The sequence below is a fragment of the Python bivittatus genome, unplaced genomic scaffold (genome assembly GCF_059951505.1).
Source record: "Python bivittatus isolate LINGU-HERP-01145 unplaced genomic scaffold, Pbiv_v1 ctg000080_np1212, whole genome shotgun sequence".
Taxonomy (NCBI): domain Eukaryota; kingdom Metazoa; phylum Chordata; class Lepidosauria; order Squamata; family Pythonidae; genus Python; species Python bivittatus.
Window position 1 is genome coordinate 63,977,125 of NW_028277035.1, and position 72,089 is coordinate 64,049,213.

Genomic DNA, 72,089 nt, shown 5'->3' on the forward strand with positions numbered 1-72,089 from the left:
AGATCTTCCATGGGGCCCACAAATCGTATTCACTACTGCTGTTCATCTAAATAGCCAGCTAAATACGTCCTATTTCTGTGGCAGGCTCTTTGGAAAGGAATCCAGCCTTGCTTATCAGAAGCGGTCTCAAAACATTGACGCCAGGAAACTAGAAGCCTCCTCTGCCATTTCTGCTTCCTGTCAGCACCCAGTCCCTCTCAGACACTGAGAAGAGTAGATTCAGGGAAAGACTGGCCAAAGTGGCATATCTGGCTGACTTACTTAACTCTTTACGGGGGGCTTTCCCCACAGAAACCTGCTACTGCTTCTGTGCAGATTTTACTTGGGGGGAGGGAATCCCACCTGCTAGAAAACACCTGGCCTCTCTGCATTTCTGGAATCCTAGAACAGGCAAAGGGGAGAAAGATTTTCAGGAGCTGTCTCCATCACCATCTCCACCGACATCACCACCACATCCTTCTTTCTGAGTGATGTTCAGTATTGTGTTATATTCTAGTTTCTCTTCAGATCATATACATCTTTTGCCTTGTAGTTCAGCATTGTGTTGCCACAGGGGCCAGCCAGTTGCCTAAGGAAAGACCCTGCTCAGTATGTGAGCACAGTAGCACCCCCCTCTCATATGCCCCAGCAACCAGCACTGGGAGGCATTTTGTCCCTGATCTTAGAGGCAGCATACTGATATTGTTATCTTGGGGTATATCAGCTCCCAGCCTTATCTTCCATGAATCTGTCTAATCAATTTTTAAAGCAGTGCAATCCAATATCATATGGTAGCAGATTATAAAGTGAAGCTAGGGACTGCATGAACATGTTTGTTTATCTGTCCTGAACATATTTGTATGAAGGCATTTTGATAATGGCAGCTTTACTTTTTGATCAAAACAATAATTTGCAACATGACCATCTCCAACATCAAATTTGTGATTTTTATAATAGCAGCATATCCAATTGTTGTCATCAATCATACATCAGAACTCCAACAATCCCTTTCTTGGGCTGTTCCTGCAAGCTCAGATGGCATCAGTGTAACCACCACAAAGTTAGGGTGCTTTGAGGAAAGGGGGATCACTCTGCATTGAACCATACTGGTGCCTGCACACTGCAAATTGATGTTTGGTGCCTGCAAGAGAACAGCAAATGTCATTCCCATCACTCCTCACCCACTTAAGGGGCTTACTACCTTAAGTCAGCCAAGTTATTCTGGTACACAAAGCAATAATGAGAATTAGAACAAATTAAATGACTAAGAATTTGCTTCCCATTCATAATATTTAAATAGGATGCCTGAGGCAGCTGCTCATTAAGGTCCCTGGGCATTCATGGGAATGTAGTCCAACTCAACTCTTCCCTACTTTCCTCCAGGTTGGTTTTCTTTATTGTAATATGTTTCTATACCACTTCCCATTACAAATAATAATAATAATAATAATAATAATAATAATAATAATAATATCATCTTACACCCATCTGTAGTTGATGACAGGGTGTTAGCATTATTCAAGATATATATCCCTTTGCTGAGACACTGTATTCTCAGTGGAAGATGGGGGGGACATCAATCCCCAAATCAATAACATGTACAAGCTAAATTGGTAAATGATATTTGTCAAACATTAGCAGGATTTGCACAGATGATACTGAAGGCAACTAACAGTGGAAGATGTAGGTAAGCAGTAGATGTGTACGTACACACATATACCCAAACAAACATACAGGCATATGGATTTCAGAGGTACATGAAGGGAGCTTCAGGGCAAAAATTGAATTATACTTTTTATATTTCTTTTCTAATTCTCCTTAGAAGATCCTTCCTTTGGTTATACAGACTCCTGTGCAGCACAGTAATTACTTCCCTAAATCTCGAAGATGCAATTGTTTTGAAAAATATTTAGCATACATTTACTGAAGACAAAGTGAAGATTTTCCCTATTTCCCTGTAATATTGCTGGGACAGAAGACTTGTAATTTTATATCTTCAGCTGCATTTTAGCATCATAACAATTTCCTTGTCCATGAAACTTGACTTTAAAGCCTTTCCTGCTGTCTCCTCCAGTCTTGATTTCTATTCTTTCCGGCATAGCATCACTTTTTTACTGGCTCTCGTTCATCTCCAAGCTCATGAAATCTGCAGGAGGAAAAAAAAATCAGACCGTAATCATGTGGAAAACATTGTATACACCTGATTAGAAAAAATATTTGGCCTCATTGCAACAATGTCGCTATAGTTGAACTTTTGGACCTCACATCCAGGACTGACTGAAGCCAATGAATAGAAAGCACACTCCCACCCCCACTGAAACATTTTGCAGTAAGTAAAATAATATATATATTCCTCTCTAAATAGTTACACTCCATTTAGTATAATGACCCCCGCCAAAAAATATTTGATTTAAATGGATAATGCAATTAAGTCCAAACTGAAGAAGCCAGTCCTTCAAAGCTCAAGTTCTTAAACACTGCAATTTCACATCTGAGTATTTGTCAAATGTGAGGGTTTTCATATCTGAATTAGTAAGCTAAAAAGCACTAACTGTTTCAGCTATATTGAAGTCTTTGCTAACTAAAGCCCTGATTCTGGAAAGTACTTGAGATTGTATTGAGAACCCATTGACTGCTATAATCTGGATTTATGTACTTGAAGTTAATAACATGGCTTAGTGCTCCAGTGTATCAAGATCCTTTTGAAACTAACTGTATTTCAACACCATCACTGTTCCCATTCCCTGATCCTTCAAAAATAGTTTGAAAATGACCTGCCATCATCTTCACTCTATTTACTCAAAAGTCAGTAAAAGAAACCCTATCTTTGCTGCAGGTTCCACATCACCAAAAATCCCCTCACCCCCATCACACTAAAAGGAAATAAAGAAAAGAAGAAACTGGAGCACTTGGCTAGTCCCCTACCAAACTGAAAAGGGAAGCTGACAAAACCTTATCAGCTGCATCATTATTCAATTCACTTTGGCTATTGAGGAACAAATGCAAAGCTGTCAAGTCAACATGCCTCTTACAAGACCTGCTGGAGTGGTTGAAGACCAGGAGCCAGAGGGAGGGATAAGGTGAGAGTTCTCTCCAGTGGGAAATAATACCTGCAAGCTCCACAGATTACAAGCATTTCAGAGAATTTTCTCTTATGCTGCAGCTGGGTCACAAGTCAGTCAGCTCAGCTTAAACACCTCACGTAAATGTGCCCTGAGTTTCAACTGCAGCAGCAGCAGAATCTACATGCCAAAATATGAATACAGGACTATGATGTAATCATGATAAATGAATTAATAGATTATTAATGATTCATTAGTATCTGCCAACAGATGTAATCTGTTATGGATCCTCTTACAGTTAGCAGCTCCCTAACTGCTGTCTCTGCTAGCATGTTTATGGATTTCTTTTTATAGGACAGTCACATTTATCCAGTGATTGAGAAGAGGGAAAGGATAGAAGTTTCTGCTTAATCCTACTTAGCCAGTAAAGGTACAAGTGTTTTGATCAGTTCAGAAGCACCCTTCTGCTGAATTTTGATTCCAAGTAGTTCTGGACAAATTTTCCTTGCCATAATTATAAATAATCTCAGTATTTATTTTACAACTTGCTTGATGAGCATATGGGGGGGAAAAGGTTGTTTCTGAGAGTTCTCTTGTCATCTGTAAGCTTAGTGTATGTGTGCTGATTGTGCTGTGTGCACTTCCTTCACTGTTCCTTGGGAATTGTGATTTTCAGCACCAACTATAGCTGAAAGCTCCTGGAAATTCAATTCCCTATTGAATTTGTCTAAGAAAATGTTCAAAATAACTGTGGAGAATTTGGGATCTATAGAGTGACAGCACATATATAAAGCTTTTGTAAGAATCAGCTAAGAGAAACAACCCAAACAGAAGAAACTCACCAAGAAAAGTGCTTAGATCAGATGATGTATTTGCATATTTAATAGAGAGTAAATAATTCATATTACCAAATGTCTGTGCCCTCAAAACAGTCCAGTCACCCTGAATGTTAATAACATATATGTGGAATCCCATTCTTCATTCTGTACAGGAGCAATTTTGAAAAAAAAATCATCTCAGTTCATAATGCATCTCAATTTTATGAGCTGGACATATTTCACATTCATAACCAATCACTTGGAAGATAGGAAACTATTTATATTAGATGTCCATTCAGCCAAGTGTTGCCTACAAAGGTAGAAATAATTCACATCCCCTACAACTTAAATCTTTTATTTTAGTATTCATTAATATGATGCCTTTCAGAGGTATTGACCAACTCCCAGCATTCCAAGCCAGATGGCTGGTTAGGATTTCTGGAGGGCTGTAATCCAACAAATCTGGAAGGTGCCACACTGAGGAACCCAAGACTTCCTATATGTAATGCATTTGCTCTACTATGTTTAGCTTAATGAATCTGAGTAAGACCTTGGTTGGCCTCTCAACTTGGTGAAGGACATGGCTCAGAAAATTATTTTGCCCTATCTGGAGTTTGTTTCTTTGTTTTTAATTTAATTTCAGGCCTCCTGACTCCTTAATGACTCTGGGTGGCTTACAGTTAAAAAGAAAAAGAAAGTTCTAAGTTGAAATACAATTGCTAACTCTACTAGGGAAGTCCCCCAGCTCCTCCTCCATCTCAGAGGAGGAAAATCAGCAACAAGTAAGGTAATTAAGCCTGGGAAGGGAGGAGAGAAGGAAGAACTCTGGAGCTATCAGGCTCACTTTGTCTTGAAAGCAGCACTACAAGTCACCAAACCAGAATTATGAATGCTGATGACAACATCCCTAGAATTAATTATAGAATTCTTCCTAGTTATGCTGGAATTGAAGAGGAATAGAATATAAGGAAGAATGAACAATACACAGAAAATCCTCTAATGAGAAAAGGAGAATGTGTAGGCGTCTGTTACTAACCACAACGAAAAAATGATGAAACATGTGCCATGCTGTCACAAAGCAGATACGGCCCTTTCAGATTTCTGTTCTGATGTCAGATGTAAGTGTGCAAGTCATCGGGCTTGCATTATGACATTGGACACATGTTATTGCCACACCTTTCACCCCATGTCCCCTCCATGGATTACTATGGGGCAAGTATGAGAGCTCGGGGGGGGGGGGAATTGTTTCCTTTTCTCATCACAACAACTGTGTGAGGTATGTTTGCCTGAGAGCCTAAGGTCTATTATTATTATTTAATCCATTTTCTGTTGTAGCTCACCTCCAAACCACTTGTTCTTGCCTTGGTGGAGCCTGGCAATAAAATGTTTGAGAAGATATACTTTAATCCTTTTCTGATGGAAAATGAGGGGACAAGAGAAGGAGATCCATAACAGGCATGAAGTAATATACTTAGATAAAAGATTAGGTGGCATTTTAGGGGCTAAACAATTTTGAAATTAGGGATCTTGGAATTTAGCTTCTTTGAGATTAATTACCCCAAAGAAACACCTGATCTTAACTGTGTAATTGCCAGAAATACATGTGCTGATGCTTGGCTAATTCGCAACAGGAACGCTTATGCTGAGCAACAGTCATCACATCATCACACTTTCTCAATTAATGAGGTGACTGTATTTTACTTTACAGCTTTTGGATCAAACTTGTATAGAAATCTAAAATGCAGCAATTGGAGGTGGTGCCATAAACCGATCAGGGATTCCTACAAGCACAGCTGCTGATTCCTGGGTTATTTCTAATATTGTATGGGTTCAACTGTCCTTTAAATTGCTGCCATTAAAAAGGCCATATTGACTCTAGTAATTATTACATCAACATTGTTCATCAGAGGTAATTGCTCCCTTCAACGCATGCAGAGGGCTCTTTTGAGACCTTGCCAAACAATTGGAGTCCAGTTGTTTAGGCAGTCTGTGAGAGTCAGCTGCAATAACTCCATAATACAGCTGACTGAACTGAGTAAACACAGGCAGCATTTATTAGGAAGAAGCAGTATGTAGACCAAGGTCCAGATCCAGGTATCTAGCAACTGGATCACAATGTAATTAATCTGAAATAGAAAGATACCATCAGCTGTAGCTTAGACTGAATCTAGGGAGGCTATCTACCACAGGGCTATAGGTGCTGCTTTACTGATAAATCCATAACTCTCTATCAGTAGAGGACCAGCAAATCAGGAAAAGAGCTTCTTCTTTTTCCTGCTGTGCTTGTGTTCTACTTCCATGGATTTTTTTTTTTTAATGTAGAGAAACATTTAAAATGTGATGTTCTATTTTATTAGAATTCACCCACTTCATTTTACTTCATGAATAATTCCAGCCTTAAAGAGTGATAACAGTGAACGTTTTATTCCAGGTTTCCAGATGCAGATTTTAAAGCTGCCTTCATAACCAGAGCTGAATAGGGTCAGGATGAGGTGGTAGAAAAATTGTAGCACAGTGAAGAATACTGTTTTTAATGTTTTCTCCTGTACTCTTCAAATCCTGTCACTTCAGAAAGAGGTTAACCATTTGTCTGCTACTTTGGTTTTCTATTTTTCAGAAATTGTTAAATGTATTGGAGCACCCCAAAATATAAGATCCCCCCACCCATACACATACAAGCAGAATTAAATGGTATAGTGCCTTGCATTCTCTGAGCATTTCAGTTCCTTATTCTGTTTTATTGTATTACACCTGGATATATCCACTCACTTTTCTGTGCAGGAACAACATTTGATCAATAAAGAAGAAGCAAATGAGAAAGTAAAGAAACTAATACTAGACTGCCATATTTTAGAATTAAGCTTGTCCTTAGACGAAACTCCTGGAAGAGACTTAAGAGGTATTCTAGATGTTTCCTCTATTCAGCCTTGCACCATCTGAAAGGCATAACTGGAATATGGTTGAAAATAATGTAAATCCATGTGGGTCTCTGAGATTCCAGATCAGGAATGCTGAGGACTGCAGCATTCAACTCCAACATTTTTATCATGTGGAATTTGAATTGGGGAAGGAATGGCAAAGTGAAGACAGTTCCACTAAAAGCAGAGCCGAAGACTGTGGTGGAATGAAGATCTGGCAAGTAGACTGACTCTTCGTAATTCCTCTCTGGACAAGGAGAGGACTTGAGATCACCCACAAGTGCTCCATACAGTTGCTCCTCACAAGGACACCACAAGACAGTAGTCTCCGGTGAGTTTATTGCTCTGGGAGATGAGGGAATAGCTATCTTGCTTAACCCACAGCAAGCGCTTTTAAAAGGATACTGCATTCACATACTTCCTTTTTTAATCACTTCTGGAAATTGCTTGTTAACTGCTTTTCAGCTATTGGGAACCTTTGGGTTGACAAGCTTTAAAGCACCAGGTCAGTTTCCTTGAATCCTTAGTGAAAGAAGTTTTAAATATATGTTTAAGGACTTAATTTTTTTTTCTAGAATAAACAGCAAAAGGGTGATTCAAACTTTGATTTTAGAAAGTTACAAATGGACTAAGGGTCCAGATAAATTTGAAATAAGATTTTAGAATTAATTATAAGAAACCTTCCCATGGGAAAATACTTCTGTTTTAAATTCTTTAAAAAAACAACAACAAGAAGATAGAATGGGACTTTGAAGGTTGGACACTAGAGGAAGCTAGAAGGAACTAAAGATTGCAATTAAAGGAGAAGAACACTTAATTTTGACTTACTAATATAGAATGGAGCAAAATATTTTAACATTTGACATACTGAAGAATATTTTTGAACAATAGACCCAGAAGTTAATTTTAACAGTGTCTGCCTTTATAGGTGCACTATGTTTAAAAGATGTTGTGGAAGAGGAACAAGTTTTACTGAACAAGACTGAGACTGATCTAGAAGTGGATTTAAAAATGATAGGCTACAAGAATGATATGGAAAAAGATGCTACACTGGATAAGCAAATGAAGCCATTTGATGTCTTAATAATTAAAGGTGATATATAAATAACAAGCCAAAAGAGTGACCTGGATACTCTTCCTATATTGGATTTACAAAAGAGGCTTGTTAAAGCTTTGGAGAATTTTGTGAGAAGGAACAAAGAAAAAATGAAAAGAAATAAAATTTTAGTACATTATTTGAAGGGTCTAAAGATCAAGATTGTTAGAAGTAAAAGGAAGGAATGTAAAGTTGGTTTATTTGATCAAGGCTAAAATGGATATGATGTTATCTCTGGTAACCCTTAATGGACTTTTGCTGATCAGGACTGAAATGGCAAGGTTAAGGATTTGTTTATAGATGAGAGATGGGATATGGAGACAATGTGTTGTATTTTAAGAGAAGGTGATAAGTTACTAAAATTGTTTATGCTTGTGATGAAGTCTTTATATGTTTTTCTTTTTATTTACTATATTCTTATTTTTTCTTTTCTATTTTTTTCTATTTTCTTTTTCTTTTCTGCACTTTCTATTTTTTTAGTTTGTATTAGGTTTTTGTTGTAGTTGTAGTTTTTAATAAAATTACTATTAAAAAAAGGAATTTGACTTAAATGATTAAGGCAAATAGAAACATTTGGCCAATGCTATGAAACATAAATTAAAATTAATCATCTACTTTATGGGAGCTGAAAGCATAAAGCTGCACATGTAGCTGAATATGCTGAACAAATTACCTTAGCCAAATAAGGCTGCCTCAACTTAATTGCAGATCTCTCCATTCCTCTATTACATCAAGTATTACTAATACTATTATGTTTTTGATAGGGAATCCCTGTTAAATGAGCAAATCAATAATCTACCTGCATCAAGGGAGAAGCTCAAAAACTCAAAAACCATTTTCATTGCCTTCAAGGACCACAAAACATTTCAGTAAAACCTCCTTGTGTTCCTGTAGGCTAAAGCTGTTATCACTGACTGCATTTTATGAAAGATAAATCTCAGGACATAGGGATTAAGAACTTTCATGATTTAATATCAAATTGAAAACAAGTTACTTAGGTATTCTTCAAAAATGTGTATTACCATACAAATTATTAGGGACTAAAAAGAACTACAGGGTCCTATAAGCATTAGTCTTGCTTTCTAAAACTAGTTCTATTCTAAATGTCCAAATTTCATATGATTTCACACAGAAAAGCCTTGTGTTCTCTCTGTCTCTCTTGTATTGGAGGGGAAAAAATGAAAGCAGCCAAAATAACTCTCTCATATGAAAAAAAAAAAAATCAATAAAATAATACATTATGGTTCTTAAGGGAGTCTGCCATTGGCAGAATGCAGATGGGACATGACATTTAAATGTCCCCCCCCCCTTTTTTTTTCTTAAAGGTGCTTAAAAAATAAGTCAAAGTCATTTCACTGTTCCAGTCATCTGGGGTAGAAGGGTTTTACTTAGTCCTCGTATAGCACAAACAAACCTATCTGGGAACTGAGATGAAAACTTTCTACCTCAGGTGACTGGGAAAATGGTAAATTCAGAGGGAAAACTGAGTTTACTTTAAAAAAAGAGAAATGATTTTTAAAAGAAAGTTTGTATTAGGTTTTGAACTGGCAACCTTCTCTATGCTAAGCAGAGTTATTAATCATTGTGCTATTTCATCAGTGCTGACAAAAGGAAGTACAAAAACTATTAGAGTGCATGATAATCATTGGGTCTGTTGAAGAGGTGGTTTTTCTTTTGCAAAGCGGCCACTAAATTTCTTAGATTAACCTGCAACAAAGGTTTATTTGGATAAGTGTATTTGAGGTGTTGTAACAGGGAAAAGAGTACTTTGGAACTGGAGAAAGAAAAATGTGCTGAGATCACTTTGAAGCTGAGTGAAGGATTAATAGAGGGCACTGTTGTCTATTTTCTCTGTTCAGAAGTAGTTGCCAGCCCATTCTGGGCAATTGAACCGTATGTATAAACCCTGATTGAGATTCTCAATTTTCCACAGAGTATTGTTGAGGGAATGTAATACAAGCCACTGTAAAGACATGAAGAAATGAGGTATAAAATCATATAAATAAATAAATAAAAAGCATAGCAGTTCTAGGCAAGTTTACTAGGAAGCAACTGCTCTTGAGAACATGGATGTGCTGTGCAAGATGCTTCTGTTATCTTTAAGAAAAAGGAAAGACCTCCTTGCTTCTTTTCTCTTGATCAATTTATAACCCAACTGTAAATCTCCTGGGAGCTCAATATTGCCTTGTCCAATTGAGATTAAGTGATCTTAAATGAGAAGGCTTTTTCTTCTTCTCTTTGGTGATTGCAGCAAAACTTCAGAAAAGAACCTTGCTTGAGTGTATTATTGAAGGCTTTCACGGCCGGCATACGATGGCTGGTGTGGGTCTTCCGGGCTGTGTGGCCGTGTTCTGGAAGTTTTGTTTCCTAACAAAACCTCCTCCCTCTCCCCTCCCTCCCCCAGATCTCTATAAATACCCACAAAAGGGCCACATCACCCTGGGCACAGAGAGAACTGCTCCTGTCTGTGCTCCTGCACTCTGAAGATGCCGGTCACAGGTGCTGGCGAAACGTTAGGAAACAAAACTTCCAGAACATGGCCACACAGCCCGAAGACCCACACCAACCTTGCTTGAGACTCACCCTGCATGTTAGAGTGAAAATAAGTTGGAAAAGATCCAAATGTTATTTAGACCCTTTCATTGAATCAGAATCCAAGAAGAGAGTTTCTATCTATCACAGTATTGGTTGCAGACAGCTGAACCAGGTCCACATTAGAGGGTCTTGCCTTCACTCTGAAGAGTCCTCAGGATGCTGTCATGAAATTACAGAGCCATGGAAAGACTGTTCCTTGCCAATATATGCCTTAGGAAAAAGTGATAAACAGAAGGAACACCAATCAGAAGGAGTTTCTGTAAGGACTGAGTCACTTATAGTTTAAAGGGGATGTAACTCAGTGTAAGGATGTTTGTGCTTTGCAGATAAATGTGATGCCTATCATGTCCAGATTGGGAAAAGACTTATTTGGAGCTCTGAAGAGTGGCAGTCAATCAATTTAGATTTGAAATGGGCACACATGACCTTCCAAAATTCTTCACCAAATTTGTAAGCTGCAGTATTGGATGGATGTTTTCTCTGGACTTGTACAGGGGAGGGCAAATCTAGTGAGTAGATGGCATAGAAATTGGAATGAATGAATGAATGAATGAATGAATGAATGAATGAATGAATGAATGAATGAATGAGTTTCTTCAACCTTAGTGACAGTGGTTGCATTACTGAAAAAGCCCAGCAGGAGTTTCTTCACAAAGTCTTCCTTTGAGATTCAATGGAAGCTGCAAACTACTGGAGAGATCATTGTACAATGGAAAAAGGGACATTGACACAATCCTGGGCCAACTTGTCACCAAAAAGCACCAACTTTCACCCAAGAGAATCTCCAAAATTTTCTTTCTTTTTCACCAGACAGAATTATGGTAGGTAGGAAAAAATGGAGACTTTCTTAGTCTGACACAATCCATTTAAAACAATGGTGCCTCTGCGCTAAAATCTAGCAACCTCACAGCCAAGGAGGGAGGGGCACAAATGACATTACAGAATGACAAGCGATGAGGGAAAGCTGATACTGTTCACAAAGATGTGCTGCACTTTAGATTCAAAGCCAAAAAAATTGCTTTGGAGAAGACATGGTTATGCCTGCCCTACCTGTTGACACTTCCTTTGTCTTTCCCAGAAAAGATACATGTTTGTGTTAGGGAAGCAATAAGAAGTTGTAACAAGGTGTTTCTGAGTAGATCCAAAGCATAGCATTTCTGTACTATTCATCACAATATCTATCTATCTATCTATCTATCTATCTATCTATCTATCTATCTATCTATCTATCTATCTTTCAGATAGATACATAGATGATAGATTAGATAGATAGTTGGAGGGGGGCAACTGGACATCTACATAATTGCAAATGTACATTGTATTATTTTTAATTTAGAGATATTATTCCTTTTTGCAACAAAATGGAGCTTATTCTCTAGGAAAGACATATAAAAGATATTAAAAAAGAGATTCTCTGATTGTTACATCTGGGGTCAATGGTACCATTATAGACAGTACTGAGGTAGATGGATCTCTAGTCTGATGTCTTGTGTTCTTCGTTAAACATCTTCTTATTAATGTGTTATTATTAATTGCATTTATGTGCCTTCTTTTCTCTGACAGGCCCTCACAATCACACCATGTGAGGTAGCGTGAGAGAAGTGAAATTGGCCCAAAGGCCCCCAATGAGCAGCAAGGCTGACTGAAAGCTTAAACTTGGGTTTCTCCAGCCCAAGTCCATCAGTTTAATCAATACACTGGTCACTGTTTATCCTCTGTCTGCCACCATAATATCAGCCCAACTGCCAAATCTGAAAACATGATTGCAAACATTTCAGAGAATAATTTAGCTCAGCAGTAATATGCAAAAAATTAAGAACATGGAGCAGATGAAATTCAGAGAGAAACAAAATTCTGAAGAAAGAAGTCCTTTTATTTGGAAATAGCTGACTGGATTTCTACCCTTTTGATTTTCCTGGAATGTCACTTGAAATTTCCCTGCCTTAATTTCTCCTTCTCACATTTGTTCCTTCCTGAATTCCAGCAGTTAAAGATAAGAAAGCACTGTTTATAACAGATTGATCTGTGCATAAAGATTTTGACCTCAGTAAAAGAGGTCTGGTAAAGTTGCAGTTATATGCTTAACAATTTGAGCCTCTTTAGTGCTTGTTAACAGTTGTTACTTTTTCTTTCCAGCTGCATCCAGTTTCATTGAATCATATAGTGCTGTCATCTAGGCAGTGGTGTTTGCATTGTAGATCAATAGGTGATTAACACTTCTGATATACCAGAGGAGGTCTGTGATTAGCTTGATACTGAAGTATCAGATTTTTTAGGTTCAAGAGCACAACTTAACCTTTTTGTTTGTTTGTTTGTTTGTTTGAATGACTGGTATATTTAATATCCTCATTATATATTCATGCTCTCTCTCTCTCTCTCTCTCTGTATGAATGTGTGTACAGTATTTTTAATTTTTTTTAAAAAATGAATGCTTTCAAAAGAAAGAAGGTGGCATAAAAGGACTGGCACAATTAAAAATGCTTGTGATATATGCAAATCTAACAAGGCGTGAAGAAATGCCTGGATTATAACATGGCAGATGAAGTTGCCTTTTACCTAGCCAGATCACTGGTCTATTCAGCACAATACTGATTATGGGAGCTATGCATGCTTCAAAAATTATTTGGATGAGGTATTTCAGAATGTATGAGAGCAGCATCTCTTTAAAGAAGCTACATAATTTTTCAAATGTCTGCACAGCCTTAATTAAACAGCTGCATCCTTTTTCAGGCTCAGGTTCACTTAAAAGCAGAAAAAAAGATGTCGCTGCTCTAAAGAGCTGCTATGTTCATGTGCATTCCAAAGCGTCTCTTCCAAATTATTTCTGAAGCATGCATAGCTGTTTTGACTATACTAACTGAGAATGGCTCCCCCAAACTTTAGAAGAGTGTTTGTTTCCCAATCCTAGATGAAGTTGATTCAGTCTGGAAATGATTTCATGCAAAGAAGTACATTTTCTCCCTTTCTGCCTCTGCCTGTGACTTACAGCAAATCAGCACTTATCAGTTAAGCTGCTCCTATCCCCTTTTCATGGAGGTTTGACTCTAAACTGGCTTAAGAAAATCCAATATGGACTGAAACACTTTCACAGTCTAGAGTGCAGACTACCACATCCTCCCTTTGGATATTTCACTCTTGTGATCTTCCACCTTTCTGTCCCAGAAAATTTAAATTTGCTTTTAATTTTAAAAAAGAATTTAAATAAAATCAGCTGGAATCTGGAACCAGGCAGGTACTGAGGTAGGGGATCCATGGGCCCATTGGTGTCCATGAGCGCTGATATCAGTAAAAGTAGTTTGAGACATCCTGTGGTGGTGGTTTCATGATATGTTCTACCTAGTGGGGCTGACATCCAGACAGCTTCATAAGTAAGTGGGGACTGGAACTTTGATTTCCTTGGATTTCTGGTCTGACATCCTAAGCACTACTTCACAGTGGATTTCAGAATATATATATTCTGGTCAAAGAACACTTGACTGACCAAAGATCAGTGTTCTCACTTCCCACCCAAATTTTTATTTTGCATCATAACTGGCATATACTGAAAGAATCCCACCCTTCTGCAGACACCACTGGTCAACATGGCTAATGGATCAGATATAGCCTGCTGTTAATCAGGTCATTTGATTTATTTGCTGGCAGATACCAGGTCTGTTCGTATACCTTTCCAGGCAATATTATTTCAGATTTTAATGATGTCACCCACAAAAACAGGAAAACACAGACCTGCTTATCCTCCAATATGCCACTCCTCACTATCAGCAATTCCTCACTTCATTTTATATTGGACAAAATGGCCATTCCCTACATAACCAAATGTAATGGAGACAAGTCTTAACATCAGTGATGGCAGCATCAAAAAACAGAAAAGGAAGCACTTCAACTTTACCAGACATTACATTTTTGATCTGAAGATGGTAATAACTGAGAAAAAAAAATATAGACATTGATTAGATTACAAAACAACTGAGCTGAAATTTCTTGGAAGATTTAGTATTATTTTTCATGGATTAAACAAAGACTGGTTTGTGTATTGTCGAAGGCTTTCACGGCCGGCATACGATGGCTGGTGTGGGTCTTCCGGGCTGTGTGGCCGTGTTCTGGAAGTTCTGTTTCCTAACGTTTTGCCAGCACTTGTGACCGGCATCTTCAGAGTGCAGGAGCACAGACAGGAGCAGTTCTCTCTGTGTCCAGAAGACCCACACCAGCCAAAGACTGGTTTCTTATTTAGCCACATATATTAATGACTTGGTCAGTACATTGTTGCTTCGCACAGTTCTGGTCCACATCTTTCCATCACCATTTCCCTCTTTCCTTCTCTCTCCTCTCCCTCTCAAAAACATAAATATACTTCTTTCTCAGGATGCTAAGATCATGGGATAATATATTTAGTAGTCTTTGATATGCCATAGAACTGTTTGTTTTTTAAATAATTTCTGTTGTCATGATAGCTCTTGCAGGTACAAGAATTTGGATTACTTATGGTTAGTAGTTAAATAATTGTACCTCCCACCTTTAAAATCTCTCTCTCTGTCTCAGTCTTTGCACTTGTTCCTATGTATCCTGTTCCTATATCTCTTCCTGCCCCATGAACAACTGTGTGCCTGCAAATGTTCCTCCCTTAGGACCATATTCCGTACATCTGATGAAGTGGACTGTTGTCTCAAAAGTTTATGCAATAATAAATAAAATGAGTTAGCCTCTAGGGTGCCATGAAGCCTTTTGGTTTTTAGTTTTTGATGTGTTTTGTCTAAGCTGAGTGATGCTTAGGGGGCACTGATTAATTTAAAGTTCATTTAGAATTTACTTATACGATGCAGCTGTTGTTTTTTAAGCAATGAAGCTTATGCAACATGTCATTCTTTTACTGGCCAATGTTATATTAGCAAACTAAGGGAAAATGTACATGTAATAAATCATACTGCATAAATGTGTAATCTGATGTTGGATAATTGTTGAGACCGAAACAAAGTTGGAGATTGACAGCAGATTCACAGATTCACACAGTAATACAAAAAGTAACATTCTGAATCTAAAGCAGCAACTCGAGATGTAGAAAAGACAAACTAATAAGTTAACTTCAAAAAAGAATTGGTGATTTTCTTAAAATAACTTCCTTTTACCCACATATTTTGTTCTAGCAAAAATCCCAGTGTACAACAAAGGAGAAATAGGAATATAAGTAAAGTTGTAGATCATGCCTTTTATTAGAGATTGGGGGTGGGAATTCCCTGAAATGAATTCCCTGACCAATTCAACAGTAAAACTTTCTTCAGAACCATTATTATGTTCCACAACCTGCAAGAGAAAGACTGAGTCATGAAAGTAGACTTATAGAACCTGCCTAAGAACACAATTTTACTTTCATATTTTACTTTAAGGAAGTAGGTTCTAGAAATAACCTGTTATACAGAAAAGGAAAGTTGAAAAAATTAAAAAAATGTTTTAAAATAGATCAAGCTAGATTGGCTTGAAATCTTTTGATATATACAACACATCCTCCACAATCACTCTGAGTTTTGAAACCATAATTTTAAAGAAAATGTAAAATGTTTTGGGGAAAAAAATAGGACAAACAGTGAAAAACAGAGGGGAGTTAGAGAGTCCCAGGACAGATGCAGTTGTGTGTTTCTGGGCTGCCAGACAAAAAGACAACAAATGGAGATGGGTGTCACTATCTTGCCTTTTACCTTAGAAACAATCTGTTTTGGGGCAGCCCTCTATGAACTTGGCTCAATATGGCTATCATTGCATCACTGAGACATTTATAAACTGGACCAGCTTTGGCTTTATAGGATCTTCAGAGGAAACGTCCACCAGTGACTCCATGTCTTATTTTATATTTTTGTGCCAAGCAAAAGTGCAGTGTGTTACTTTCACAGTGAAAGCGACACAGGTGCCATGTGTTAACCCACATTTATTTCTCCATTGCTCCCATCCAGAGTATAAAGGAAAAAGGGCATCTTGAAACTATTGGGGCTAATGTCACCGGGGTGCACAAATTGCAGGCGCTGGATGGAAGCCAGATATATAATTGCCTCTTTTGGAAAGGGCATGCCTACCAGGCAAATCCTGGGACCTTTGCTTTCCCCCTCAAAGAAGTGAAGGCAGCCTTATAACCAAAATCTGGCTTACTACATTTTTCCAGCGAGTTCTTGGCTTTCAGCTGTGATCTTAAAAGCCACCCCTGTCCTTTGTTTGGTACCACAAAGGGACAGCACTGCAAATACACTCAGAACGGAGAAGGATGCTCAGAGGAACGAAAAGGGAAAGATTATCCATTGCTCTGCTTCTCACAGGTAGGGGAGCGTGGTCAAAGGCAGAAAGTTATAGTAACAGAAGATAAAACCACTCGATTTGGTATAACACTTAACCACAGACTGAAGCTGCGAAGCTGTATTCAAGAGTTCGGCGCGGGGGGGAAGTCTAAGATAATGGAATGGTCAGCCTAAAGAGAGAAATATGATAGCCAATACAAAGGTAGATTTTCCCTGAATTTAGGTAGTTTTCTCCATATAGATATAGATATACATACACATGCACACACACACACACACAAATCCCATAATGCATTCCAGGCCAGATCTCTTCCACTGTTCTTCCTATCCAGAAGAGCTTTCTGAGACAATGATGTTACTTTAGCACAAATTCTTTTGAGTTTATTGTGATTTTTTTAAAAAAGAAAAAGTGGGGGAGGCAGTGAGGGGGAAAAAGATGGGGGGAAGAATCTCATATGTTATTTACTCATGGGCTGCTGATGTTAGAGGGTTTCTTTAAGGGCCAGTGGGTTATTAACTTACTGTCGCCTGCCACAATGATATGCTGTGACATATTGTCACTGCATTCTAGCGAAGCTTTAAAAATTAATTGGGAAGTAAGATGAGTGAAGCGGCTTTAATGAGATACCTTGTTGTAACTTCTAACTTTACACATTATTTACAGTGATTCCACTAATGGTTCCATCCATCAGAGAGGAAGAGAGGGAAGGAGGGGTGGGGAGGATAGGAAAGAGAAACAGGAAGAGAAAGAAGGGGGAAAAATGGGAATGAGAGAGCACGAGAAAGAGAAATACGAGGCAGGGGCAACTGTACTGCTGTCTGAAGATGGAGGGAGGGGAACAGCATCGTTATCTGCCATTGTTCTCCTTTGAATAGTAGGAAATGAAGAAAAGAAAGCAGAACAGGAGTAAAAATCTCCTGGTTTTGCATTCCTGAATTTTAGCTGCTGTATCAGCGTCGGCCTAGCAGTTTCCACATGCTTGTTATTGCTTTTAAAACCCAGGATAGCTGTAGTCCAGCTTACCGGAAAGATGATCTTCCTCAGAAAGGGAAAGTCATCTTTAAGGCCTGGGAGCACATTTGGAATGTCATGTGGTAGGCACCCTCACAAAATGGCTGTCGTGGGAGACTGGTCTGTTCACAAAATGGCTGCTATTGTGGATGAGGCCATTCACAGAACACTTATTGGAAAATGAATGGACTCCTTCTACCATCTAAGAGATCATTATGGAGCCTGAAGGATTATTGCTACAATGATAGAGCTGGGACAGAATACTTCCATTGGCTTAACAGCTACCTCAGACTTTGCCTGGCATGCAGGCAACTGCACTCTGGGGATAGGGCCTGTTTTGGAAGGGGATTCAGGGTTTTAACTGGTAAAATGGGGTGCTTAATCACTTTAGGTTTAAAGCAACCATGTTCTTCCTTTAAGTCCCCTCTGTCCTCCAAAATGCAAAAAAGGATTCTTCAGACAGAATCTGTGGGCCAAAAAGGATGGTGGCAACCCCCCTCCCTTTTGTACTCATATCCTAAATGCCAATTGCAACGTGCCATATTCCTCTTTATTAATGTTCGAAATTAACTGTCAGGTGGGGGAGGATACCAAGAGAAGAATCTGGGATACTTGAGTCTCTTCTACATGATTCACCCTGCTAACTCAGGTTCCTTGAGGAGATTTGCCTATGGTTTCTACAGGCTCCTATTTCTGATTTCGCTGCCCCCATGCTGGCTGGAGAATACTTGGAGTTGAAGTCCACCTGTCTTAAAGTTGCTAAGTTTGAGAAACACTGATTTAGGCTATCAACCCTGGCCCATTGTAGGAATCCAGATTAAAGCATCCTCAATAGAGGGCTGTCCAGTTTCTGCTTGAACATAGCTAATTCAGAGGAGCCTAGCACTACTCTGGGGAACTGGTTTCACTGTTGTACTGCTATTGCTGTTAGGAAGTATTTTCTAAAATTGGATTGTAATGTACCTTCTTGTAACTTAAATCCATTATTCCTTACTGGAGTGAGAGAGAACAAGGCTTGATTTTCTTCAATATGACATTCTTTCTGATATTTGAAGAATGCTATCACATCTCTGCTCGGTCATCTTTTCTAAGGTTAAATATGCACATCTTTTCCAATCTGTCTTCATAGGATATAGTTTTTAGTCCTCTGATCATGCTCACTGTCCTCTGAACCTGCTCCACATTCTCTAAATCCTTTTTAAAATAAAGTGCCCAAAACTGGATATGGTACTCAAGGTGGGGTTTGACCAATGCAAAATAAAGTGGGAACAATTATTGCCCATAATTTTGAAATCATATATCCACTGTTGTACCTTAAAGTTAAAAAGTTAAAGTTTTTTTGCAGCCATATCCCATCACTCGCTTGTATTCACTTTACTGTCAGTTTCTATTCCAGTATCTTTTTCACAAGTACCATTAACAAGGCAGGCATCCTCCATCCAATACCCATGCGTTTGATTTTTGACTCCTAAGTGAAGAACTTTGCATTTGTCTCTGCTAAATGTCATTCTGTTATTTTCAGCCCGTTTCTCTACCTATCAAGATGTGTTTTTTATTTGTCTTCTGGATTTCTATCCAATTTTCTGTCATCTACAAATTTGAAAAGTATTCCCTCCACTTCTTCATCCAAGTGATTAATAAAACTATTGAAGATTAGAGGACCAGAGCTGATCCTTGTGGCATCCCTGAAGAGATACCTTTCTCCAGTTTAATGAGAAACCATTGATAAGTACTCTTTGAACAGGATTTTCAATCCAGGTATATATCCACTGTATTACTGAACCATCCAGTTCGCAGCATGTCATGGGATACTTTGTTAAGATATATCTACAGCATTCTCACAATCTAGTAAGAAAGTTACCTGATTAAAATGAGATCATATTATTCTCTGTTTTAAATTAGAGCTGCCTTTTGCATTAACAACTCAAGCTCATTTTATTTATTTTCTATACATTAGTATATAGACAATGAAGGACATGAAACTTATGAACCAACATTCTTTCTGATTTTTCATTGATTGGTTTAAGAGGTCTCATTTCAGCATGGCCCCCACTTTTTCCAGTGCATATTTTTTTATCTGAGATCTTTATTTTAACGTATTTTGTTTTGAATCCACAGGATTTAGTTCAAAGCCATGGTAAACCTAATCAAGGGCACCATGTTTTGGCCAACTTCTTTACTAGTACTTATGAGGAGCAACCCATCTGGTGCCAGTATTTCATCATCTAGATAACCTTGATCATGATCTGAAAAACAGATCTCTCCCACTAACAGCATACATGTGGGAGCATACATACATCAACAATGGGCTTGCTCCTCTGTTTGTCTTCCAAAGAGAAAGTTGCCCTTGTTAGTTTCTGTTGCAGAACCTCTTATCTTTGAACTGATAAATCCTCATCCTCTCTCATTAGCTGAACTGTGGCTCCACCCCTCTTTTTCAAGGCCTACTGCAAGTTTGCATCTGGTGCAAATTTATGGCAGGTTGTTTTCAGGCAGGAAGACAAATGTGACACAAAAATTGCTGGTTTCAGTTGCAGATTATTCACCATTGATCTTTACTTCTTTTTCTTAGGGCACACCAGTGGAAAGATTTTTATTTCTTCTTGTTTCTGTTTTCAGCATCTCAAATAAGCTAGGTACAAACTCTTGAAAGAAGAAAACTTGTTAAAGACTTCCCCTTAAGTTCTCCTCACAAATTCCCCAGGCTAGCAATCCCTATTTTGCCTTTCAGGGTGCTTTCTTCCTGGAATCTGTTTTGTCTTACATTCTTCTAACAGTTGCCACTTATTCGGCTCTCACTCAGTCACCCAAATGTGGCAACTGACTCTCAGGACACATCCCTTGCAATCAGTAGTATGCAGAAGATGATCTTTTCACCCCTCATAACTCAGAATGTGTTTCTCAGAACACACAGCTCCTCTGGTTACTCTTTTCTCTTCCTCCTGTTGAACTGCCCTAGGAAATTCCTATTAGCTCTCCTTATTTATCCCCTCAGTGGGCTTGCTTACTGCCTGGAACCTGGTTGCCTTATATTCCTCTTACAATCTCTGCTTACTCAGAGAAAGAGAGAGGAGATAAAGCATGGTAATTATAATGATAATAATGTAGTGTATAATTTCTGATCAATACATTGTCTGGGGTCACACATTACATTAAATATAAACCGTAGTATAATTTGTTTGGATTGAGACCTAGTGGCTCATTTATTCAATAAATCATGGTTAAGCAAACCGTGAATAAAGGTAGAGTGTGAAACCAGTCATAGAATAATAGCTGTCCTTGTCTATAAGCATCCTTTTTTATCAACAAGAAGCAGTCTTTGTCTGAGATTTGTTCAGAGTTGAACATATTTATTTTAATTAATTAGAATCTATGTATCATTTTTGTAACTACTACAATATGTTGTCATATGTGTATTTTTCAATTTTTATTTTTATCATATCAATATTATACTGTGAATTTTTTAATATATTGGATGATATAAGCTGCTGAGAGTCCCTTGATTACAACAGCTGACAAAACTAATAAAACAAATAAATTTTACATAATGCTTTTAGGCTTTTTATGGATGCCTCAATGCTACAACTTTAAATAACCTTGGAACCAGTTTGTTTATAACAAGTAGTGTATTTCCCTTAAAGACTATTAGAAATTATGGCTTTGTGAAGCCATTCTGGATTTTTCATCGCATACCTAAAAGCCTAAACAAGTGTATAATTTCCAGAGGTTTCTGATTAGAAATCAGTCTAAAACTGATTGCAGTGATATACCCTAGATATACCCTAAACAGGAAGTATCGTGTATGAACAATATGCATCTTTTTCCAGTTTTATCTTTTAATTTAATCTTTAGATTAAATTAAATTAATAGACAATATTTCACCATATTATCTCATTTCCTTTTCCTTTTTAAATTTAATTTGGTTTCCTATGATTTGTGTGATATCACTTATTTTACCAATCAATATGACTTCTATTCCAGTATTATGTAAAAAAAAATTTCTTCATCATTTCATTCATTTCTGTAAACCTGAATGGACATAATGCTAAATATTCAATCCAGTTTTATTTTCTTATTTACCCAGCTCTATTTTGTAATTTAATTAGATCTGCAAGTTCCATGTTTCAGCAGTGAAATCAGTTAGAAATATCAGGTTATACCAGGAACAGTTATAGAAATAAAGATCCTTTTACTAGCATTATAAAAGCCCACTCTTCATCACAGGGAGCTGCACCCCCTTCCCTCCACAAAAAAGAAAAAAAGGCCTGCATTTATTTTTAACTTTATGTCAAAGTTATAATAGGGTTATTGGGAAGAGGTACATGCATACTGAACTGAATTAAAATTCTATGCACTTATTTATTTAAACAGCTAGGAATGTAACCATATATACACACACGTTTATTATACCCCTAAGGCCAGATGTAACCATATTGGCTTAGTTTTGATTTCCAAGTCTGACACTCTTTTTAAAAATGTGTGCATACAACGTCTGTGCACTAAAATTCAGCCAGTCAATTCATGATTTTACTGATCCAACTGATTTACTGATTCGAGCAGCTAGATTCTATGATCAAATATGGACAATTCCACCAAGTGCCATATTCTGAGAAAACGTGTTTGTGGAACATCAGAAATAGAAGACATTGCATGCATCCTATTCAGTTGTCAATGATATGCCTCAGCAAGGGCCCAGTACTTACAGACACTACTTGATAGAACCATATATTGGGACTCTAACAAAAGATTATCTTATTTCCTTCAGGGTACATGTAAATAGCCCCATGCTAGCATATTAAAAAGAATTGTCAATTTCTTCCATATCTGCCAGATTAATATAAGCATATAATTTTTTAACATGTATATATGAGAAAGAACATACTCTGAAATGGTGTAACGCAGATATCTTTTTTCTTCAGCCTAATAACTTGGCTATACTGTAAAAACAGTCCTGGATCTTCACTTTAGTCTCTGTGTTCTATCTTCTCTCTGCCCTTGATTGGACAGAATCTTTCACCTGCACCCGAGGTGACTATTGGGGAGTGTTACCAAAAAGTCAAGATGATGGCTATGTCGCACCTAAAAAGGGGACAGGGTCACAACTGCCATCTTGACTTTTTTGAACCCCCTTCCCATGGATGACCTTGAGTTACCCCCAGGTCAGTCAGGTTTTGTCAAACCTTTGTACTTACAATGGAGTTGTATTTTTACAACCAAAGATGGGGAGTCGAATTTATTCACACTGTTTATTCATAGGTATTTCCAGGGCTCCAAGAAAGCACATTCAGTCACTGGGAGTCAAGCTCAACTCAAAAGCATTTTTACTTTTACTCTAAATGGTCATCCGTCAAATTCAAGTGGGATCAAAGCAAACTGCATTGGACAATTCCATAACTATTTAACTTTATCCGTTAATTACTAGGCTTGGATTATAGCCAGAATCCCTTTCTCCTGTTATGGTATAATGGCCTCCAAGTTGCCATAAAGATTGTTTGGCTGTTTCTTCACACTTTGTAACTTTCCTATGTTGGGCTCCATTTAAACATAGTTTGGAAGATGATTCCTGATCTCCATGTTTACTGACTGCTCATTTCTTTCCAAGCTCAGGTCAAAATATCTGTTCTGACATTTTAGGAGAATTGCTGTGTTCATCTATGGCAGCAAAAAATCAGAAGGAGCTAGTAGCATCTTTCCAACAAACTTATGCCTTTTAATAAAATTTGTTAGTTGGGAAAGGTGCTACCAGACTCCTCCTGTTCTGACATTTGAAACTCTTCAAAGACTTAATAAAGCAATTAAAAGTGTGGCAGGGAAGGAAGAGAGCAATCAATCTATTGCCACATTTTTAGACCTACAACTGCCTTCTCCAACCTTGGGTGCACTCCAGAAGTATAAATCAACTCCTAAATTCCCTGGTTAGTTTGGCCATTTCTGAGAACTGAAATCACATATCTGGAGGATGCCAAGGTTAGGGTTAGGAACTGTTTAACAAGACTGTGCTTGCCAGGGGAAGAAAATTCCCTTTTCCTTTCTTTCCCTACAGTAGCTCCAAGTTGTCAGTGACATTCTGAAATCTTGAGAAATCTGTCAGGCTTTAGAGTTAGCAGATTCAAAGCTGCTTAACATTAATGGCCATGTGAAAGAAAGAAAGAAAGAAAGAAAGAAAGAAAGAAAGAAAGAAAGAAAGAAAGAAAGAAAGAAAGAAAGAAACGGACAGACAGGCAGGCAGACAGACCATGAAATGTCTCATTTTTGGTTCTTTCACCTGCCTTGGTATGCAGAGGCATCCATCTCATGGAGCCCACTCGCTTTCAGAGTTTCTCTCCATAAGTGAGGCCAAAACATCTCTGACATCTTAACACCTCCAGGTATCAAGAATTAAGTAGCAGAATGTAGCATTGTATTGAAAGATCTAATTAAGGCTCATTAAAATAATTGAACAGAAACCTGATCTTCATTCCACCTCTGTGAATGAGTAGCATAATAGCAGCAAGGAACAGAGTCTTTGGGATGATGTAGCTCCAGAACAGTGGGGTGAAGAGTGGGCATGCCTGCCTGTCCAAGAATTAGGTAGGACTGTGAAACTGTGTTGCAAAAATCTGGATGACCCCAAGGTGATAGCATAGAGATATAGAAAATCCTCTTTGCTCCCATCTAGTGGTCATCTGGAGTTTTTCAGCCCACACCTGGTAGCCCCAGGAATAAGTAAAAATACCTTATAAAGTCATTACAACAGACTGCTAGAGAGTTCAACACAGTTCTCCCTTACTTATAAGATATATTGTATAAATAGCTTTTGCTTTTTTGATTGAGTTTCATTAAGGTCTAACCCATCTCATATACATGTAGAGAGGGCAGAATTTTATTAGTTGTTAATGCACACTATCCTTACTATTAAAGGAACAAAGTGCTGTCAAAAGATAAAAATTACAGCAGTATTGATGCATAATAATGAACTCTAACAGAAAAAGAAAATTTCATTAAGCATCAGTTTAAGAAACACCAGAGGCACAGCCCAATATTGTCTAAAAAAACACTGGGTGAACAAATAGGAAGCAACTGCATCTCTCCCAAGAGAGAATTTTGTGCTCTGGTGCTGCCAGAGAGAATGCCATATCTTGAGTTATTGTGCTTCCACATGGAAGCAGCAGGCTTCTGGATTTCAACACACAGTTTGGCTTGTATTTTAAGACAGGGATAGACAACATCTTTAGATCTGAGGATTACACACTGTGTTTGAGCACTGCAGGAGGGCCATAAAGTTTCTAACTTTTGATGTGATGTTACTAAAATATTTGGTGGGTGGGTGGGGAGGCTGAAATTTTGCATGTTAAGGCATACAAAGGTTGAAAGCAGGATTCCCCAAAGTAGCCAGTATCAACCCCCAAGAATCAATGAGACTATCCAAGGGGGCAATGTTGTTATTATTATTATTCATAGTACTATTAGTTAAAGTGGCAATTATTAAATTATTTTCATATAATAAACGTTTGGGGATCTATGAACAATCTGAAACTTCATGAAGAGGTTGATGAGCTGAAGAGGGTGGGGGGCTCTTGGCTTAAAGCATCCTTTTGCCTCTTAAACATTTTTGTGATTTGGTGGGAGAGGTGGATTAGGTGCTTTTCCCCTGTACAAGGCATAAGTCATCCAGTTTGACTTTACCCCCTGCTCCCAAAATGCAAAATGCAAAAAAACAAAACAAAAGTCTAAAAATATCATCTCTATGCATTTGAGATGAGATTTAGGACAACTAATGAGGTTCTAGGGAGGATGCAGATTACCCACTCTTTGTTTACCTCTATCTGTATCACCATAAACTCCTTGGTTTAGGACTGTGGTTCATAGACAGCTAGTATCATGTGAATGCTTTTTGCTACTTTGTAGCAACCTGCCAACTGCATTGCACATCAGCTATGCCTCCTGACCCTTACAGTGGTCAAATCGTGCAGTTATTGAGGCACAGATCACTAAAACCAATATATTCTGGTCAAGGAGAAGTCACCACTGTCAGACTAGTGGAAGTGGGTATGATTGTCCTTGCCATCGATGCCTCTAACCTTTGTACCTGTTCCTTCAGGAGGAGAGCATCTTCATCCAGGAAAGGACCACTTCCTAAATTACCAGACCTATGAACCAATGTTATAGAAAAATTAACCAACCAACCATTATTGTGCTACTCCTTGTTTTCACAAAAACCTCCAACATTTCTCTATGTTCTCTTGTGTTTGAGTCAAATATATAAGAAGAGGGCAGAACAGCAGATACCATTTCTCATGTGAGACAGAAAAAAAAAAAAATCTTACAGCCATTAAAGATACAGGAGGAGCTCTTCTGTCCTTTGGAGCAAGTCACTTCTAATCCAATTATTTTAGCATTCCAGGTCCCTCATGTTAGTGCAAAGATATCTTAGCAAACAGCCCAGGGCCTGCATTTTTCTGTTTGCATATAGGCTATGAAGAAGCAAAAATAAACTGCTTCCATATCTTCAACACATCAGTTGATCAGGGGAATGTCACTGATATAGAGTATCTGGACCTCATGCAAAGCTTTCAGTGAAGATTTTCATGAAGTTCTCCTTAACAACATGGTAATATATGAGTTAGATGATACTACTATTCAATGAGCTTACAATGGGCTGAATTACCAGGCCCAAAAAGAGCATTTATTAATGGGTCCACTTCTGCTTGGAGAGAATTATCAAGTGGATTGCTACAGGACTCTGTCCTAGGATCTGTGTTGTTCAATTTTCATCAGTGATTTGGATGAAGGAGTTGAGAGAATGCTTATCACGTTAACAGATGACATTCCTAGGAGGAATGGCAAATACCCTTGAGGGCAGAAAGAAGGTTAAAAAAAATCTAGGCAAGTTTAAGCTCTGCACTGCACTGAAATGACTAGGATGGAATTTAACAGGAAGAAATGTAAAGCTCTGCACCAGGGCATGAAAAATAAAAGCACAACTATAGAATCAGGCTTGACAGTAGTATGCATGAAAAAGATCTGGCTGTCCTTTTTGACCACAAATTAAACATGAGCCAGAAATGTGATACAGTTGCTAAAAAGGCAAATGCTTCCTTGGGGTGCATTAACAAGAGAACAGAGTTCAGATCATGGGAAACACAGTAACTGCTCCACTCTCCTCTTTCCTGGTCAGACCTCACTTAAAATACTGTGTCCAGTTCCAGGCACCACAATTCAAAAAAGTCTGTGTTGAATTGGAGCAAGACTGTTATTGTACCAGAGGGCAGGATCAGAAACAATGGATTAAAACAAGGAAATAGATTCAAGGAAGAACTCCCTGTCAGCCAATGGAACATGCTGTGGTGAATTCTCCTTTGCTGGAGGTCTTCATGTAGATGGTGATCTGGCAGAGATGCTATAGTGGAACTTCCATAGATTACCATGTAGGATTAGATTATTTATTATCAATCAAATTGATATGGCCGCTCATCTCACAAAAAGTGACTCTGGGTGGCATACAAATCAAATAAAACAGCAAATGTATAAAACAATCATTATAAAAATATAAAACATTATTAAAAATTAAAATATTATTAAAAATTAAAATATACAAACCACAAGGCATAGAGAGAGTGAATATAACAACCCCAGATTATGTCTACAGTCCCTTCCAATTCTATGATTCTTATTAATTGATGGATATCTGGAAAGATTCAAGCTTGAACAGTGGTATGCATTATTCAATGTGAGGGAAAATTGGCCCAAAATTGAATACAGAGTGAATACCATCAGTTCTATATTCTGGGAAGGTAGCTCCTGTTTTATGTCCCAGCTGGCTCACTATGACAGACCAACCTGCCAATGACATTGGTAGATATTGCAGCAGGAATACATAGACAAGTAAAGCCAGAAGGAAGAATTTGTCTCATTTTGTCTTGATGAACATGATTTAGGGGAAGGATTAAAAACAACAACAACACTGGAATAGCTCTGCATGGCCAGAATTAAATCAGCATTTATTCACAGCTTAAAGAAATGATTAATGAAGTAACTGATTAACTTGAAAATCAGTGTGGTGTAAAGGTTTAAATATTGTATTAAGACCAAAGACACTTGGATTCAAATCTCCATCTGGGATGAAGTTAACCAAGTCATTTGACCAGCTATGCTCTCTGGCCAGGGGCTCTTAATCTGGGGTTCCCAAACCTCTTGGGGGGGGGGGGCATGGATACATTTTAGAGGGTCCATGAACTTGGGAAGAAAAGTTACTTTGTTTTCATTAACCTCTAACTACATTTAGCTTGTCTTGTTATTGATTTAATAGACTAATAAAGAAGAACATATATTACAATATTACATGTATGTATGTATGCATATGTAAGAATTGACTCCTGGTGGCTGCCTGGACAAGTCTCTGCAGTTTCAAAGTGGTCTGCCATAGCCTCTTTCCTAGGACAGAGGGAGAATGATTGGCCCAAGGTCACACAGCTGGCTTCATGCCTAAGGTGGGACTAGAACTCACAGTCTCCCTGTTTCTAGCCTGGTGCCAGTAACAACAACAACAAAAAAAAACAAAGGAGTATAGGTGGGCATGGAATGTTGCAAGTACACCAGACAGTTTAAGAAGAAAAAAGGGCATTAGAAGAATATCTGAAGGACAGTGAAGAAGATGCACTGAAGCTAGTACACCATGAAGGCTTACTGAATACTGAAAAGACCAAACTGGCCTATAAGAAAGACCAAATAAAGAATAGAAAAGAGACATGGCAAGGCAAAGCATTACATGGCCAGTTCACAAAAAAAACCTAGCAGGCAAAGCAGATAACAATAACACCTGGCAATGGCTAAGAGCAGGAAAGTTGAAGAAAGAGACAGAGGGGTAATTCTGGCTGCACAAGACCAAGCCTTAAGAACAAATGCATACAAAGCCAGAATTGAGAAGCCAGCACCAGATAGCAAATGCCGCCTCTGCAAAGAAGCTGAAGAAACAATGGACCACCTAGTCAGCTGCTGCAAGAAGATTGCACAGACTGACTACAAACTACGGCATGACAAAGGAGCAACAATGGTGCATTGGAATATCTGTAAGAAATACCATTTGCCTGCAAGAAAGAACTGGTGGGACCACAAAACAGACCACGTAATAGAAAATGAAGAAGCTAAAGTGCTCTGGAACAGACAAGAACCTGCCACACAACACCCCAAAACTTAACAATTGTTGATAAGAAAGACAAAGAAGTCTGGATAGTGGACATTGCAATACCTGGAGACAGCAGAGTAGAAGATAAAGAACTGGAGAAAATCACAAAATACAAAGACCTGCAAATGGAAATAGAAAGACTGTCGCAAAAGAAAGCAAAGTTAGTACCAATAGTAATAGGTACCTTGGGTGCAATCCTCAAACATCTGGAGTACCACTTGAATGCCATCGGCATTGACAAAATCACCATCAATCAATTGCAAAAGTCAGCTTTACTTGGAACAGCTTACATCCTGTGATGATACCTTTAACACCATCAAACAACATCTGCCTATCCCAGGCCCTTGGAAAGGACTCAATAGGTGGATAAAAATGCCAAATCCAGTCTAAACATCCGGCTGACTGTGCGACCAACCACAATAATAATAATAATAATATAAATTTATATGCCACCGAACTCCCAGTGACTACGCTACATCACTAAACCCAACTAGTGATGTAGTGTTGGTTGGTTGCTTTTGTAATACAATCTATATTTATGTATTTTATTTTATGTATTTAAATAATTTTTTTCTGAAAAAAGGCTCTGTAGGTTTACTCAGACTCTCAAAGGGGTCTATGACATAAAAAGATTAAGAACCCCTGCTCTAAGCCATACTTACCTCACTGGATTGTAAGGTAAAAATACAATAAAAATACTGCTTAAAAATTTATTTTAGCATCATGATCTTGGAATGATTGTAAACAACAATGTGCCCTTTATATTTTTGCTCCAATAGCTTTGGGAGGTTAAATATTATAAGAGGGATGACTTCATGCAAAACCAAGGATTTTAACCTAGTTCTATCATATCCAGACTGAACTACAGACAAAACTCTTTGTCTTACCTTGAATGAAAAAGCAATTGTCAAGCCGTACTACCACTATCGGGTGAAATGCCCCACATATAACAGATCAACAGTACTGTATAGATATAGTAGATATTTTAGCCCTCATAAATCTAGTTTTACAATATCTGAGGCTGGATAATGATTGCAAAGTAACTGCACCTTTGGATATATGAAAAGCTGGGCATGTTCAGATGGAGATGCTACTGGAAAGTGGGTGCTTGCATTTTATAGTTTGGCACCTAAATATAGCAAAGGGCTTAGAGTCCCTTGAAACTTGAAATTCTGTGCTCAGACACAGCTACCTACCATGGTTGGTTCATTTTTTAATTACAATTTCTGTGTGCTTCTGGAAGCACCATTTAATTCCCCCTGACAACCACCCATTTAAATTAAAGTCAAACACTCAGAACTTTGTTGGAGAATAGAGCCACACAAGAGATGAGCTAATTACCAGATGCTGTTAATTTGACTCTGATATGCTACCAAAAAGAGATTTTTTTTAAAGTAAACCCAAAGTGGCTGTTTGTTCAAGTTGACACTCTGTTAAGTAATTGACATGTGTGCAGCTGATAGGGATGTTCTTGCACTAATAGCCTCATAGGCCAAGCCATTTTATGCAACGAACTGTGGAGCTTCCCACATGGGGGCCAATCTTCAATGGATTCTAAGGCTAGCAGGGAAAATATCTTCCCACAGAGCAGCCATCTGAAGCCTGTTGTTTGGTGTTTCCAGCAGCTAATCTTATATCAGATGAAAAATTTCTAGTGGGCTGGTGCATGGAGAGAAAAATGTGAGTTTCAGAACCTTAAGCTATAAACACATACAGTTGGATTAATAGGATTCTCTGACCACTCGTACTAGTTTAGCTCTGTTGAAGAGAATAATTCTACTCTAGGGTAAATAGTTAAATAAAAATTCCATAATGCTTTCCCCCCATAATCTCAAACTTGGAGATAAAGTCAAGATACAGCTAGGATAAGTCGCCATGGAATTTTCCAGCTAAAAATTTTCAGTTAATCATGGTATGATTGGCAGTTTCTGACATCCATAGGGCCACAGCACCAGGTTGCCTATCACTTGTCTATAGTGTTGCTGCTCCACATTTTGTCTTTGCTGTTACATTGCCCCATATCTTCTAAAATGTGAGATTATAATCAGAAACAGAAGATTTCAAGGAGAGAAGGCATGAACTCGTAGGACTATTTCACTGTTCCAGATCAATAGGAATATCCTCCACCTTTCTAATTTTTAGAAAAATATCTGGACTATGTTCATATCAGAATTAGCCAATAGGAATTTTTCAGCATCAGAATGATTTCTTATGGCTCTTAGTGAGGGTAATCTGGCTGCAACTTCTGTCACCCCACTGATCGCCATGGTTGGTTAGGTGCGTGTCTCTTCCCTTCCTGCTCCTTGTGTGTCCCTCCTGAAGCTGCACACTCCATGGAAGAGGATGGCCATCCCAGATAGGAGTGTACCAATCTTTGGTCAAGGGTATACGATAGCTGCGCACCCCTGCCAGAGCCTCCAAACAAGCTCAAGGTCCATTAAATATGCATTCATGCTTTGCTTGTAAAACTTACAAAAATGTTGATAACATTTGGATCTGGACATATCCTCAGCTGTATATGAATTGCAATTCCATGAAAAAAAATACTCCCTTTTAGAGTTTCTAAATATGCCACTGAACCTTATCATACGGAGAAGGTTTGGGGCAATAGTGAATCTTCCCAAAAGTGACTATGTTGTCAAAATGACTCTATTAATGCAGCATAAAATGATCCAAAGTTGCAATCCCAAAACAGCATTCAAGGATCTACAGGACTCTGTTGTACTAGCTAAAATCAGTGTTCATGACTCTACCTTCAGAAAGACAATGGGTAAAAATGGAATTATGCGTACAATAGCAAGCTGGAAGCCATTACACACTAAGTGCTACATTAATACTCATCTCAAATTTATCAAGAAGCCCCTGGACGACCATCCAGACTTCCAGAGGATATTTTGCAGACAGATGAATTAAAAGTGAAACTTTTGGAACTGTATGATTATATCTGTCCAGCATGGAGGTGACAGCATCATGGTTTGGGGATGTTTTGTTGCCTCAAAACCTTGATAACTTGCCATCACTGAAGAAAACATGTTTCTCCTTTTTATGAAATAATTACAGAGGAGAATATCAGACCATCTGTCCATCAACTGAAGTTCAGGTGCAAGTGGGTGGTGCAGACAATGATCCCAACCATACAAGCAAGTCTACAAGAGAATGGATGAAGAAAAAATTAAATGTTTTAAATGGCCAAGATGTTCCATTTTTCTATGCCCTGGCCAGGCTCACTTGGAGTATTGTGTCCAGTTCTGGGCACCACAGTTCAAAAAAAAAAAAAGTGACAAATTGGAGCAAATTCAGAGGCACACTATCAAGATGGTGAGAGGTCTGGGGACTAAACCCTATGAAGAACAATTCAAGGATCTGTGCATGTTTTGCCTACAGAAGAGTCAGTAGAGAAGAGATGTGATAGTAGTCTTCAAATATCTGAAGGAGTGAGTGGACTTATCCTCTGTTGCTTCAGAGGTATAACCAGAACCAGTGGGTGGAAACTACAAGGAAGGGAGTCCAGGCAAGACATCAGGAGGCAGAATTTCCTGACTGGATAATCTGTCAGCTAGTGGAACAGGCTGGCACAAAAGTGGTGAGGCCTCCTTTTCTGGAAGTCTTCAAACAGAGGCTGAAGACCTCTTCAGAGATGTTTTACTGGCTCCCACACTGAGTAGTGGGTTGAACTAGATGACCTCTGTGGTCCCTTCCACATCCCACAGACATTTTGTGGAAGGATATGAAATGAGCAGTTTATACTGGAAAATCCTCAAATGTATTATGTTGAAGCAGTTGTTGTGGATGAATTGGGCAAAATTCCTACATGGCAATGTGAGAGACTGATCATCAGTTCCAACAAGCATTTGGTTGTAGTAATTGCAGGTAAAGGCAGTGCAGTTTCTGAATCTAAGTGGATGATTACTTGTTCATACCACTGTGTTGTATGTTGACTGACATTGTTTATAAAATAAATCAAACAAGTGCCAAACATTAGTGTTATTTGTTCACTCAGACACCCTTGATATATCTAGGATCCACATGAAGCTCTGATAACATTCAGTGGTAAATATATGCAGAAAATAAGAACATCCAGAAAGGGACAAATACTTTTTTCACAAAACATATGTGCTTTAGTTTCTTTCTGTCTCCAGACAAGGTGAAACCTGGGAATTCATTACAGAGACAGCTTTGAAGCCCTTAAATTCTATTTCTGTTCCCTAGATATGTCTGGAAAGAAGGCACAGTTGCTTATGAGATGTATCTGGATTTGGAGCACAGAGAATGGCTTTGTTTAATAGCTACCTCTTCGCATCAGGTCAGATTTCTCATGTTTTGTCTTTTTAGCTCACTGAAAGTTTATACCCTAATAGGTCCACCCATACTGTTGGACCTTGCTTTCATGTAGACTTCACTAAATTATTTTTCTCAGTCCAGGGAAAATCAATTCCTTTTCCTAACTCAAACAAATACTTCTTAAAAATATTTCAAAGAGATGGCAATAAAATAGCATTATTTTTAGAATTTCCTTTTCTTTGTCAAGGTCTCATTGCATAAACCAAGGCTATCTTAGGTTGGAAACAAGTATGGCATTTTTTTCCTACTAAAAAGAAAAACAATACTGTTTACTAGGAGATTAAAAAAAACCAAAATGAAATGTGACATAACTTTCCAGTTAATCATGGGAGAAAAATTAAATTGTTACTTTTAAAAGCCACTGTTTCTGCTCATGAGACATATTGGGAAGCAAGCATCCAGGTCTGTTTCCATAACTAGGTGGAGGATTACATGCCAGAGGGTAATTAGTTACATATACTTAGGCTGTAAGGCCCACTGCACTCTCCGAGGTTTCTGACAGTGACAAAGAATTGCATTGCTAGGCTTATCTATATAAAGGCAAGGTGACCCACAGGTTAGAGTAAAGCTTTGTGGAAAAGGTGATTATGGGAAGGGTTTGGAAGGAAGAGAATGGTGTTATCACACAGTATGCTGAGAAGCATTCCAAGCATAAGAGGCAGGAAGCTGGATTGGGGTCCTGACTTGCTAACACTCACAAGAGATGAGTAAGGTCAAAAGGATTTGGGAGAAGGAAATTTGAATCATTATTTAAATATGGCAAGTGCTTCTTCCTACATAATATACTGGGGAAGAAGTTTAATCCTCCCTCTCTTTCATCTTTGCAGGGAGAGAAGGAGTAGGGCTGAGTGCAAGTGTGATGTTTATATACATATATACATTAATATACATGTATGTACATGAACACACACACACACACACTCATTCACTCATTCATCAAATTTATATGGCCGCCCATCTTATGAAAAAGTAACTCTGGGCAGCATATGGTATACATTTTTTCCCATCCTTCTGCTGGCTACTGACTGCACCACGCCCTTGCATAATATCCAAAATTACATACTGCTACACTTAGCACAGTTTCCCAAGCAGTGAGCGGTTCTATGGTTCAAGTGCTACGTTTTCCCCCACTTTCCTAGGAGGCCACTAGGATTGCATGGTGTTGAAATATATGCATTTCTTCACAAATATATGCTGAGCATCGCTGGAGGCACAGAGCTTAAATGCTCCGACAGATAACCAGAGGAATCTAATACATACTCCTTCAGAGGTTTTCACTGATAAAAAGATGATGCAGGCATGATCTGATGGGTTTGTTGTAGGTATAAATTATCTTAACTCGGTGTATGAGATAACATCTGACTAGATAATCCAGTGGAGTCTTCCTTTCCCTAGTTTCATCATTCTTGTTCACATGCAGACTTTTTACTGCAGCAGAGGAAATGCAGAGATGTGTACCAAATGGAGGATATGTAACAAAATATGGTGTATTCCATTAATGCTGGTACTCCAACGATTTCATTGGGCTGTGTGGAATTTCTCCCTGAAGCCTTATTGTTAGCTTTAGCTCCATGTGTACCATTGTCAATAAAGAAAACATATTATATTTGAGTGTTGAATTCTGTGGAGGAGAGGGGCTTTGGAATGCTCTTTCCAGGCCCAACCCCAAAGCTTTTCTGCATTATCAACCCAGAATCTTTGAGGAGTTCCTTGCATGTTCTACTATTCACTTTCCCAGTACACATGCACTAGGGAACTGCATTATATTGCCAGTGTAAATCTCCCCAAAGGTGCTTGCATTGTAATGCTGAGTGCAGATAACCAGAATGCTGCAAAGCAAAGTGTAAAACAAATAAAATGAGAAATAGCAATTTGGGGGGTCTATTTTCCTGACTAAGGTTGGTGATGAAACAAGACTCTGCCAGCCCAGATTGAAAGCCGGCAAAGAAGCAATGCCATTAGCCAGATTTTGTGCAAGTGCACAGTCCTATGCAATTGGAAAAGGCTAATAATCATAAATTGGTGATAGGCAAACATGGGTTTTTCAGTGTATAATGTGCAAAGTAGCCCTAAAGGGAGTATATTCATTATACCACAATTGTGGTCATGCAGATTTTGATAGTTCTGAAACGTGACCAGCCGTATGTGTTGAAAAGATCTCTTTTTAGAATAATGTTCTTCCAATGATAACACAAATATTAACTCCTGTTCAGATGCCTTCCTGAGCCAAATATGGTATTTCTAAATATGGATCATTCTAAATACATTTGAGACACATTTTTGAAGTGTTGTTAAAAACTAGGGAGTTGGCTGGCACTTTGTTATTTGGTGGGTCTATATTTCAGGGAGTTTTTCTTAGTCATTTGGTAGCTTCAACAGCAAAAATAAATTAGTTTGGGTTGGGCTGGAGTCCAGTTAGAGAAGAGAAGAGAAGAGAAGAGAAGAGAAGAGAAGAGAAGAGAAGAGAAGAGAAGAGAAGAGAAGAGAAGAGAAGAGAAGAGCTCTCCTGCTATGCCCATCATCACCCACTCACTGGAGTCGATAGATCAGGCTGGGAATGCTGAAAGTTTAGGATAGTTGGCTGCAATGTGACTGCAGAAAGACATCTTCATTTTTCTACTGCACTGCACACACTTTCCTTTGGAAACTCAGCCAGGAAAATCAAACTGAAATATATACCAAAATTTCCAAATACTTTGCCTACATTTTGAATATTTAAATATAGCCCTTCTCAAGGGCTGAAGAAGGAACATTTTAAAATATGCACATTGTAAACTGGTTGTGCTAAAGATAGTGATGGTTGTTTCTTATTGAGCCAGAAGCCAGCTATGGCAGAAATATTTGCCTTGTGATGGGGTGATCTCATTGTTTGCAATGAAGATAGGATGGAATAATCCTAAATTTGAATCAGTTTAAGAAGATTTTCAGGATATTTTTTCAGCTGCTTTAACTGGAATATTTCCTTGCCTCTTAGAAGAATTCTGATATTTTTGCACAGAGTTTATATTTCAGTGATGTCCTTTACTTGTCTGGGTGTGTATTTCCCATCCTTCTATTTTTCAAGGAAATATAGAACATAATCAGGGCTTGGGAAGAGACGTCAAAACTTTTCCAAGAATCCTTACGTAAAGAAAACCCTGCACTAGCTACTCCATTTATAGAACTAATAACCAAATCAGGGCTCAGCTTCAAAATCCATGTGATCACATTGTAATACTTCTGGATAAGAAGCCCATTTGATGCTTCTTGTGGCAACAGTTTCTAATAATTTTGTCCACCGTACAGTTTCAAAGTCAGCAAAACCCAGATCTAGACTAGAAGAAGCCTAACTGCTTATACAGAACAATGGATGACAATTTCAGAGGTTCTGTTCTGTAAAGATAGTTTCTGGTAGTTTCATGTTCAACATGTGCAGGGATCATCTTCTACTCATCTGCACTGTTTATAGGCCTACTGTAGAAAAAATGCAAACCTGGCTTCTTGCTGTCCTAGGAGGGCTGCTCTAGAGATGAGGCCATACTATTTTCTGGCAAAATCTCAGAAACCTCCACGTGATATTCAGCCCTATTCTTTCAGTTGATTCATTATGTCCTATCAGGTCAGTATTGACTCTTAGTGACCACATAGATAGAATTTCTCCAGGATGATCTGCCCCCAACCTAGTCCTTCAGATCTTCCAGTAGTGCTCCCATTGATGCTGTAATTGAGTCCATCCACTTTACTACTGGTCATCTTCTGTTCCTCTTTCCTCCCGCCTTTCTCAGCATTATAGACCTCAAAAGGGCTAGGTCTTCACATAATGTATCCAAAATAGGATAATCTGAACCTATTTTGAACCTGAGGTCATTTGTGCCTCAGATAAGAACATTGTCTTTCCATGTGATTTTTTTGGGAAAATACAGAAGTGGTTTACTATTGCCTTCTCCAGCACAGTGTGAAATGATGACTTTGCTGTTGTCATTAAAGTGATAATCCATCTTCAGCATCCTTTCTATATTACTGCTGCCCAGTATAGATGCCTGCTTGCTTTAGTTGGGCATACACTCCAAAACATTTTAGATTTTAAAGCAAATCTTATGCTGGGTTGGGGCAGTTTGATTTAACCTGTGCCTCTGTTAGGATCGAGGCTTATGGTATTTTAAAATGCCAGTCTTTCTCAGTCTCTATTTCTTTCAAGATAAAGTGAAAAAATGTGAACCCATTTTTCCCAACCTAATACATTCCAGATGTGTTGGATTTTAGCCGTCATAATCCTCTAGCCAGCATAATTTGAGATTAAGTTCAACATTTCTGGAAGGCCTAGGTAGGGGAAAGCCAAATTAAGCATCCCTGCAAGCACTCGATAAATATCTCTGTGGTTTATGGAAGTAATGACATCTTATTCATAGATTCATAAAACAAAACTGGCCATTCAAATTGCATGAGTGCCTTGGGAAACTGAGACTTAGCCTTAGCTGGAACAGCTATTTTTATGTGCACGGTCACCTTATTCTGTGCATGGCTGCTTTATTTTTATGTGCATGGTTCTGTTCCTTTGACTCTCGTCTTTGCTTATTTTTTCTGGTTCCCCATAGATCTGTAATTGATGGAGATCACTAATTGCCAAAAATGTTTAGATGGATCTGAGAAATTTGCTGTCTGATTATAGCCCAAAAGTAAAGCTAAGCAAGGTAGTCTTTTCACATTTACTTGCAGAAGATGACACAAGGGTAGGCTTTTAGAGTATTCCCAAGATAAATTTCTTAGTAATTATTCTCTGGTATAGCTGTACACCAATAACTATCATTCTATCCCAGTCCTGGTACTGAATATACAAAGAATGCAAAACAGGATGGGGCTATGCAGATCAAGAGGGCAAATAGGAAATGAATGAATTCCAGATATTTGGATAAGCAGTCACAGGAGCAGCTTAACTCCCCACCTCAGTATTTTTATTGAAGAGGCAACTATTAGTTACATTTGACCAGAATCCTTATAAAAACCACACTTGCATTTTTATATTGCTTGTTAAGAACACTTACATGGAAAATCCTTGTCCAAAATTGGATAATTCAGAATTGCTAAAGAATTCAAAGCATTTCCCTTGATACTGAAACACTCAACAGGGAATTTAGGGTGATACTTTCTAAGCCCTTTGGATCATACTGTGGAAATGCCAAGTGCATCATAATAATAACTATTACTATTTTATTTTTATACTACTCTTTCTCTCAAAAGAGCCCAGAGTGTTATACTAAAAATAAAATCAAGTGCATTAAAAAAAAAAAAGATAAAGCAATCAACATTGGTGATAAAACAGGACAATGAAAAGACCTGAATGTAACAATAAAAACCACATTAATTTAAAGTAGTAGTCTAAGAACAAATTATACAACCTCTTTGCCCAGTGCAAGGACAGCCCAGTATTTTCCAAGCACACATCTGCATGCCTTTGCCTATATCTCAATGTCCTCCTGAAGCTGAGACAGCCAGAGTACAGCTTAAGATGCTGCACTCTGAAAGTGGTGTTTTCCCTAATATCCCACTCTGAGATACTGTGTGAAGGCAAAGTAGGGTGTGCTGGAGTCCATCAGGGGGGCAGCCGAGATGAAATGCTCTGTGCTGGCAATCTTGTGGCTCCAGCTGGTTCTGTGGGACCACTCCCTTCAGTCTGCTCCCTGTCCTCTCTGCCTGTTCCACGGTCCTCTCCTGGTTGCAGAGGAGACTGGAACTTTGGCTTCTTCAGCCACTTTTTTGAATCAGCTGGTCAACCTAGAGAAGGCAAGCCCTGAAACTGACCTTGGTTTAACAGGAAGTTGAAAGTGGCATTAAAAGGATTTGGTTCTTGTACTTCTATAGCCTGTGTGGTTGGGAATTCCCTTTCCAGTGGCTGCTACTCACATTGTGTTCTTAGGGTAGTTTACAGTTCTCACATAAACCCCCACAGCTAACCCTTTTTCTCAAAGTCTAGCTCTTCATCACCTTGCCAACACAAATCTGGGCAGCCACTAGATGGCAGCCCAGTGATACAACTCCAGGAAAGGTTCTTGAATGGGCTAAAAATAGGCTATCCAAAAAGAGCAACAATAGCAACCAGAGGTGCAGCATCAGTGCATCCAGCTGTTCCCAGCATGTACATTTCTAATGTTCAAGCTTCTGTTAAAGAAGAAAAGACCAATCATTGGGGATGTCCACAGGGAGGAGTATCAAAAAGACAAGATGGAGGCCACAACCATGTGATTGAAACCCTGCCTTTTATTTACGTGTGTCACAATGCATGTAAGAAGGGTGGGGCTTAGGTTGCATGGTTGTGGTGGCCATCTTGACTTTTTTGACCCCGTGCATGGGGTTGGAGAGAAGGTTACAGTTTAAAGTGACCCAGAAACAATTGGCAGCATGCAGTTGAGTGGGACTGTGAATAATCACTTGGTATTTTATTATCTGATACCTGTCTGTGAAAATATTAAATAATAACACATGATTCTAAAAATAGGCTTTCTGACTCTGTGCCACCCTCTTCTTAAGGTTTCCCGGATGGTTATGGCTGTTGTGAGTTAACCTTTTCTGGCATTTCACCGATTGTAATAACTGCTTTGCCTGTGAATGTGAAAGTAGATGCCCTTTCCTGCTGTATAAACACACATACATACACTCACATATCTCTCTTCTGGATTCTTCCTTGCAGGGCATTGATCTCCTTGGCAGCATGCAAAAACATTCACTCGCCTGCGGAGGCAGCTGGAAAAAATACTCTAAACAGCTCTGAAACTCATTATTTTAGTGCTTCCATACAACAACCTTGCTCTATCCCTTCTCCCAGTGCCCTTCTTTTCATTCAACACGGTCTCGTCATACCAGAATAACTCAAAATATACAGCAATCCTGAAGCTAATCAAGCTTTCAAGATGCTGATGCATCCCTTAAATCTGACAACACACCCAATCGTCTTCATTTATCCTTTCTGAGCAGTGCTGTTGAGGGATGGAGTTTGCCTATAAATGCTGCTTTCATTTATCACTTGCTTAAATCAGATGGGTGCCACTTTGGGTGTATATTGTACCTTTCTGTTACGCACAGTCCTTTTCTTTCTTACTCTAAGAACAAACGTGACTCCAATGGTAGGATAAGGGAGTACTTGGTCGTAGAGGTGAAGTATCATCTCTGGAATGATGAAAGTCAGAAAAAAATAGAGGGGAAGCATGTTCAAACTCATGTCTAGAACATTAGCCTGAAATTTATTTTATTTATTTTATTCAGATTTGTTACAGCTGCCCAACGCCAAAAGACTAATGTTAAAAGACCTGCTTTTTCAGGCATAAACCTCATAATAAGCCTAACTCCCAAGCAAAAGGGCAGAGGTTACAGACTTTTAAATCTGGGAAGAGCTGAAAGGAGGTGGTTGGTTTCATGGTGACATGGCAAAATCCATGTGTTTCTGTTAAGTGAAGCTTTAAATCCACGGCAGTAGAGGCTTATCCTTTGTCAAGGCTGTTCCCCACCACCATCACTCATTTAGATCAGGGAAAAACTCAACAACTGCATTTACACAATTAAGTTTGGTGATCTGAGCTTTGGTTAATTCTTGGATGGGATGGCAGGTTGTGTGGACCCAACTATTTGGTTAGGTTATGATTCAGTGTCTTAGGTAAATCTGCAAAATGGCCAATCCGTCAATCAAGTTAAACCTGTGTGAATGTAGCCTCTGTGTAGTGTGCCAGAGGCTATACTCAAAATAGTGAGCAAAGCCAGGAGAGAACAATGAGTGTGTTCAGGGAGAAGGAGGAACGCCTAAAAGTGATTCCTAAACCAATAGTAAAAAAGAAAACAGGCTTTACATCCACCAATCATGGTTCACATATAAAGACTATCAATTATATCTGCATAAAGAATAGACAGACTAGCTGGGAAAACACATGGGAATCAATTCCACTTCATCACTCAGGGTTTGGCATCTTTATTTCAGGGGTAGCTCTCCTGCCTTCAGATAAAACTGCAGCTGGTTTATATATGTATTTATATAAGTATCCCCACTATGATCACTCTGTATTCTGATACTCATCTGAACGAACTGCCTCCGTTTATTTCTGTCCCTTTTCCAGTGCTAAGGACTTTCCTCTTCTCCTTTGCTCTGCTTTGCTAGCTGTTTCAGTACAGCCTAAACAGTGATTACCATTTAGGTTAGCAAATGATCATGTACAAAGATTGTGGTAGAGTAATAACCATCTTGGGATCAGCTGAGATTCTTGCAAATTGTCCACCGTCGGAATTCCTGCCCACCATCGCTGAAATCTTAGAGCCTGGATTTCAAGGCTTCATTTCATTCACAATTCCTTTCCACTGGCTGTTTCTCCTAATTCTTTCTGCTTTCCAAAACAAGCTTCCCTCACTATTGTTAGCCTATGCACCAAGAAATGTTTCTTTTGCCATTTCTTGGATATTTTTCAAAACCATTATCTCTGATATTTTGCTGGATGCAGTTTACAAGCCTTTCTTTGACTGATGCTTGAGTCTTGTAACCAGAACAGGTCTGTTGTTTGGCATGTCAATACATTTCTTGGCAGAAAGGGCACTATTTCTTGAAAATGCAAAACTGCATTTCAATCTCATTTAGGAGGAAAGCAAAGGGGGCAAGAAAAACACCTAAATCATATTTCCCCCTTCTCTATGAACAAGAGCTTTAGGTAAACAACCCTTTACCTTCTTTTAATAAGGTCATTTGAGACATCACTTTCTTACTAGAAAAAGCACATTTTGTTTTCTGTGTTTTAAAGAGTCTAGTGGCCTTTGCATCGAGAGGCTTCCAACAACCTGCTCCCACGTAAGCAAGATATAAAAAGGAAGCACCTTTTCTTCTAGTTGCCAAGAGTGACAACAGGTTCCCAGCAGACATCTGCGAAACCTGCACCCTCCCCACAAAAATCTGGAGCAGCTGATTTCGGTACTCAAGACCATAGCTCCAACGTCCCTAGAAGCATGCACCTTTGACTTTTCTAAATAACAATGCAATTACCTTCAAAAGCTGGCAGCCAAAGTACGTAGTGAGAAATGGATACCATTAATAAGAAATTAACCGCCTTCAAGGAGCAGACAATTTATTAACCAGTAAAGAAGGCAGAAAAGAATTGCAGTGCCTACTGTACATGGGATGGATTTTCAGGATGCTATTATAGATACATTTCCTACAGCCTCTCCCCTTCCTTTCGCTAAGTCCCAGTGATGCCCTATGTTTTCACATACACAGCACATTTTGGCACCATCCCAGAACTCATCACAATAAGTTTAGCCTAGAATCCTTCCCCCATAAAAGCTATTTTCCTACATTGTAATGGTATGTGGGAATGACCTTGGGAGGCAGGGCAATGAGATGCAACCAAGAGAACAGTCAAATAAAAGGCAGCTTAGCCTGCAGCAGGAATGTGGGTGGGACAAGAGGCTCAGAAGAGACCCTCCCTAGTTTTGGGGCCGTAACAGCTGGGGCAGAATTTGCTTGAACCCATGCAGCACAACAACTTGCAGCTGAGCCAATGCTCCTTTGTTCCCATGGGAGCTTGCCAGAGAAGTTCAGAGGGGACCAGGATCAATTCTGGACATTCACAGCTCAATGTGGAATGTTTATAGCAGGCAAACCAGTGGAGTTTCCCACTGATCTCACCAAAGTGACTTTTGTGTGAGGTTTGCTGAAGGAAGCAGCAGCTAAGTGGGCAATACCATTCATTGAGGGGAATGATCCAGTCCTGGACAACTATCAGGACTTCATGTGTAAACTCAGAGGACACTTTGGGGATCCAACAATGTATCACCATTAGTCGAGAGATCTGAAAACTCAAGCAGGGACAAAGATCATGCATTTTGTACTTTAAATTACTTGCTGGAGATGTAGTATGGAATGACTTAGCCCTGATTGACCATTTCAGAGAAGAGCTAGCTGAAAATCTGAGAGATGAGCTGGTGAGGCAAGGCACCCCAAATACTCTCAAAGGGCTGTACCAACATTGTGTAATAATAGATGCCCAACTGGAGAAGTTAAGGCAGGGAAGGAACAGGAAGGGGAAAAGAACCTATTGCCTGCCTTCCCCCATACTGCCCCTCCAATGGCCTCCTCCGAATCCAGTGCAGGAGAACCCATGCAAATTGGAGCAACCAAGAGTTCCCTGTTGTCAGGAAAGAAGCAAAGAAGAAGGGATCAGGGACTGTGCTTTTATGGCCGGGGTCCCAGGCATATAGCCAGATCATGCCTGGTTAAAGCTCAAGCATCTGTCACAGCAACAAAAAGCAGAACTTGTAAATCAATGGAGCATGTAAGCAGCAAGTGCCCAGCTTGCTTCAAAGCAGTATACCATGGAAACTTCGCTGGCTTCCCTCCCAGGAGCTCTGAAGGGAGGCCCTCAACCATTTAAGGAGAGCTCAGACAGCCGACAGCAGGCAAGCATACCTAATTACTCCTGTTATTGTTATTCTAGATACTAGGTAGACTGTGGAACTCTCTGCTCTTGTAGACTCTGGGACAACCACTAATTTCATAGATATACAAACAGTACAGAAACTAAAGTTGCCTATTCAATCTCAAGAAAGCCCAATGATAGCCAAGATGATTGATGTCAGCCTTACAATGTAGATCAGACAGGAAACATAACCAGATGAACTAATTCTGTTTTATTGTAAAGAATCTTGCAAGTCTGAAAATACTTCTCTCCTCCTGCCTCCTTTACAGCCCCAAAACTAGGGAGGGTCTCTTCCGAGCCTCTTGCCCTATCCACATTCCTGCTGCTGGCTAAGTTGCCTTTTATCTGTCTGTTCCCTTGGTTGCATCTTGTTGCCCTGTCTCCCAAGGTCATTCTCACATACCATTACATACATTGAGGAAATTGGTGGAAGTGGACTATGGGAAACCATTCAGCTGCAGGAGACTCAGAGCTCATTGCAAGGGGGAAGTGCATCATAATATCATGACACAAAAACAGTGACTTAATAGTTGCATCAGGCATTGGGAAAAGTTTGCATCATGATGTTACTGCATGCATGATGCCATTTTAATGTAATCTCAGATTGCTGTGAAAGTTTATGAGGAACCTTTATCTGTAATATACTGTAAATGCTGCTTTCTGAAGCAAATTAGGTCTGTGTTAAAGTTTAAGAATATAACCCACAATTATTTCTTAGAGCTAAAATTATCTTAGAACTAGAGGTGTCTGCAAGATTTAGCACTTTAGTTAACATTCCTTGAAAAGCATCATGGATTCATGATGCAAACGCTACCTCTGTTGTACTCACCTATGATAACACATGTACAAAATGGGTGGAGCTTACATCATACCAGTGTGATACTGCTTTTGTAATTTGCTCCCTCTTCCCTCCCTCCAGATCCCGCTGCTTAGAACTATCCAATCCCTTGTATCCATAAATCTCTCAGATTTAATTCTTGGCATCTCCTTAAAAATGATCACAGGTAGTGATTTCATCTTGAAATCTTGGAGATCTTCTGCTGCAAAATTAGTGGGTTTTGATTTTATTCAATGTTATTATGCTAAACCAATTAATACAAGAAAAGTATGTATAGAATATGATTAACAGCATAATATAACTTCAAATAAATAATCATGCTGATAACAAAAATCAGAAAAAAATAAAAATGGAAAAGGAGATCTGGAAAATTATGTTATAAACAAAACAACTCCAAAAAATTCAACCATATAGCTCAAAATCTTCTTTGCCCATTTGTTGGAAAAACCCTAATTCAAATTTAGCAAACATATCAAAATCTATCACTGCAAATCTGATGTAGAGTTTTGTTTTAGTGTTGCATTAAGATTATTTTAGCTAGCTCTCATATAAAATAAAATCTAAAATTATTGATGTCTTGGTAAGATTACAGATTTTGGAATGTATGCTCAGGAAGAACACATACTTCTTTACACAGAGGCTGTTCCAGAGTTGTAATTACACTCCTGTTTACGCCAGTGCAAAGTATGAAAATAATAGAACAAGACCAAATAATATGAGTTAATATTTCAACTAAGCCTTATGAAATATTATTGTAAGATGTCCAATATACCTGACTATTTTCCTTTCCTTTCCTTTCCTTTCCTTTCCTTTCCTTTCCTTTCCTTTCCTTTCCTTTCCTTTCCTTTCCTTTCCTTTCCTTTCCTTTCCTTTCCTTTCCTTTCCTTTCCTTTCCTTTCCTTTCCTTTCCTTTCCTTTCCTTTCCTTTCCTTCCCTTCCCCTTCCCCTTCCCCTTCCCCTTCCCCTTCCCCTTCTCCAATTTTAAGATCACAGGAAATTAAAGTGACCCTTCATTGGTTTACCAAGCAGGACATTCAAGTTCATTATTTCAGAGGCTGCATAAATATTATTTTCATCAAAGTCATTCAACATTCTATAAAAAATTACTGGCTTAAGAATCAGTTAGTTCTTCCAAAAGCTCTTTGCTGCTAGATTAGTATGCTAATAACCTGATTTGCTATAAGATAGCTTCCTCATATGTTTTGTGAGGCACTATGTGAGGGATTGGGCTTCACTTGGTTCTTGTTTTCGCTCACTAAATGAAAGTTCTCCTGCATTGTCCTGACTAAAGAAGTCACATGTTGAAACTTCCTCTGCTGTGAAAGAGAAAAGGCTATTGATCAGTGGTAGAGCACATGCTAGAAACTCAAAGAATCTCAGGTTCATCCTCTACATCTCAATGTAGCTTTTATCTGTCAGGGTGGACAATACTAAACAGATATATAAGCCTAAAGCAGCCATTTCTGTATTGCCAAGGAAACTATAGAAATGTGTCCATGCAATTATCAGGAGTTAAGCTCATCCAAATCTTTACCATTTACAAAGGGTGGACCTCTATTTGGAGACATCATATATTTGAAAGCCTGCCTAGGTCACATCTAATTTAAAAATAACACAAAGAAGCAACAGCAGGGTCCTTAAAGGAGAATGCCCATTCACACATAGCCCTTGGATTGCAGACCAGGCAGGCACAAAGGTTGCTTGGCTACACTCTTCCCACAATGGTGAGATGTAGGACATTTTTAATTAACTTTTATTAGCTCTTTCTAAGCATGGATCTATATATCTAAATTAACACACACAGTTATATGCAAATCTCTGTCCTCCTTTGTGTTTCCCTTGTTTGTAATGATATATTCCCTTCTTTTTGGCAATTCATGGATGACCTCTCAAAGTTCCAGCTACACTAATCTACCAAAATAGTTGTATTCTATCAAGCTAATCTAATTTCTTAAAAGACATATGCTGAGAGATTCAGTATTGCACCAGGGGCCTCCTGCTGTTGTTGTTGTTCAGTTGTTAAGTCATGCCCGACTCTTTGTGACCCCATGTACCATATTGCGCCAGGCCTTCCTGTCCTTCACTGCCTCCCTGAGTTTGCTCAGTTTCATGCTCATTGCTTCAGTGATGCTATCTAACCATCTCATCCTCTGCCGTCCTCTTCTCCTTTTGCCTTCAATCTTTCCCAGCATCAGGGTCTTTTCCAGAGAGTCTTCTCTTTGCATTAGGTGACCAAAGTATCTGAGCTTGAGCTTCATTATCAATCCTTCCAATGAGCAATCAGGGTTGATTTCCTTTAAGATTGACTGGTTTGACCTCCTAGCAGTCCAGGGGACTCTTAAGAGTCTTCTCCAGCACCACAGTTCAAAGGCATCAATTCTTCGGCGCTCAGCCTTCTTTATGGTCCAGCTCTCACAGCCATACATTACTACTGGAAAAACCATAGCTTTGATTATGCGGATCTTTGTCGGCAAGGTGACGTCTCTGCTTTTTGATATACTATCTAGGTTTGCCATAGCTTTCCTCCCAAGGAGCAAGCGTCTTTTAATTTCATGGCTGCAGTCTCCTTCTGCGGTGATCTTGGAACCCAAATAAATGAAGTCTGTTACTGCTTCCATTTCTACCCCTTCTATCTGCCAGGAATTGACGGGTCCAGGTGCCATGATCTTAGTTTTTTTTAATGTTGAGTTTCAAGCCAGCTTTCGCACTCTCCTCTTTCACCCTCATCAAGAGGCTCTTTAGTTCTTCTTCACTTTCTGCCATTAGGGTGGTATCGTCTGCATATCTGAGGTTATTGATGATTCTCCCTGCAATCTTAATTCCGGTTTGTGATTCTTCCAGCCTGGATGTACTCTGCATATAGGTTAAATAAGCAGGGTGACAGTATACAGCCTTGTCGTACTCCTTTCCCTATTTTGAACCAATTGGTTGTTCCATGATCGGTTCTAACTGTTGCTACTTGGCCGCATACAGATTTCTCAGGAGACAGGTAAGGTGGTCTGGTACCCCCATCTCTTTAAGAATTTGCCACAGTTTGTTGTGATCCACACAATCGAAGGCTTTTGCATAGTCAATGAAGCAGAAGTAGATGTTTTTCTGGAACTCTCGTGCTTTCTCCATGATGCAGCGAATGTTGGCAATTTGATCTCTAGTTCCTCTGCCTCTTCGAAACCCAGCTTGTACATCCGGTAGTTCTCGGTTCGCGTACTGCTGAAGCCTAGCTTGTAGGATTTTGAGCATAACCTTGCTAGCATGTGAAATGAGTGCAATTGTGCGATAGTTTGAGCATTCTTTGGCATTGCCCTTCTTTGGAATTGGAACGTAAACTGACATTTTCCAATCCCGTGGCCACTGTTGCGTTTTCCAAACTTGCTGGCATATTGAGTGCAGCACTTTAACAGCATTGTCTTTTAGTATTTTAAATAACTCAGCTGGAATACTGTCATCTCCACTAGCTTTGTTGTTAGCAATGCTTCCTAAGGCCCACTTGACTTCACTCTCTAGGATGTCTGGCTCAAGGTCAGTGACCACACCAGCATGGACATCAGGGACATTAAGATCTTTCTTGTATAGTTCTTCTGTGTATTCTTGCCACCTCTTCTTAATCTCTTCTGCTTCTGTTAGGTCCCTGCCTTTTTTGTCCTTTATCATGCCCATCTTTGCACTAAACGTTCCTTTGATATCTCCAATTTTCTTGAAGAGATCTCTAGTCTTCCCCATTCTATTGTTTTCCTCGATTTCTTTGCATTGTTCATTTAAGAAGGCCTTCTTATCTCTCCTTGCTATTCTCTGGAAATCTGCATTCAGTTGCTTATATCTTTCCCTTTCACCCTTGCTTTTCGCATTCCTTCTTTCCACAGCTATTTGTAAAGCCTCATCAGACAGCCATTTTGCTTTCTTGCATTTCTTTTTCTTTGGGATGGTTTTAGTTGCTGCCTCCTGTACAATGTTACGGACCTCCGTCCACAGTTCTTCAGGCACTCTGTCTACCAAATCTAAATCTATTCATCATCTTCACTGTGTACTCACAAGGAATATGATCTAAGTCATACCTGAGTGGTCTAGTGGTTTTCCCTACATTCTTCAATTTAAACCTAAATTTTGCAATAAGAAGCTCATGATCTGAGCCACAGTCAGCTCCTGGTCTTGTTTTTGCTGACTGTATAGAGCTTCTCCATCTTTGGCTGCAAAGTATATAATCAATCTGGTTTCGGTATTGACCATCTGGTGATGTCCATGTGTAGAGTCGTCTCTTGTGTTGTAAAAGAGTGTTTGCTATGACTAGCTTGTTCTCTTGACAGAACTCTATTAGCCTTTGCCCTGCTTTGTTTTGTACTCCAAGGCCAGACTTGCCTGTTATTCCAATTACTCCTTGACTTCCTACTTTAGCATTCCAATCCCCTCTGATGAAAAGGACATCTTTTTTTGGTGCTAGTTCTAGAAGGTGTTGTAGGTCTTCATAGAACCGGTCAACTTCAGCTTGTTCGGCATCAGTGGTTGGGGCATAGACTTGGATTACTGTGATGTTGAATGGTTTGGCTTGGATTCACACTGAGATCGTTCTGTCATTTTTGAGGTTGTACCCCATTATTGCCTTTCCCACTCTCTTATTGACTATGAGTGCAACTCCATTTCTTCTAAGGTTTTCTTGCCCACAGTAGTAGATTTAATGGTCACCTGAATTAAATTCACCCATTCCCGTCCATTTCAATTTGCTGATTCCCAAGATGTCGACGTTTAATCTTGTCATCTCATGTTTGACCACATCCAGCTTGCCTTGGTTCATAGATCTTACATTCCAGGTACCTATACAATATTGTTCTTTACAGCATTGGACCTTCTTTTTGCTTCCAGATACATCCACAGCTGAACGTCCTTTCGGCTTTGGCCCAGCCGCTTCACTCTTTCTGGAGCTACTTGGAATTGCCCTCCGCTCTTCCCCAGTAGCATATTGGACACCTTCCGACCTGAGGGGCTCATCTTCCGACATCATATCTTTTAGCCTTTTGACATTTTCTGTGGGGTTTTCTTGGCAAGGATACTGGAGTGGGTTGCCATTTCCTTCTCCAGTGGACCACATTTTGTCAGAACTCTCTGTCATGACCTGTCTGTCTTGGGTGGCCCTTCACGAAATAGCTCATGGCTTCACTGAGTTACACAAGCCCCTCCGCCACAACAAGGCAATGATCCATGAAGGGGTCCTCCTGCTGTGGTAGTCTACATAACTGGGCTTCAGTGGTCTATATGGAATTCCTGCCCATACAGACATGTGACTGCATATTCTCTGCAGGGACTGAGCAGGCACAGTTTCCTGCCCATCTGTTTATAATCCTTGGCCTGTCGTGTGAACAGGGTTATCATTTCAACACTTGTGTAGATTAAGCAAGTGCAGGAGAATCCCTGCTTTCCATTTGGCCTGCAGAAAGGTTAATGGACAAAGTCGATAACCATCTTCTGTCACAGCAGTCTCCCACTTTAGTCCCCAAGTATTTCTCCCCTAAACTGTGAATACAGTAGGAAATAAGGTGCCTAAATGCTCTTTAAAAATGCCAGGGGCTGGCATTTTCTTCATCTAATGTCAACATACATCTTGTCCTAAATGATGGGACAAGGAATTAAAGCTGGTGGGACAAGAAATTAAAGTCAGATTTTGTTCTCTAAATCATGGGCTACCGCCCAGCTAAAAGAGATTTGAAGCAGCCCCCAGAAGATTAGTTTTCATTCATTACTGAGCCCATCAATAATTCTTTTCCCTTATTCTTGGCAGATTTTTGCCATTTTGAAAAGAATCCCAGGATGCTATTATCCAAAGATACCACCTCATGCTCTGAGCTGCTGTACATCATTATGTCATATAACTCTGTTCAATGAGCTGAATGCAATGGGCCTATTGCAAATGAATACAATTGGTTGAACTTGAAAATATTGAAAGTGCTGCAGTGATGGAGACAGAAGTGGGGACAAACAACTGTGGCAGTGATAAAACCTGTGGCAGCTGGGAAAACATGTACAAAGTCACATAGGGCAGACATGGTTGCTGCAATTATGAGATAGGGCACATTAGAACACATAGCTTGGTCTTATCCAGTGTAGCATTTAAATGAAGACAGCGGCCCAAAACTGACTTTAGCCCAAGGTCTGTCCTTTCTGAGAACTGAGAAAGAGGGTTCCTTTATTAGCAATAGTGTTAGTAGTAGCAGCAGTAGATATATGTAGTCATAAAATATAATTTCTGTCCTTCCCTAATTGGTTTGTCACCTGCCACATGAATGTGTTTTAGCTGAAGTAAGTTTTGGAAGCAGTAAGAAATGTCAAAAAATTATATTATTTACTGATAAAATTGTAAGGTCAACCTATTGTCTTTCCTGTTATAAGTTATAAATGATGCTTTTTTATTACAATTCCAAAGCAGACTTGTTGATCACCCAAATCATTCTCATCACTGTGGTAAATGTCAGGATTTAGCAGAACTCCCCTCTGCCACCCCAATCACATTTTATTATTTTAAAAGCAGCATTTTCTTCTAAGAAGTTGGTGAAGGTTGCCAACATAAATGTCTTTAAGCAGAAAATGAGTTATGCTGATCAGATGCTGCCTCCATCCTTGGCTCTGAATACCAGATGCTCGTAATAACAACACAAGGGAGCGACTGGGTTCAGGTCCATCTTGTGGGCCTCTCATACACTATAGTAGAAAGCTGAGTGCTGAAGTCGATATAACTCTTAGACTAATCTTTCTGTGGGTCCCCTCCACCAAATATGAAATAGGCTTGTACCATGCTTCGTAAATGCTACTGAGAGAGCAGCTCATCACTGATACTTTGGGGCCTCTTCCTTTAACACACTTAACTGGATCAAAAGGGGTCAATGTGTGTTGTAGAAATATCAAAGAGCCTATTGACCTCTAAACTAAACCCTAAGGATTACATATAACCCAAAATGGACCAGTCTTGCATAGGATTAAACTAATAATCTATTCAGTTGTATTTTGATACATCTGAGTTCATTAACCCATTTTGCATAGCCAATCCTTCAAGAAAAAACATTGGCAAGAAAGATTGTCTGAAAAAAAAAAAGTTTTTCCTTTTCAGAAATCACTACAAAGACCTAGCCACATAAGACACACCTACTGACTGGATGTAATAGTCTTCTTGTGCTTACTGTTGCATGCCTGATAAATGGGAAGAGGTTAGCAATATTATGAAGCAGATTATTAATATTCTTCTGGTACAAACGTTCACGGGATGCTAGATATCTGAAGAAAGCAGGCAGGGAATCTGGAATCTCTTTTTTGCACAACATACTTGCTGGCCCACTTAATGTGAACATGTGTCTCCAGAACCACCAAGAAAAAAAATGGAGTTAAGCATCTTATCTCAACTTTATTTGATATACAATTGGGGATTCAAAGGAAGTGGTTTGACAAATATTCAGGGAAGTGAGTGTCACAAAAGTCAAGATGGCAGTTGCAACTGTGTAATCAAAGCCCCACTTTTTAAAAATGTGTGCTGCTCATGCAGTGCATGATTATGGGGATAGAGCTTTGATCATGCAGTCATGGACACCACCTTGACTTTTTATCCTCCCCCCACCCCCCATCATCCCTCTAAACACTAGGAGCTATGGAGCAAATGTATGCTGCTCTTCCTTTTCCTCTTCTAGACAATGTCTGAGAACTAATTAGTTCTTGTTTGTTGAGTGCATCAAAGTGGAGGCAACTGTGTAAGAATGAAGTATTATTATTGCAGCAGGTTCTCTTAAGGCAGTGGCTATACACTTAGGTACCATTTTATACTTAATGAATGCATAATAATTGTTCAAACCTTGAGGCAAATTATCCCTTCATTTTCTTTATTCAAGCAAAATTATACAGGTTTAAATAGCTGATTCATTCATTTATCAATTCATTACATTTGCAGAGCTCAAGTGGATCTATCTTGAATCAGCACATGGAGTCATGGAAAACCCCACAAGATAAAAAATTGCTAATAAAAAAGTAGCTCCAGGAAAATACAAATATGTATAAGGAACATATCATACAGTAAACTTTTGGGTACACATTTCTAATTTATATAGTAATAGTAATACAGTAAGCTACCTTAAACTGAGTCCAGCTATTGATCCTGTTTTATAAGGATGTACCGGTCCTTATAAAATGTGACAAGTGTTGCTCTCACTGATACATGAGTTCCTGGGACCCAATGAGCAACAATTCTGATGATTGTTACTAAACAATTTCAGAAGGCAGCTACAAAGTATCAAAGCAGGAACTGGTTAAACTAGCTTTAGATGACGATTTGTGATAGGATTCAAATACTCTTTTCTTTCAGGTATGAGCTCTGCCCAACCAGGGTACAGGCCTGTGAGAAGATATTAACATGAAACAAAGCTCAAACAAAGGGCATTATATTACATAATATTGTTTTAAAAGGTAGTTTTCCTTAGGGTTATTAGATTCCATACAAGATGATAATTCTATGCCTCACAATAGTGTTGTTATGGTCGGACACCTATGAAAACTAGTCTTTTATCAGAGATAATAGACTCACAGGAACCCTAATCTTCATTGAATCAAGTCACATTATGGCACTACAGGCTTTGTGTACATGTTGAGTAAAAATGAAGTCTTGGGTAGTTGCAAGATTTAGAATTCATGCTTTTGGATATCATCCAGGTTAAAATGCAAAAGAAAGGTTTTTGATACTTGCTAATAATGAGAAGTTGGTGCCATCCCTTCTCCTCCTGAAGATGAATAATTAGTGCTGAAAATATAAGCTAGGATGCAGGAGACTATCCTCTTCAAATGTTGCTCCTATCCCACAACAAAAAGTAAGAAAGTTGGTTAAAATATAGGCAATTAAGAAACTCTGTGCCAGCAAGCTGAATGCTCACAGCCCTTGCAAAAGCATTTCAGGGGCTTTCCCCCCTCCCCTGTCAGTATGAGGTTGCTGCACTCACATTCCAGGCAAAGTTTGACTTTTCTCTGTGCTTAAGCTATAGATTCACTCTTTAGTTTGGAAGTATCCTTTGGCACTTCAAGCAGGACGCATGTATATATGTGCCTACGTTTCCTAAATGACCCTGGGAAGATACAAATATGTGTGCATGCATACAAACATGAAGACCCAGAACAGAGCAGTGTTGTGAGCTCCTCCTACTGAGGTAAAGAGTGAAATCACTATTTTGGGGAAGCTGGATGCAAAGGATGCTAGAAAATAGATAGCAAAGTGGTTTCATGCTCTTAATAATTCACTCAACCCAAACCAAAACTATTTGGTCCATGGTGGTATCATTTAAAGGGTTAACTTCCTTTAAATGATACCACCTGAAGCCCTGACTGTTATCAATTTTCAATTTATAAAATGGAAGAAATATTGGCTTGTTCTGATAGACTATTGTAAAGCCTCACAAATAAAACTACTGAATCCCAAGTTAAAATTGGTGTGTATACTTAAAAATGATAGTATTCCATCATGTACCATCAAGTAAGCAGATTGCCCAAGACTCTTCTTGAGGACTCAGTGGAAGCAAAAAGGGGTGCTGGGCTGAGGGTGATGCTGGGGAATGTAGTGGCTTCTTGTCCCCTAGACATTGCATTAAATTGGCAGCTGATCTTCACCAGCCTTGAAGTTGCCATATATCAATTCTATTTCATTAGTTTCAAGGGCAGGATGAAAAAGAGCTTGGATAGAGTGAGAAAAGTAGAGGTGTTGCTCTTCCCTTTATATTGTCCTATCTAGTTTGATGCTGAAGCTCTGTAATATGAGCTGAAATTGCAACGTGTATGCATTTTATATACAGTATATGTAGACTTTTAAAGCAGATTCTACCCTGAAATATATTTTAATGCACTTCCAGATAATAGCTAGCTAGCTAAATATGAAGGGAGGGAGGGAGGGAGAGAGAGAGAGAGAGACTGTTAGCTGAGATCACACAACATGGAGAAATATTAGATTTAAAGAATAAATTGCATTTTCCACCTCTACAGGATTCTCTCAGTTCCCCCCAGGATTTGAAAAGACTGGATCACTCAAGCATTCTTCCCTGTGTTATCTTAAAGATCAACAGTGTTGCTGTGATCCACAACCAAAGTGGTGTTCACTTTCTTAGGTGCAGAAACTGATATCCTCAGCTGATTTGTATGTAAAAAAAGAATTTTCTATCCATGGGGTTGCTCTTGTACTCATGTGCAAATTTTTCATTTGACAAAGAGGATCACTTCCAGTCCATGAATGCTTAAATCCCAGATCAGTTGCTGGTCTCTGAAGGTGCCACAGTTATTTTATAATGACAAACTCTATTTGATAAGTAAACATAAATCTGCAGTGGTATTACCAGTCTGGGAGCAAGAAGAAGCATTCAATGAATCTCCAATCCATCACAAGGGGCGAGAGGGAATTGCTACAGTTTCCTACATACGTTGTTGTAGACAACATTATGACATCTGAACCCACTTCCTTCCCTCTGTACTGTATGATAAACCTAATAGCATGACTCAAACAGTCCTCACTGTTTCCTCATCAGTGTTAAGTACTCTGAAGGTGATGGGCAATTGAGCCCCCTGGCGCAATTTACCAAAGGTTATATCCTGCTTCAGTTGTTATTATAATATTTTCTTCTAGCTTCCCCATTTGTTTCCTCAGGCTGCAACGATGATGAGATTCAGACACCAAGCCTCCCCTCCCTCTTTCACTACTACTCTCATTTATTTCAATTTGTTATGCTTTTGGCATTTAGGAGGAAACGAAAGCAGCATTATTGTATCTGCTGTGTTGAGCTGGCATGAGATTTTTGCCAATTGAAACTTCACTGGTGTCAACAGCCTGATCCTATGCAGAGGTACACTTTCTTCGAACTGCTGAAATTAGCATTCCCAGCTCTGTGTAGAATCAAGCACTAAAATGGCTAGGAAAAAGGATGTTCTATTTCAGGAGTGAGTAGCTTTGCATATATGGACATATGTATATATTAGATTTATAAACCACCCCAATCTGTTATGATTCTGGGAAGCCCATACATTTAATTTAATTTAATTTATTTGGTTCAATTTTGTTGCCACCCAACTCCAACTTACTCTGGGTAGCTTACAATGCTTTGTTTATACTAAATGCTTTGTTTATACTGGCACATGGATTCTATGTACTAAATGGCATTCCAGATGCTAGAAAACAGTACTCATCACCACTAACTAGTACACCCATTAATGAAGGAAGAGGGAGTTGCAGTCCAGCAACATTGTCTGCACTGCAGTCAGGGGTGTCCACAGAAGAAATGTCAAAAAGTCAAAATGGCGTGTGTGTGCGCGTGTGCATGCGCGCATAAATTGACCAGAGGTCACAGTCCTTCTATACAAAAATCCACTCCTGATTATTTTCCATGATTCATAATTTCGGCAGAGTAATTGGGGTATGTGTGCGTGTGGCTTTTATTACTTTTATTGTAAGAGAGTTAGAAATAGCAGTTTACAGGAAATCACTCAAAGATACATTTTTTTGGTGTGTGTGTGTGCCTTTGAATCAGTGCCTCTGCAGTTTTCTTGGCAAGATTTTGGAAGTGGTTTGCCATTGCTTTCTTCTTAGGGCTGGGAGAGAGTGACTGGCCCAAAGTCACCCAGCTGGCTTTATGCCTAAGGAGAGACTAGAACTCACCATCTCCCACTTTCTAGCCTGATGCCTCAACCACTACATCAAACTGGCGACATAATAAATCTAAATCTAATTCTGCCCATCTCTTCCGAATTAATATATGGACAGGGTTGCAACAGAGGGAGGATGGAATGGATGCATTAGAAATTGTTTCAGAGGTGGCTAGCCAATCAGATGGTTTCTGCAGCTCTTTGAGATTCTAACTAGAAGCCTGGGAATGGAATTGTTTTAGGTTTCTGGCACTTAGGATACGAGAGCAAATTTAAACATATGATGGTAATAAATGTCTATTTTAGACAGAAGGAGATTAAAACAAAAACAGAAATCTCAGCTCAAATAAGAGTTTCTGAGGGGCTGCATAAGATTAATAATCACATCACAGAAGAGCCACGTCAGTCATCATCATCTGTCAATACCGGCTTGGAATTCATCCTAGAGAAATGGTATGCAAATAATGTATTTATATAGTATTGAATATTACTTTAAAAAAAACCTGGACATTTTGACTTATCTTTTTTCCCTGTTAATAAGAGTCAAGAATATTGTTGATGTAAGTTATGTTAGGTGAAGTCAAGCACTATAAACATATGCCTTGAATAACTTAGACCACTTTGCAATGAAAATGGGCAAAGATAACCTTAACTAAACTAAAATGTAGTACAGATCTTTTCTGTTTCTATACATTCCAACAACATTAAAATATAGGTGATGGGCTTACATTGCATTGTTCTATTCAAAGCCATTACTTAGTGTTATGCTCAAGCAAATACATTTGGGATCCATTATGTTCTGTTATTTCACAATTTCTGGGTTTTTCTTCTTAATTTGTTTTCTGATCCTGGATTCTCAATTGCTTCCACAAATACAAGTGCCTTTCAGTAGTATTCCATCAAAGTAAAAATGTTGCAAAAGAATATGAACTATAAAAGAAGGATTCACAGGATTGCCAGATCCAGACACCCTTATTGCTAAAACATGATAATGATAAAGTGCAATCATGAAAATTAAGTGTATCAATTTAGCACCCATTTGCATGGTGCATTATCTTTTCCAATTATCGGAGAAACTGAGGGAAGGAGGCATGCAAAGTGGTCTTATTTGGCCAACTGGGTCTCCCCAAAGAGAAAGAGAGAGAAAAGAAAAGTGAAGTGTGTGTAAAATATGCTGGAGGAATTCATCCCTGCTGTTCCATTTTGCAATCTGAAACAGCAGATTTTTGTATAAACCCCAGTTGTTAATTCAAATTTGGAAAGGTTCCAATAAGATATCAGTTCATTTAATATGAGGAAATACCTTAAATATCTGTATTTTCAATGTATGTCTTTTTAATGCTAGTTCCTCTTAACAATATCTCTAAGACTCAAACCATGATGTGCAAAAAATAACAGATGAGTTTCTGGTAGTCAACAGATAAAGTTAAATCTTGTCCTGGGACATAGTTTAATGGGATATTATTGTTCATGGAACAATAACAGTAAGTATCAGCTTGCTAAATATATTTGTCATTTGCTTTTCTCCTAACCCATTCAATTACCTTAGTAGATCCTATTTGATCTAATTAATGATAGTTGGGTGGGTAATCTTTTAGTAGTTGGGTGTGCATTTTTTGTAGCACCCAATAGCTACATAGCTATTGCAATAGCAACTACATAGGTGGGACAGGAATTTCAGTTTCTTTGGGTTTGTTTTCAAAATAATGTTAACCTTATTTTATGGATTTTTGGTCCCTTTTACAGAAGACTTTGTTGATAGTCACTTATGCCCCAGTTACCTTACACCTAGGTCACTGCTCTACATGAGGCTGCAGCAATTTCTGGAGGTAGCAATCCAGATAGTTATAGGCATGTCTAGATTTATCTACATAATACCACTACTATGGACATGCATTGGTGCCCATTTGCTTCTAGGTTTCAATTCAAATCTTTCGTTGTCATCATTAAGGCTCTACATGGCTAATGGTCTGGATATTTTTGAGACCATGTGCTTCAGGCAGGGTCTGCCAGTCTGGTCAGATCAGGGAGAGAACCACTGCTGAGGGAATATCATCTTCGGGGACCCCACTGTGATGTCTCCCCTCCCCTCCGCCTGGATAGCTGGAGTGCCTCTTTTTATTAAGTTGTCCAAGAGCCTTGAAAGCTTAGCTGTTCTGGAGAGCATTTGGGGATGAGATGGAAGGGCATATTACACTGAGCAAAGGTGCATTGTGTGTTGTTATTACAGCTGTTATGGGTTGAATTGTTTTTGTTCTTGGTTCTTACTGTTTTTAACCCTATTTTATATGAAATGTTATAAGCTACTCAGTGTATTCACATTGAAGCAGCATGCAAACCAGAGTAAATAAATAAAATGGCAAATTCCATAGCCAGTATTTGGGAATAGTGGTCAGAGGAAGCTCCAGAAGTTGGAAGAAAAAGATACTTGGGAAATACATATATCCTGGGACCACAGGGGGTTTACCCTTGTTATAAATGAAATGACAAAATCTTCCTTTATGAGCTGGGTCTTGTGCTCATACCTTTATTCCATTTATACATAACACACTTAGGAAGTCTTATTACTCAGTGTTATGCTTCTTGGACTTAATGAACTCAGGAATAGAGATAAGTAAAATAGCCATACATGGATTTAAACTCCAGAACAAAATAATGGATGTCAAGTTGATCATGTGAAAAATGACAATGTGCAAGGTGAAAACAATGGAGAGGAAGGAGATCTGCCTTTTTTTGCTCTACTAGTATGTGGGAATGACCTTGGGAGACAGGCGGGAGAACCTCAGACTGGACAACTGGCATGTAAAAGATTTCTCAGCCCACAGAAGGAGCAGGGGGTGTGAGAAATGTTTCAGAAGGGACCCTCCCTCATTTTCTGGAGAATAAAAGGAAAGGAGAGGAGAAATACTTTCAGTCTTGAAAAATTGGCTTAATGTAACCTAACGATAAAGATAGAGCTAGTATTCCTGGTTGTGCTTCTTGTCTGGACTACCTCACAGGTATAACATTTGTTCACTCACATTTTGGGAAAGATCTGTGGGAAGTGAATAAAGATGTTTTGCAAGCCATTATATTTATCTGATTATATTTATGTGATTATTTTCAATTTTGTTTTCCATATTGTTTTGTTGATGTGACAAGATATTAATTTTTCTGTATATTGAAAGAGTTTAAATGAAGGAATGCATCTGTGTGTATAAATAAAGACTTGATAAATTTTATTCTGGGAGAAAAGTGTTCTATTCTCACAGAGAACTCTGATCATTCCCAAACACATTATACTATTTATATTATACCATACTTTTATAAGTTTTGAGAGAGAGAGAGAGAGAGAGAGAGAGTTACACATTAAATAATCTTTCAATTAACAACAGTATCAACAATAACAAACAGAAATTCGGATTAGGAGAAAATCCATTTGACTTCTGCAAGCAAATTAAAGCCAGGGGATTTTGGCTGAGAATATCACACATCCCTCAAATAATTTCTAAAGTTCCACTTTATTGTCCAATTCCTGCTTTAGAAATCAAACTTGCTTAATTTCCTGTGATAATGGTAACCTGGCATTTAACAATATTGTGGTAAAAATTAGATGGATGCTACTTTTTTGTCTGAAGATATTTGTTATGGCATATTAAGAACGGCAGGCAGGAAAAGGAACAGGAGTTAGCAGGACTGCAATGAAAAACAATTGAACACTTGAAGCTTCTTTTGTTCAAGTCAGACTGTTGATCTAGGACTATATTGTCTTCTTGGATCAACCAAAGGTCTCTGGGACCATAAGAGGAGATAGAGCTTCAGGAGCTTTGGGGGAGGAGCATTACACAGATGCATACAGCACTTAATTCTAATGCGGATTCTAATGGAAATCTAATGGAATATGCAACACCTTCAGACATTGTTGGACTCTGATTTGCATCAAGTTCAGCCAGTATGGCCAGATACTATTGAAGCTTCAGAACAAAACTATCTTCAGGTTTGTAAGTTTCCCTTCACCATTCTAATAGGTAAAGAATTGACAAGAGTTGAGGTCACACACACATGACAGGAAGGTAATGAAAGTATGTCTTTGCAATGGTGGATTTTTTTTAAAAAAAAGTTGAAGTCACAGACTGAAGCTGATCATCTCAGACTGAATCACTTTTACCTTGTATGTGCTATGGATTAAGCAAATTCTTCAAATTCCAAGCTCACAATATGATTGTATGAACATTCATAAAGGGTTTATAATCTTAGTTATCTACAAGCAGGTGCATACAAATACTAAGATGCATTCAGCTCCATTCTCTCTCTTTCTAATAAGAACTTACCGAGATGATCATTGACAGACTCACCCTTTTAGGAAGAATAGTTCTTAAAGATCCAGGTTAGAATCTGTCTCATTCTGCAATTTCGTTTGGCTACAGAGGAAACCAGTGGCATCTGACAGAATGAAATCTAGGCATAGAAAATTAGGACAGTCAAACCTAAACAGGCAAAGTTAGTCTAAGACTTAAGGAGATAGAATCTAGTCTAGGGATGTAAGCTAAGACAAGGAAGAAGCCATCTTTTGTGAGAGTAGCTGGAACTAAGACCATGGGTAGCTCCAAGCAAACTTTGCTAAAACTCATTCCTTAGTAAAACTATCAGAGTAGCAAACAAAAGAAAATCAAAGCTTTTCAAGTCCAGGTGCCAACTATACCTGATCTAGGAGCAGGCTAAACTGTTAAAGGATTCTTGCACTGAGAGCTCTACAAGACTGAGGAAATGGAGGCTTTACAATAGCCAGAGAAGGGATACTGGAGGAGCACCATCCAAAATCTCAGCTTGGTTAAATGAAAATACTGCCATATACAGGTGACTATTATCCTTTGGATCACAGCCAGGTGGCAACTAAACTAAATTCAGGACTGCTAACACTCTATATATGATGGCAATTAGTACCTATATTTAACCTGGTACATAGATATAGATAGATCAGATGGAATTAGATTTATTTTTCTATCAGAAAGCATTGTTCTGACAGGGCAGTAGAATTAGCATTGGAAATAATGAGAAGGACCATTCAGAAAATAGGTTTATAGCCCAGATTGCTACTAGTTGCCAATGTGTCACTACAGTGCTTGGGGCTATAATTGCAGAATGCTAAAAATTGGGGGGGTGAGAAGAGGTTACTTGCCCTTGTTATAAGGAAACCAAGAAAGAAAATCCAGTTGCTATGGATTCATGTCTCTGAATTCCATTTCCATGGGAATTCGTTGAGCAGGCCATCCTATCAGGCGATAATCACCAAGCAACTGTTCTCAGAGAATGGTGTTTAACATATCTTGCGCTTGTGGTAAATTGCTGTACACCTGAAATATCCTGAGCAGCAGTAAAAAAAAATAAAAAAAAATGGAATCACTGTCAATTACTTAGTACATTAAGTGAAGGTTTTACACTAGGCTTTTTCTACTCAATAAACCTAAACAGATTTCAAGCATGCAATTATCATGGCTTCCTTAATGGGTACTGTCGAAAGTTCTAAGTGGTGGCTGGGGAAAAACAAGCAAGCTTGTGCTGTGTCACAGAATGAAAAGTCCCAGAGTTCCTGAAACACAGCAGTGATAGATTCAGTCTATTAAGGAACTCTGGCATCCAGCTACGTCTGTCTAGATTCACCTTGGCTGGCCATAAAGGCTGGGAATTATGGAGCCACACTCCACAGATGACTATGCAGCTTGAATATATGGCAGGTGTCAATTCGCTGTCTATAATAATTTGGAAAGTTAAGTTACCTAACTTCTCCAATCAATTTGGATAACTTCTCAGATGGAAGAACAAGGATGTGTTCTGCAGTACTCCTTCCTCCTAATTACTTATGCTAAAAACAGAAAACAGCCCTGGCTTAATTATGTAGCCAATGGTGATGGTGACTTTGGATTACTCTTGTACTTCACTGGGCCTGAGCCTAATTTGCACTAGGCTAGCATGGAGTCTTGGTAGCAATGGATATTTGAGACAAACTTAGGAGGGTTCATGGAGGTTAGGTAGAGGTTATATACCAAACTGAATAGGGGAAACAAAAGCATTTGAAATCTGTATTGTTCTCTAGTGGAATAAGTTATTCGGGCTGCAGGGTTGTCCTATGAGGGGATTCAGTCTGGCCAATGACCCTCTATTGGCTCCAAAATCCTCTGATAGCACTTAGGTTAGCATTTCAGCCTACTAGTTGGTTATGTTCCATTGAGTCTGGTTGGTGGTTGACCAAACTGGAGAAAAGGTACTGATGGTGGCAGCTGGAGGCTCCAGTCTGGTGAGTTTAACTCGCCTTCTGCTTTGAAATTCTTGGAAGTGTAAACTCTGGGGTTGAGAAAGAAGAAATGCCTTGGCTTGATAAGGATATTTTAATCCTTACTGCAGCAGGCATTCTAGGCGTAAATGTTACCCTGAACTCTGAAAGCTTGACTTAAATTGGGCCTTTCTTGACCCAGTGGGCAGGAGGTTACTAGCCTTTGTACTAAAAAGTCCTGTATTTTCATTGTTGGAAAGCTGTTGACTATTTTTCCTCTGTCAATTCATTTAGATTTCTCAGCTTCACTAATGTTGCCTAGGTTAATTTACAGTCATTTAAAATAAGGGTTAAGTGAAGGTCACAGGCTACTCTAAATTAGAGGGAAGCTTTTGCAACAATTGTTATGCTATGACCTTTTCTGATTTTTTTTTCTGCCTAGTCAGGCTCTTTATAGCATTGTTAACTCGTGAAAAATACTTATAGTGGCTGTACCCAGTGGCACTGCAACATTTTTTTAAAAGGTTAAAGCCATTTTAGGGTAATACAGACATGAAACATCCATGGAGTCCTGTGGAGCCATTCTTTTTCCAGATCAGTTTTAGAATGAGAACTGGGGAAAATGCAAAGTGTGCCATGTATATGTGCCAGGACAATCCTTGAAGGCTTTTTCTTTCTGAAGTTACAATGGGCTTTCTCACCAACCACCCCCTCAGTATCAGCTGAAACGGAGCTCGCTATTTGTGGATAATGAAATCCTTGCTACACTGACAATAAATGCCAGGCCCAGAAATGCACATTTTTTATCCTACAAAAGTCAGCCCCAGCACTCAGGTGCTCTATGTATGCAATACACATTCCATCAAAAAGCACAGATGGTATTTAGATAGAGCAGGAGATGCCCACTGACTTTCAGAGGCATTTTCATAGATCAGCAAATCCTTCCCAGCAGCAGCCTGATGATGTGATTGTACTCCAAAGGGTTGACAGAGGACAAGTAGTCATCTTGGGATGACCACAGTGGCAGGAGCAGTGTTAGCAATTTATGATGTTAGATATACCTGGTCAAATGAGCTTAAACTTTTAACTAGCAAGGAGGAGAAGTCTGGCAATATTTTGGAGGTCAAGATATGGAGATTTTCAGATGGTAGCAAACCAAAGGTATATTAGGTGACCTGGATAATTGTTTAGATATAGCTGGTTTTTTAGCAAAATGTTTAATTGGAATTTGAAATACAGCTACTCAAATGGTAAAGTAAAATAACAAATATGAGATACCAAATAATAATACCAAATAACTTGGTAACCAACAGCATCCATAACAAGACATTGTACAAATGGCATAATTATATTGAAGGGCATTGTTTTGATACACAATTTTACACTCTCTTATAATGTGTGGGCATGCATGTGATAGTGCACTCTATCTTATTTACAAAGGATTAACTTGCTTTGTCAAGAGCACAGCATTTCTTTCCCCCACCTTATCTCTTTGTTGAATGCGTGATTGCCTTCTAAGAGAGCACAGCATTCCTCCACCCCATTTCCTTAGAAGCAATTAGCCAGATGCCTGAAGCCATAAATTAGATCCGTACCAGGAAAAGAAGTTGCAACGAGAGAGGCCCTACCTCTCCAAAGAAGAGAAGAAGAAGTTACGTATTTCCTTGATAACCAGAAGAAAAAAAGTTAAACTTAGATTCACCTCTTTAGGCCCACCTTTACTTTTCCCTGGGTCATCCCAAAATTCCCTTGTATGGATATGAGGGGATGTACTATCTGAAATATCTGAATATGCCTATAAAATCTTTGTTGCTTGCTTTGCAAGGAGTGGTTCTGGGCAACACTCCTTGAGCCATCCAGAAGGTTTCCTTGGCCAATAAAACCTCTGTTAATTAAAAGCCTCATCTCAAGTCTTCTTATTTGGCTTTACTGAAACTTGGGAAATAAAAGGTGCCATACAATATAATGGCACAATCTGTGCCACAGTCATGTAAGCTGCATCATTCGTGTGATGATGCAATGATACAGGGCTTGTTATTTGCCTCCCTTTTACCCTTCCTGTGGATGCCCATGTTGGTAACATACTTTATAACAATACATGTACTCAAAGTGGCCTTTAAACAAAGTATAACAACAAACTTAGATTTCCATTATAGGGAATCCACACAGTGACTACAGTGATAATAAAATGTACAATTCTAGTTGGGAGGGAACCCAATGAATGAGTAGAAATGCTTAATATTGCACTAAGACTATTGAAGTATTAAATGAAGAACAGGTCCCAGCAGTGACTGGTTTAATAATCAGGGCAGTCACAGAGCCCACTGGTCAAAAGGGGTGTACAGTTACTAGGCTTCAATACAGGTGGGGCACCCAGACAATGTGGGGGGGAGGAGAGCAAGAGAAGATGGGAAACCCATTTCCCATCAGCTTTTTTGGAAATGATGAATCAAAGATCATTCAATATCTGTGGTTTCTAAGTGATTTGGAGTGCCAGGCTAATCCTAACAGCAACACAAAGAATAGGAAGTGTCATCATGTTCTGAACTTCTGGAAAATATTAGCCAACATCCAGCAAAAACTGAAGGCTGTCACAAGAGACAGTTCATTGGAAAACTTGATGGACAAGAAACTTTTTTGTCTGCATCTTAAAATATAAGAGATACATATTTGTGCATTTGGGCTGAAAATTCTTTTAATTTCACCACTGAGATACAATTGGGTATGTCTGGATTATCTCCGAAAACATAAAAAACAGATATAACTAATTTTTAAGGTTCTTCATGTGGATTTAATGACCAATTCATTTTTATAATTTACTAATGACTACTATTCTGCTGTTTGCCAAAGCTACTTATTATTGTAAGACAACTGTTGGTAAACAGTTGGTAAAAGAACTATGTGGTTCTTTTAAATAGGTGCTTTTGAATTTTTAAAAATTTATTTTGTTGTGGTGTCCGATGTTTTGGACTATCAAGGGAGCTTGCTACAGGCAGAGTAAACTATAAATTGGAGTGGGCATTGTTTGGGAGTGCATGCCAATTGGGGGGGAGCTTTTGTATTTTGGGATGCAGTGGGAAGTCTAATAAAAAATATATAAATCTCTTCTAGTTTAACACATGCAATTTTGTTTTCAAGCAAGAATGAGGTAGGAGGGAGAAATCACCCGAATGAAAGTGTGCAAGTTGGTACTGAATTTAAGCACTGCAGCCTTGGGAGGCTTCAGGGACCACAAAAACATGGTTAGAGGCCATCAGGTTGCTTGTACATATTATAAATCCATATATGTGAACACACATGCACACATGTACATACACCTGTCTATTTTTCATCCTTAAACTCTACTAGATTAGGAACAATAAGATTTACAATAGCAGCCAAGAATGTCTGTTATGTCTGTAGATCTATACTTTGCCAAATTAATCTAAATGATAATACTGTAAGAAAGTGAGCAAAATCCAGTTTACTCTGACAGAATATTCTTTAGGCTGCTATTTCATCCCTCCTGCCCGCTTTGTGTGTGTAGATCAGAGCCACCATAATACCCAGTGAAACAAAAACATTGCAGCCTATCTCAAAGTGCTGTTGTCAGCTACTGCTGGGTGTGGCTTGGGCCTCCCTTCTTTTCCATTAACTGAGTTAATTAGCCCCAAGGACTCCTTGGTACAACCCTGAGCTACATATATTCACTTCTATTGGAAGCCCCTTGTAGACTTCCAAACTGGAGACAGTTGAGATGAAAGGCTACGAAGAGGAAAGGGACCAGAGGAGCACAGCACTATCACCCATCTGTGACAGGTTAAGACGGTGGTTTCCGAAAAGGTGTTCTGTAATGGAAAAGGATTTATTCATTTTTGCATAATTTGGATAACCCTCTATTTGCACTGAAATAATACCTTCTTTATGTTGAAAACAGGAACAATGCAGAAAATGCATATTGAACACCCTAATTCTGCTGAAAAGCACCCAATATATCTACAACAAGCAACAGCTATATATGTAAGCAACAGAAGAGCAAAGCAATTTTAAGGCAATAAATGATGTTGCTTATATTGTGCAATAAAATTGTGCAATATTTGCATGTACCAAAAGACAACCTGAAATCCACCACTGATATACCAATTAATAGTGTTCAAGCAGATTAAAAATGAAACAACAGCCCGCCCTCACAAAAGGTGAGAAGGTAATTATTTCAGTACAAATTTGCACAGTTTGAATTAGCTGTGACGTTTAGGTGGAAGAATTCCATCACAGTGAGAAAAGAAAAATATCAGTGTTAAAATGTATTGGAGTTAAATGTTATTTAAGAAAATAATATACCTCTCAAACCAGATGAGCATCATCTGAAGGACTCTAAAAAGGGCTGAAAGAGTTGAGATATCTTATTTTTCCCCCACTTCTGACAGGGATTATTGGTGCACCATTTCCAAAGCAAACTTCTTTTTTAGAATATCATTGTGGAAACTAATATCTAGTGCATGGGGCGGGGGGGAAGCAAACAACATGTTGGAATTGTTTCAAGATATTACCATTGTGAACTAGGGAGATGTAGCCCAAAGCCCAGCAACTCTAGGGCAACACTCAGCTAAGCAGTTTCTGCTTATCCTAAGTGCACAATTACTTGCACTGTAAGTTTCTCAACATCAAGCTTTATCTCTACATTAAGTCAAGCTATCCTGAGATCAGCTTAACTAATCCAAATTCCAGCTGTGCTACAAGCAGACGGAAGTGCATAATTTGATCAATGAGAGCCCAGTGCAGGAGAATCAAGTAACTCCACTGTAGCAAATTCAATATGCAAGGAAGTAATTCTTTCACACACAGTTTAATACACAGAAAACACACCCTTCCATTTCTTTTGTTTTGTTCACTCACTCACCTTTTTCTCTTCCTTTGTAATTATTTGTATGGCTTTTCCAGAATACTTTATAGCCACCTCTGATATAGGAATACACAGGTATTTTAATAATTTCCTCTTCTGTTATATTACACTCCAGTACCAACTTGTGAAGGAGCATTGGAGATCAAACCCAAACTCTTTGGAGTAGCCCAAGGAGATTGTACACCCTTGTCCTAAAACCTGCCCCAAATTTCAGTTTTGTAGGTGTACAGTTAGATTCATTATCCCCATCCACCAAATTGTCTCTTCATGGTGCAGAATAGGGGAGAGATCCCCTGGTGTCTGACTTTTCATCTCGATATGGCTTTTATTAAGTACATAAATGAGTTAAATTTTGGGACTGTTCATGCTAATTACCCCCTTATTGTTTCCAGTGGCTCTGGGAAGATCTGTGTCTTTTGGTAGTTATAGATACTGTAAATTCCTGCCTGTTATTCATATCTGTCAGTCTTAAGAGGTAGACCAGGCAGGAAACACAACTAGATGAACTAATTCTACATTATTTTAAAACTACATTTACAGAATCTTGCAAGTCTGAAAGTTCTTTTCTCCTCTGGTCTCCTTTACAGCCCCAGAACTAGGGAGGGTCTCTTCTGAGCCTCTTGCCCTGCCCACATTCCTGCTACGGGCTTAGCTGCCTTTTATTTGACTGTTCCCTTGGCTGCGTCTCTTTGCCCTGTCTCCCAAAGTCATTCCCACATTTATTTATTTATTAAACTTGTCCCCGCCCATCTCCCCCCAATGGGGGACTCTGGGTGGCTCCCAACATATTAAAACAATAAAGAGATATACAATTAAAATTTATAACAGCACACGTTTACAGAAATAAAAGGGAAAAAAAATCTAGGAGGCCGATGGTTCAAGGGAGCAACATCAGAACTCTAGGGGGCTAGCCAACCCCACATCTGATGACCTCCTTCCCCACCCCAGGCCAGATGGCAGAGCCAGGTCTTCAGATCCCTCCGAAAGGCCGGGATTGAGGGGGCCTGTCTCACCTCCAGGGGCAAGATGTTCCAAAGGGCGGGGGCTACAGCAGAGAAGGCCCATTACATACCATTACAATATCTCTCTTCCTACTTTTGCTTACCTTGTTTGCTGATGCTTAATAGACAAAGATCAAACTATATTTCTGTAGTTGAACTGAGTGGTGTATGTGCTTTCTCTGATCTAGATATAGAGATTGACCAGGAGTGTGCTGGGTGCAAGCTGGAAATTGCCCACAATAATTTTCAAGCATCTACTACATGAAGTTAGCATGTGGTAGGAATGTGGAAGAAGGCAGGGGCTGTTATAAAGGGAAAACATATGTAAATACCATTTCCATTACACCTGATTGTTTTTCAAAGACTTAGGGAATATGGAAGATTCAGTACCAATAAGATATTCTTAGCTACTGGTCAACTTATTGATCTCTGTCACAATTTAAGTTGCAAGATGGGAAGGCATCTAACAATGGGAAGAGTACAAAAAATAACAAGTAGACAAAGTTATGGAATATTAATATATGATTAATACATTTAATAAGGAACTGGGAGGGAAATGAAAATGTTCAGAATAGAAGAGTTACTATCAAACTGGAACTTATTTGTGAACTTTGGAATGGATGTTATAATCAAAGTAAAATACAGTAAAATACAGTAAAAATGTGGATTACTTTCTGCGTTATGGATGATTGCATTCAGCTTGAAAACTGGATGTGTACGAGAGTGTGATGCACTAGGACTGTGCAAATCAAATCTTTACAAAGAGATGCTTCAGAATATGTGTGTTATGCCTTCTTGCTATTCAAGAAAGAGACATCTGGAGGCAGCTTCCAAAGGAGCCACATGAGCTGAAAAAAATCACAACTGCTTCAACAGTTCATAAAGAAGTGCAAAGAGGTGCTTCATATGCACTCCTGTGTCTTCTAAAGAACCCTCTTCAAGGGATATGCACATCCTGATGTGCCAGAAGAGGTGGTATACAAATGGTTGTAAAGAAAGAAAGAACACAAAGGTGTTAGAGTCCTTTTCTCTGTTTTATTCTCTAGAACAGCTTTTTCAAACTGTGTTCCATGGAATCCTAGGATTTTGCCAGACTTTGATGGGGTTCTGTGAAAGACTAAGAGAAAAAAGAAATCACTGAAATGCAGCCAGTTTTCCATTGCTAGAACTTTGCCTCTTCTGTGGCCTGGGAAAAAAAAAAAAAAAGGAAAACTCTGCTTTAGAACTCCTTTCCCTGCCTGTACCCTCTTCTGATCAACTGATTAGTGCAATTAGAAATTTACTCGAAAAGGATTATAGACCCATATATGCAAACTATGAACCCAGCTGGAGATAAATTTGAATGACCCTGGATTGGTTTGAGATAATCCCAAGAGCTGAGTCTCTATTTGCACCCTGTCTTTGCTCAGCAGCAGATTTACCTGCCTGCCAGTATGGATGCAATTTCCAGAAAGCCTAGTGTTATCTTGTAAAACTGAACAGAGTTAAACTTTGCTGCTCGGTAGAAAAACATTTGGAGCATAATTGCATTTCATCTAATTCCATATAATTTCTGCTTTGTGAACTTGTGTCACTTTTGCATATGCCCACGTTCCCTTATATACACATATTCACTATATTTGGATACATCTAAGGAAGATGTGAAGGCATTGCATTATTAAAAGAGGAAGGTACAGAGTACAAGATTAAATGGGGATATCTGCTTCAGTGAATGATACTTCCTTATGATTACCAGAAAAACTTTGAGCTTTTGACTCCTGGAATAATTACTATGAGACCCGAACAACTTAATTCACCAGATAATTGCGTGGTTATTTTTTTGTTCTATGAAAGGCAAAGAGGTAACATTTAATTTAGAGGATCCTGAATAACCCCCTAATTGCTCAGTAATTTCCGTGTCATCACACAATAAAAGTGAGGACTGTTCTGTGGCCCAGATATGACAAGACAAAAATCCAACTCTATCAAATATTGTTACAACATGCCTGTTATGCATACACATACACAAGAGGATACATTTCTTCTATGGACATGGGATTCCAAGGAAGGAGGTTTGCTGATTGAAGCTGTGAAAATTTTGTTGGTCATCTTGGTTGCCAGACAACGGTTATTAAAGAAATGGCCTGAATGTGTCTGAAAATCTGGAGCACCAACGATGCTGAAGTACAAGGAAGAAACATACTTTAATATATTTACCAATTCCTTATACAAAATGCAGTGTAATAAAAAGTCAATTACAATGTGAGTAATAAAAAGATATGGAACACAGCAGCCAGTGCGCAAAGCAATTCTGAGCATCTCGTTCTAAAACTAAGATGTCTTTCAGTTCACTGTACAGAGAATGACAATCATTCTTATGGAACAATCAGATTAGAATACAAACACTGGTAATAGCAAGATAATCATGTGTAACAAAATGTGAAATAAGACACAGAATATTGATGGATACTATTACTACTGACACACTTTCTTTTCTTCCCTGAAAGGAAGCAAACTTTCTTCCACAAAGCAACTTTTTTTTTCACTATAAGCATAGCAAATTTACAGTGGACTGCTCTAAGCACACTTTCTTCAATGAAACAAACTTTCTTTGTGAACTGATGGAGTTGAAGGCTTCTTTCATAAGATACAAGTTCAGAAGCAAATTGACAACAAATGCCAATGGTCAAATCATCACAATCATCATCATAATAGGTCAAATTATCCTCACCTCTAATTTCTAAAATTGGGAAGGGGGGGAAATGGAGGTACATCAAGCTCATTAAGAAATCTGGCTGAACATTTACCATCTTTGATGGACATGTAATAAAGCTAAAAAATTTTGGACTCAAATTCATATATTGATTCAGAATATTTTGAAGATTACTATACAATCAAAGCCAGAGAGTTTCCTTTTGGGACTGATGGACAAGCAATTGGAAAAAGCTCATGGACCTTTGTTTTTATATATGATAACTGCAGCTAGACTTTTATATACTCCAAGGTGGAAAGACTCGGCATTACCTACAATGGAAGAATGGATTATGAAGATGATGGAGTTAGCTGAGTTGGCAAAATTTACAGCTTTGCTTAGAGAAAAAACATTGACTAACTTTATTGCCAGTTGGAAGCCCCTTTTGGACTTTTTGCGGGAGACAGAAAAAAAATGAAATTATGATTTATGGATTTGATGATTAATTAAAATAATAGATTATACAAAATATGTATGTAAAGATGTAGTTTAAGAGTAAGAGGTCACTATGTGATTTATCTATATCTGCTGTATAAGAAGTTGGAAGTCATTCTTTTTGTAATTTTTCCTTTTTTCCCTTTTCTTTAATTTTCATCACTTTTGTATTCCTTCTTTATCTCTCTCTTGTTTTCTACTGTTCTCTTTGATTATTAGTTCTTGTTTGTTTTTATGTGTATGCTTTTTATAACTTAATAAAGTTCTTATTTTAAAAAAAAATCTGGCAGAACAGTGTTGAGCTAAGGTGGCATTCTTTGACCCTGGACCCCTTTGACATATCCAGTGTTGTTCTGTTGATTTGGGCATGAATGTAAACAGAAAAAATACTGTGCTTCTTTTCCTCTTTCTGAATCTTAAAAAAGAGAATAAAATATTGCACATTATAACCAATGGCATTAACATTTTTTTTTAATTAACCAGGGGAGGAGAAGAAATTATCCAATAATTTCTCAAGGGCAAGAGTCCCCCTTAGTAAGGACAGTAGCACTACTTCTAACAACCAACCAACCCTCCCCCCCCCCCCACTTCTTCCTGAGGTCTTCCACTGGGATTTAATGGGAGCATGGAATGC